The sequence below is a fragment of the Elaeis guineensis genome, chromosome 5 (assembly GCF_000442705.2).
Source record: "Elaeis guineensis isolate ETL-2024a chromosome 5, EG11, whole genome shotgun sequence".
Lineage (NCBI taxonomy): Eukaryota > Viridiplantae > Streptophyta > Magnoliopsida > Arecales > Arecaceae > Elaeis > Elaeis guineensis.
This window is the reverse complement of record NC_025997.2, coordinates 108,278,098-108,350,186: the sequence shown is the minus strand read 5'-3', so window position 1 is coordinate 108,350,186 and position 72,089 is coordinate 108,278,098.

Sequence of the window (72,089 nt, the reverse complement as noted above, 5' to 3'; positions counted from 1 at the left end):
TAGAATAGATGTTGTCACGGATGCCTATCTTTGGCATTGTAGGCTAGGTCATATCAACAAGAACAGGATGAACATGTTAGCTCAAGAAAAAATTCTTAATAAAGACGATTATGAATTGTTACCTACCTATGAGTCTTGTTTACTTAGAAAGATGACCAAGTTACCTTTTACTGAAAAAAATGAACGAGCTAGTGATGTATTGGGTCTGATACATACTGATGTATGTGGACCTATGAGCACATGTGCCAGAGGAGGGTATAGCTACTTCATTATGTTTACAGATGACCTATCTAGGTATAGGTACATCTACTTGATGAAACACATGTCTGAATCATTTGAAATATTCAAATGGTTCCGTAATGAAGTAGAGAAACAAACTGAAAAAAGTATTAAAATTCTTCAGTTTGACCGAGGAGGTGAATACTTTTTTAATGAATTTCTGACATATTTAGGAGAGAATGAGATTCTCTTCTAATGGGCCCCTCCAGGGATACCATAGTATAATGGTATCTCAGAAAGGAGGAATCGAATCTTGTTGGACATGGTTAGGTCCATGATGGGGTTTGCAACTCTACCGATCTTTTTTTGGAGATATGCACTTGAAACAGCCTATCTTGTGCTCAATAATATTCTGAGCAAGTCAGTTAGTAAGATACCATATGAGATATGGTCAGAACGTAGGCCGAATCTCTCTTACTTTAGGATTTGGGGGTGTCCGGCTTATGTTAAATGATTACAAACTGACAAGCTCGACTTTAGGTCCGATAAGTGTAATTTCATAGGGTACCCCAAGAAAATGAGAGGATATTACTTTTACCTATCTGCTGAACAAAAGATGTTTGTCAGCAGTAAGGCACATTTTTTGGAAAAAAAAATTCTTAGTAAAGGAATAAGTACATCTAAAATCGAGCTTGACGAAGTTCGATAGGTAAAAGAACCGACATCAATGATTGAATCTGAATCAAATTTGATAAGATCAAACTCAGAGCCTAATGAACAAACATATTTAAAGCGATCTGGTAGAGTACCGCATCAGTCAGATAGATACCTAGGTTTCTTGATCCGAGATAGAGATCCTATTGAACTTGATAAGAATGATGAGGATCCGATCATCTACATGGATGCAATACAGAGGTCTGACTCTGATAAATGGCTTGAAGCCATGAGATCCGAAATGGAGCCCATGAAGGTCAACGATGTATAGATATTAGTTGACCCACTTGAAGGGGTCAAACCCATAGGGTGTAAGTGGGTCTTCAAGAGGAAAAGGGGTGAAGATGGGAAGGTAAAGATCTATAAAGCCCGTTTGGTTGCCAAAGATTATCATTAATATTATGGTATTGACTATGATGAGATATTTTCTTCTGTGGCAATACTCAAATCCATTCAGATCATGATTGCGATAGCAGCATACTTGGACTATAAAGTCTAGTAAATGGATGTGAAGACAGTTTTTCTAAATAGAGAGCTGAATGAAGAGGTGTATATGATTCAACCTGAAGGGTTCATATCCATAGATGAGTCCAAGATGTGCAAGCTTCAGAGATCCATTTATGGATTGAAGCAAGCATCTCAGAGTTAGAACATACGTTTTGATAAGGTGATCAGAACGTATGGCTTCATTAGGAACGAAGAGGAATCCTGCATATATAAATAAGTAAATGGTTCAATAATTATATTTTTTATATTATATGTGGATGATATTCTCTTAATTGAGAATGATATCCCTGCATTACAAAAAATAAAAGTTTGGCTGTCGCCACAATTCTCCATGAAAGATCTGAGAGAAGTAGCCTACATCCTAGAGATGAAGATCTATGGGGATAGATCTAAGAGACTACTCAAACTTTTTCAATCCACGTATATAAATAGCATGCTGAATGGGTCAGCATGGAGAATTTCAAGGAAAGCTATCTTCTGATAGGCCAAAAAATTTTTCTTTCGAAAGGAGATTGTCTGACAAGTTCTCAAGAGAGAGCGCATGAGTAGAGTTCCATATGCTTCGACAGTGGATTCTATTATATACGCCATGATATATACGAGATCAGATATGGCATATTCATTAGGGATAGTGAGTAGATATCAATTTGATCCAGGAGAAAACCACTGGAAGATCGTAAAGATCATTCTTAAGTATTTAAGAAATACTAAAGACCAGTGGCTTGTGTATGGTGAAACTGACTTGAAACTTATGGGTTTCACTGACTTCAACTTTTAGTCAGACTATGATGATAATAAGAGTGTATTGGATTATATTTTTATCTTAAATAGTAGAACAATCTGCTGTAAAAGTTTTAAGCAGAATAATGTGGCAGACTGTTTGCGAAGCGGAGTATATCGCGACATCCGATGCTGCAAAAGAAGCTGTATGGTTGCAAAAGTTCATCGACGAGCTCAGAGTGGCACCCTCTGTTGATGGCTCTATCTTGTTATACTGTGATAATACCGGAGCCATTGCTCAAGCCAAAGAGCCGAGATCCCATCAACGCACCAAATATATTCTGCGCCATTATCACCTTGTCCGGAAGATCATGGATCGAGGTGACATCGACCTTCAGAAGATCGATGGGAGGGAGAACCTAACCGACCCATTTACTAAAGCTCTCGAAATCAAAGAGTTTGATGATCATAAATCGAAGATGGATATACGATATTGTATCGATTGGCTTTAGTCCAAGTGGGAGTTGTTGAAAAATATGTCCCAAAGCCAATCATTAGACGATTGTGCCCATCTTATAAATTATATAAATTTTTATTAATAAAAGTTATTTATTATTTTTATTACAAATTGATCATCTTTGAACTTCTGTATTGTAATGAAGTTCTTAGGACTATTATTAATCGACAAAGGAGGATTTAGCGTTAAGTCCTTAAAAATATTCATGACCAAACGATACGCTATTACTAGGACGATAGCGATATCAAGTGTAGATCATTGTATGCCATATGAGTTGGTTGTCCTCTTAATCAAGGAGTGTGGAGACACTATTATGACATGCAGATAGAATATAGGAGTACATTTGTATCGAATGTGATCGTGTGCTGAGCACTCTGCTGTCAAGAGTAGCTTGTGAAGGATATGAGTATAAGTGTCTCTTCGATCTGAGACCACCACGGTGACTTGTAAGCAACTCACTGTCTTTAGTACTGGACCATCTAAGTTTCTAACTTAGTGACGAAAGAATACTGGATGCAGTCAAGTATTTATCAAGTCGGTGTGTGAGTCAAGATGGAATTGACCCCTTTGAATTGATAGGAGATATGCATCAGTGTATTTTAATTTAACAAAATCTTAACCAGAGTAATCCATGAGATGGATTTGAAAGGTTGAAATACAATGTGATCGACTTAATTAGGATTGACAGTTAAATCCTTGGTCACCTTGAACATTTGGGTCAAAGAGATAAATTATACGGTAACCATACGTCAATAGGTTCTAGAAAGTTGCTTTGCAATACTTCGACCTATCCGATCGTCGGGTCATCATTGCTAGATGGTTACATCGATTAGTATAAGAAGTTATTCCTATGCTACCGACTTAGGTTCGGACCTATGGGGTAACACGCATTAAGAAGATTTGGTCAGATCTGATGGTTGAAGAATCCAATTGGATTGTGACTCTAGTAAAGAGTCCTACTTGGACTAGGACTTTATGAGAGAATCTCACTGAGACTGAGAATCTACCATTTATAGAGAATTAATTAGTAATTAGATTATTAATTGACTCAATTTAATTGAGTAAAGAGTTTTGGAACAAGTCTAACTGAATTAGATTCAATTCGACTCAAATTGGGATTGATATGATCAAACCCGATTATAAGAAAATTTTGATCCTAATTCGATCTGGGTTTGGACTCAGGTAATTCTTAATTGGGTTAGAAATTTGATAAGATATTTAGATTTCTAATTGAATTAGATTTATTTCTATTAGTGGTTTCAATCCAAGTTTGATTTAGATTAGAATTGAATTAGAAATGAAAAGTCCAAGTCAAACTAGGACTCTATTCTTATCTTTTGCGCCACATTTGGATCCATACCAATTTCTCCACATCTAATTGGATTTGGATTGTAATTTTTGAAATCATAAGAGAGGATCCAATAAGGATGGTCAGTAATAGCTGATGAGTCATAATATTATCTCTTGCCTAATTCGAATACGATCCAAATTAAAGATAAGATGCAGACTAGGAAAGAGATTTTTCATATATGGTATATTGTTGGTGCATATTATTTTTTTTCTTATTTTTCTTGAAGAATTTTTTGGTGTGTGAGACTCCAAATTTTTTCTCCATATCCTAATGATTTTTTTAGAATTTTTTGAGATACCAAAAGGAGATTTTGGCATTGATTCATGGCACCCTTTCTTGGAAAGCCCTAATTTCTAGTCTATAAAAAGGGATCCCCTCTTTTGGATGTCCCACAATCAATTTTCTGAAAAAAAAGTACCTGATAAGCCAATCACAAGTGTATTACAATGGAACTTTTCTTTATAATTTTTTAACTCATGAAATGATATTTATTATAGGAGGTATTGATTCATCATATTAGCTGCATCTTATTATGTCTAAGATTATGATGAACCCCAAAGATTAGAGTAATAGTTTTAGGAGACATGAATGGGTCATGCTAGTGAAATCTAAAATCTTAAAGCTCTAATCTTAAATATTTTTGATCGTAGGAGCATTGAGTCGGAGATCAATATTCTGGATAGACTGGCACATCCTATGTATGCTCGATGGAGAGGGTGGCAGATATCATTAGCCATTTGTGTGGGATACTAATACAAGGATGTGGGTGCTCATTTGAAAAATGAGTCCACTAAATTGACTTGATGAAAGAGAACATCTTATGGAGGCTTTACTTGCATGTCAAAGATGGTTCTCTAAGTGAGAGTTGTGCAAGTGATCCTTAGACCTGAGATCATCATGAAATCTTGTGCACATGAACCCATATTTTGGTTCATATCCAGGTATGACATTAAGATATGTACGGAGTGTTTTGGATATGGTATAGTGTGTATGGAGATTATAAGTAGATCAACATGAAATCGATCACTCCTAGTAAGAGGAGATCGCATCCTGTGTATTCTCAATCCTAGATGACTTGAAAAATATCTTTTGGCCAAAAGCAAAAAGGAGATTAGAAAGAATTTCTAATACTTCTTCATTGGAGTCATCATTAGTTAATTAAGAATCAATATGAATATGTATTTGAGTTTGACATGATTCCATACTCATGAACATATTCAAGGTGCAGGGATGATCGAAGGATTAAATTGTATGGTAACTTACCACTGATGGACATATTTGATATTTTAACTAAAATTTTATATCTTCTAGATAGTTATGATATATTGCTAGACATCAATCTTGACTTATAGATTTTTGATCGAATTAAAGAGTTTAATTAGATCGCCAATTAGAAAGGATTATAATTGTTGAACTCGGGTTAGCTCGATTGGACCTAAATTGATTAGATTGAAATCTAATCAAATTTGGTCAACTTGTATCCAGACCTACTACCAGTTAGATGTAGAACTTGATGGGTCACACACATTTAAAAATTGGCCAAGGATTCTTTTGAAAAAGGTTGATTGAAATTTTGGATTCAATCAAGGCTCTGGTAAGCATGCTAGCACGTGTGGAACCCTTGCTCTTTTGGAGATCAATTTGGTCTCATCCCTTGTTAATTAGCTAGCCCAATTTGATGGACATTTGGCTTAGGTCATGCCACCTAGAAGCAGCCCAAATTGGGGTGCCACATCCCTTTTTAATGCCAATTATGAAGAGTTCAGGTTGTGAAGGACTTTTGGCGCAAAATAGGTTCTGCATATAAGTTTTTATGTGGACAGAAGAAAAGAGTTCTTCGGGCATGGGATTAAGATGTGTGTGGTAGCCCATATTACCCTTCATCCTCTAGTGCATATCTCAAAGTATGAGATATATTTTTTAAAAAATTTTTGGAGCAGAAAAAAATTAGAAAAAGGAAAAAAGTCTCGCACATGCATGCAGAAGCGTCGCATCTCCCTGAGATTTGGAGAGTGCTTCTCCTCATCTAATGCCTTCAAATGTAATGATTTTTGGTGATAATATTTCTCATTTGACAAGATATTTTTGATAATTTTTTTGAAATTTTTTCAGACTTATCTGGATACCAAACGGATGCCATAATTTTCTCCTCTTGCCTGCACATGCAGTGATCAGACTTCGCATGAAAGGATGTGAGAACACATCTATTTGTGAGAATTTTTATCTACTCATTATATGTTCTGGAATTATAATTGAATCCTCTATCCACAAGAATTTTTAAAAAAAATTTTAATTTGAGAAGGGATGCGAAAACATCCCTTCTCTGGTCGCATGTGCAGAGCAAGGGTGCTGATCAACGTATCATTGATAAGAGTCCTTCTATTTGAAGGAACTCTTATCTCTGATAACCAGATCAGATAGGCCTCTTGGATGAGATGCATTCCTCTCTTTTGTTATCCCTATAGTGGCTATAAATTGGCTGGGGCGATGGGTGTCCGATGCATTCAGAAAGAATTTTCAATTTAATCTTCGTTGCTCTCTTTTCTTTCTTACAACCTATCTTAGTTTTAAGACAAGGCTTTGGGATTTAAGAAAAAACTTTATCTGATCCTAACAAGGGTTGGGAGGATCCTAAAGAAGGAGGATCAAAAGTGAGAGAAGGTTCTGAGAGGGTGGAGTCAATTTCTTGAAGAAACCTGATCGGTATGAGGCTAGTCGAGTTCTAGTGGCTAGAACTCTTGAAGCAAAGTGAAGAAGGAGCGCTGTCTTTGGTTCAGTTTTCATATGGATCACCATTGGAGGACAGACACTTGGACACCTTGTGAAAATTAGGATTAACGCTACAGATATTTTTTTTATCCTAATTTATGTTTATTGTACTTTGATTATTATAGTCAAAGATTTCTGGGCATTGAGGTTTTCGGTGCATCAGATGTTTTGAATAAAAATTTTAAACACCTAACCCTTCCACTGCACCACCAGAATCCAACAGTGGTATCAGAGCCTACCTTGATCTATATAATCAAAGGTTAGAGTGTTGTCTTGATTGTGATCAAACATGAGTTTTTGGTTTGGTTCAAGTCGGGTCAAAGATTGAACCTGATTGAACATTCAAATCCTCGCATGTCTTAGAGATATATTTTTAAATATAAAATACATGATGCATGTATAAAATCTTTTTTAGTAGCTTAGTACTTTAATTGGGTTCATCTCCAGACCATCCAATCATAAAAGCAAGTAGGGTTTAGAGATCCTCTCTTCCTATTCAATAGGATACTCTTATGGTGTGTAAGGGTGCCATTGTGATGTCCCAAGAAGAAGAATCATGAAAAGAATATTTTGTATTCATGCATGTTATTAGAACTTCATGCATATGTGATATGCTTGAGATGCTTAGTAATAATCATATTGAATGATAATGATTTTATATCTTAGAGATATGAATAGATGCCACGATTAGTTATTATGATTATTAAGATATAACTATAATAGTACATCATTGTGAGTGAATTAGAATGTGCTTGAGACCATTAAAGCCCTCATAAAAATTATATTAAGTCATAGTGTTATGAATCAATAGCTAACATATTTCTTGAATTGATTAATTAATTGGTGTCTAAGGAGTGTTTCAAGTGCGGGGGTTATTTAATTGGTTCCGTTGCTGGCCTGGTCAATTTTATTGGTGTCTAAGAAAAGCAACGAAGAGACGTCCACCAATCTTAATACTTTTCTGGCCAATTAGATTAGTTTAAATTTTGAATGAAGATAGCTCAGTATTTAGAACACTACATTTGCCTTCCTTCATGCCTAGTCAATATCCTGTCAAAAATCATAGTAGGTTTGTTGTGTATCCATAAAGCTTGCTATGGGGATTGATGTGGGTTTGTTTTGGTGTATATTATATGCTTTACGGTATATTTAGATATGTTGCTTTATTATGATATCCACAAGGACAGTATTTTTTAGATATAACTATATAGAAATTAAGGGTCTGACTTAACTAAAAATACTATAGTTTATTGTGAATCTACAAGGCTATGAGTATTTTTAGAGGCAGATTATGTTGAGAGTTACATGAGATGCAATAGGATAGATTTTTCTATCTTTGAACTCATTGAGGTTTGTTGTGATATCCACAATACTTTATTGAGAGATTAAGGTCTCAACCCCATTAAGAAACCAAATTAGGGTTTCTTATTTACCATAGGAGTGGGCTATGGTACCGATAAAATAGTGGAAGACATAAGTAGTTTAAAAATCCTCATCTAGTTATGCATGTCAAACATAAGTGGTCTACTTATACTATTATTCTTTATTTCTACAGATTTAAGTCTGTATTATGGCTTCTTTATTTTCACAGAATAACACCATAAATAAAAATATGTTGACCGATCCAACTCTGTAGATTGGTTGAGGAACTTGCAAATAAAGTTCGTATTAGAGAAGAACTCTGATATTCTGGATATTCCTGACCTTGGGATGGTCAATAATAATGAGAAGGCAAAAAATATCCATATGGATATTAGCTGTTATTTTGTGACAAATTTGGTCATTGGGAGTATAATTGCAAGAACAATCTTGCAAGATTGAAGCAGGATGTATGTGTAGCACCAAAAGGTGTGTATATGATACAGACCTATTTTTTATTGAGTGGCTCAGACTCTGATACTTAGGTATTAGATACTGTCTGTGGATTGTATATTTGTAATTTATTACAGTGACTATAGAATATCAAAAGTCTAAAAAGAGGTGATCTCGAGCTTTATGGCATAAGTGGAGAGTCCATTAGCACAGAGGTTGTGAGAATCTGTATACTTGATTTACCTTCAGACAAAATTTTAGAATTAAAAGACTGTTATTACATGTCAAAGGTCATTAGAAATATTATTTCTATACCTTTGTTATTAAAACAAGGTTATGAAATAAGGCTAATGTGAAATGGATACACCATTTTCTTTTCTAATAAATTTTATGGTAGTGGCTATATTGATAATAATCTTTTAATTCTTGCACTCAATAAAAATATTTTTTATATTGAAAGAAATATGAAAAAAAAAGAGAGAAGATGTGAATATCACATATCTCTGGCATTACCGTCTTGGTCATATTAGTGAGTCAAGAATAAACAAGTTATACAAAAAAGAATTCTTTGACCCGTATGATTATGAATCATTCGAAACTTGTGAATTTTGTCTCATGGGTAAGATGACCAAGACTCTATTTTTTGAACATGGAGAGAGGGCAAGTGAGTTGTTAGCTCCAGTACATATGGATGTATGTAGATCAATGACAATTCAGGCTAGAGGTGGATACTCCTATTTTATTATCTTTATAGATAATTTATCAAGATTTGGGTATGTGTATCTTATGGAACCTAAATTCGAATCCTTTGATAAGTTCATGGAGTATCAATGTATGATCAAGAAATAAACTGGCAAAGGTATCGTGGTTCTTCGATCTGATCGAAGAGGAGAATACTTATCCAATAAATTTTTTGATCATCTTAAAATTAAAGGTATTCTCTCTAAATGGATCCCTCCTTATACACTCCAGTTAAGTAGTGTAGCAGAAAGGAGGATTCGTACTTTGATGGATATGGTGCAGTCCATAATGTGCTTCACTGATCTTCCCATATCTTCTAGAGATAATGCCCTAGAGACTGCCACATACATATTAAACAAGGTGCCTTCAAAGTCTATTGCAAGCACACCAAATGAGATATGCAAGGAAAGGAAGCCTAATCTTAAACATCTTAAGACTTAGGGTTGTCCTGCTTATGTCAGAAATATTTTTGGACATAAGCTTAGTGCTAAATCAGATAAGTGTAGGTTTGTAGGGTATCCTAAGGAAACTAATAGATACTAATTCTACCACCTACTGAATAAAAGGTGTTTGTTAGTAGGCACCTCACTTTTTTGAAAAAAAACTCATCCAAGAAGTAGGCAGTGGGAGGAATATTGAACTTATGGAAGTTTAGCATCTACAAACTGATCCAAAAATACCTGTGATTGAACCACAAGAAGATCCTCAATCAGAAGTACCTAAAGATGAGGTACATCCATAATACATACCTCCTCTCCGAAGGTCAGGTAGAGTGCATCATGCTCCTCTAAGATTTGATGACAATATGATCAACATCATTCAGAATGATGATCTACTGACCTATTCGAAAGCTATCATGAGTACAGACTCAGAGAGATGGCTGAAAGTCATGAAATCTGAGATGGACTCGATGTATATCAACCAAGTACAGACCTTGGTTGATGCACCTAAGGGTGTAATCCCAATAGGATGCAAGTGGATCTTCAAGAAGAAGATCGGAGCAGATGGCCCAGTAAAAACCTACAAAGCTAGGTTGGTGGTGAAGGATTTCAGTCAAAGCTAAAGAATTGACTATGATGAAACCTTCTTACCAGTGGCTATGCTCATGTCCATCCAGAGTTTGCTTGCTATAGCAGCATACTATGACTATGAGATCTGACAGATGGATGTCAAGATCATTTTTCTCAACAGTAATCTAAAGAAAGAGGTCTACGTGACTTAGCTAGAGGGATTTATCTTAAGTGGAAGGGCAAATCAAGTATGCAAGCTAATGAGATCCATCTATGGATTGAAGCAGGCTTTGAGTAGTTGAAACATCCGATTTGATATGACAGTCAAAGAGTTTGACTTTATCAAAAATAAGGATGAACCATTCGTGTATAAGAAGACAAGTGAGAGTACTATTGTCTTCTTGGTTCTGCATGTCGATGATATATACTGCTTATTGGGAATGATATCCCAATGATGCAATCGGTTAATGACTTGGGTATCGAATAAGTTTTTCATGAAAGATTTAGGTGAAGCATCCTATATATTGGGTATAAAGATCTATAGAGATAAATCTAAAGAGATGTTAAGCTTATCCTAGTCACGATACATAGATCTTATATTAAAGAGGTTTAATATAGAGGTAAGTAAGAGAGATTACTTGCCTGTAAGTCATGGTATACGTCTCTCCAAGAAAATATGTCTTAAGACACTAGAGGAGAGAAAGAGGATGAATGAAATCTCTTATGTTTTGACTATGGGATCAATTATGTATGCCATGCTATGTACCAAACCAGATGTAGCTTATATTTTGGGCATAGCTAGCAGATTTCAGGCTGATCCAAGGGAGGATCATTGAAAAGTGGATGATAGCAAGTCGATATCAGGGTATGTGTTTACCTTAAATGATGGGACAGTGAGTTGGAAGAGTTTTCAGCAGCAAATAATATCTGACTCAGTTACTAAGGCATAGTATATCGCTGTTAGTGAAGCCATTAAGAAAGCTGTCTGGATGAAAAAAGTTTATCATGGATTTAGGAGTCATTCCTAAGAATGAAGGACTGGTGTCACTCTATTATGATTACATTGGGGCCATTATTCAAGCTAAGAAACCTAGATCTCATTATAGATCTAAGCACATCCTCAGACACTTCCATCTCGTTAGAGACAAGATATTGTCCTAGAATGAGTAGACAGAAAGAATAATATAACAGACCCACTCACTAAGACCATACCAAAGCAGCTATATAATCACTATCTTATAAGATATAAAGGCGATTGGCTTTAGTGCAAATGGGAGATTAAAAGAAGAGTGCTCTATAAGTCAATCGTAAGTGTGTTACGATGGAACTTTTTTTTATAATTTTTTAACTCATGAAATGATATTTATTATTTGAGGCATTGATTCATCATATTAGCTGCACCTTATTATGTCTAAGATTATGATGAACTCCAAAGATTAGGGTAATGATTTTAGGAGACAAGAATGGGTCATGCTACTGAGATCTAAAATCCTAATCTTAAACATTCCTAGTCGTAGGAGCATTGAGTCAGAGATCAATATTTCGGATAGACTGGCACATCCTATATATGCTCGATGGAGAGGATGGTAGATCTCACTAGCTATTTATGTGGGACATTAATATAAGGATGTGAGTGCTCATTTGAGAAATGAGTTCACTAAATTGACTCGATGAAAGAGAATATCTTATGTAAGCCTTACTTGCATGTCAAAGATGGTTCTCTAAGTAAGAGTTGTGCAAGTGATCTTTAGACCTGAGACCACCATAAAATCTTGTGCATATGAACTCATATTTTAGTTCATATCCAGACATAGCATTAAGATATATACGGGGTATTCTAGATATGGTGGAGTATGTATGGAGGTTGTGAGTAGGTCAACATGAAATCGATCACTCCTAGTAAGAGAAGATTGCATCCTGTGTATTCTCAATCCTAGATGACTTGAGAAAAATCTTTTGCTCAAAAGTAGAAAGGAGATTAAAAAGAGTTTCTAATACTTCTTCATTGGAGTTATCATTGGTTAATTGAGAATCAATTTGAATATGTGTTTGAGTTTGACATGATTCCATACTCATGAACATATTCAGGGTGCAGGGATGATCGAAGGATTGAATTATATGGTAACTTACCACTGAAGGATATATTTGATATTTCTATCAAAATTTTATATCTTCTGAATAGTCATGATACATTGCTAGACGTCAATCTTAACTTATAGATTTTTGATCGAATTAAAGAGTTTAATTTGATCACCAATTAGAAAGGATTATAATTATTAAACTCGGGTTAGCTCGATTGGATCTAAATCGATTAGATTGAAATATAATCAAATTTGATCAACTTGCACCCAGACCTTTTGCTAGCTAGATGTAGAACCCAATGGGTCACACACATATAGAAATTGATGAAGGATCCTTTTGAAAAAGATTGATTGGAATTTTAGATTCAATCAGAGCTCCGATAAGCATGCTAGCACATGTGGAATCCTTGTTCATTTGGAGATCAATTTGATCTCATCCCTTGCTAATTAGCTAGCCCAATTTGATAGGCATTTGGCTTAGGTCATGCCACCTAAAAGCAGGCTAAATTGGGGTGCCATATCCCATTTTAACACCAATTATGAAAGTTCAAGTTGTGAAAGACTCTTGGCGCAAAACAAGTTCTGCGTACAAGTATTGGCGTGGGTAGAAGAAAAGAGTCCTTCTGGCAAAAGATTAAGATGCATGTGTAGGCCATATCATCTTTCATCCTCTGATGCATATCTTAAAGTATGAGATATATTTTTTCTAAAATTTTTGGAGCAGAGAAAAATTTGAAAAAGGAAGGAAGTCTCGCACGTGCGTGCAAAAGTGTCGCATCTCTCTGAGATTTGGAGAGTCCTTCCACTCATCAAATACTTTCAAAATAGAATAATTTTTGGTGATAACATTCCACATTTGACAAGATATTTTTGATAAATTTTTTAAAATTTTTACAGACTTATCTAGATGCCATAAGTTCCTCCTCACATCTGCACGTGCGGTGATCAGACTTCATGTGAAAGGATATGAGAACACATCTATTTGTGAGAATTTTTATCCACTCATTATATATTCTAGAATCATGATTGAATTTTCTATCCACATGAATTTTTGAAGATTTTTTTGATTTGAGAAGGGATGCAAAAATATCCCTTCTCTGATCGCATGTGCAGAGCAGGGTGCTGATCGACGTATCATTAATAAGAATCCTTCTATTTGAAGAAACTCGTATCTATGATAATAAGATTAGATAGGCCTCTTGGATGAGGCACATTCCTCTCTTTTGGCATCCCTCTAGTAGCTATAAATTGGCTGAGGCAATGGGTGTCTGATGCATTCAGAAAGAGTTTCCAATTTTATCTTCGTTGCTCTCTTTTCTTTCTTACAACCTATTTTAGTTTTAGGACAAGGCTTTGAGATTTAAGATAAAGCCTTATCTGATCCAAACAAGGGTTGCGAGGGTCCTAAAAAAGGAGGATTAAAAGTTCAAAGAAGGTTCTAAGAGGGTGGAGTCAGTTTCTTGGAGAAACCTGACCAGTATGAGGCTAGTCGAGTTCTAGTGGCTAGAACTCTTGAAGTAAGGTGAAGAAGGAGTGCTGTCCTTAGTTCAGTTTTTGTGTGGATTATCATTGGAGGGCGGACACTTGGATGCCTTATGGAAATTAAGATTAATGCTACAGATATTTTTTTATCCTAGTTTATATTTATTATACTTTGATTATTATAGTCAAGGGTTTCTGGGCATTGGGATTTTCGGTGCATCGGATGTTTTGAATGAAAATTTTAAACACTTAACCATTTCGCTGCACTACCAGAACCTAATATTTTCTTGCTGATTTTTTATTTTCAGTGCCTCTTCTCCTCCTCCTCTCTTCTTCCTCCAGATCTTCTATCACTTTGGAGTATCCAAGGTGCTTGTAGAAGAAGGAAGAGATCAGCTGTCGAAGTTATTCGCAGACTAGCATCTCTGAGCTCCTGATCTGTGTCAGTCTTTGCATGAATTTTTTTATAGAGGCCAAAAGACTTTGTGTGGTTGTAAGGGACCTGAGGAACACCCTCTCCAACCATTGGACTAGAGGAGATCAAGATCAAAATTTATTTGATAACGATCTCTAACTTGTTTTGATTCTTTTGGTAGATCTAATAGTTAGATCTAGAATTTCAGCATCGATGAGATCGATGTGAATTTTATTTTTAGATCTAAAGTATATATTTTTCATATCAAAGATCCTAATATGATAGTCTAAGATTAGATCTTATATATGTGATTAGGATTAAATTATTTAATCTATTATTTCTGCTGCATAAAATTTTAAAATTGCATGTACTGTACTACCGTATATTTTCTTCAATGATTCAGTTGCTGAACAACTTCCTTACTCTGTTTGCTTAATTAACCTCATGTCTATAATACTAGAAAATTCAGAAATCCAATACTGTGATTTCATCTACTCAGAGAGCCTGAACCTCAGCATTCTGTTAGGAATGAATATGGAGGCTCCATTGGTAGGAAGCATGAGGTTTGTTTTACTAATTTATTGCTGGAAAGAATGTGCTATAAATTTGAGAATGTGGTAACCTATAAACTAGAATGTCGGGAGAAGAAACCAATCAGCAAACATGCAGTCACCATAAAAGTTATTATATTAGTTGATATGGAAGGAGCACAAGATTGAGATGTCTCAAAATATCTGATGAGTTTTATTTGGGAAGTGTTGCTGCTGGCAACCAACCTGGCACTAGAACAGACATATTTATGATGGCTGGAGCTTGATTCCATACAAGATGGGAGAGAACTTGTAAATCAAGTCTCTTAATGGACTTGTTTCTGGTGGAGACTCATCGACACTCAAGTTAATCACCAGAGAACAGTGGAAAAGAGGAAGAGAATGGAGCCTAAGAGCTTACTTGGAGGTCCCCTATACCCCTCTATTTATAGGTAAGGCAACGGTTAGTTTTGGAATGAAGGGCAGGAGTGGTAGAGAGGATTACACCACTTCTACCTTATCTGGCTGAGGTGAGCTTTCATCCATTTATTCTAGAGCATATCCAAAATATAAGATAGATCAGACAACTACTCAATATCTAACTACCATTACAAACCTCGGTCTCTTACCATAGCTTGGTGTGGCTTAAGCTGACCAAATCGGCATCCAACCGAAGTTCAGATAATGTTGGATATGACTAAAGTGAACTGCCATCCCCTATCAAATACCTCCCACTATCAAGTTTCAGCTACCAGTAGCTCGAGTGAAGAGAGTAGTAGTGTCGAATGAAGTGCTTAGCTCGGTGTCTATCATGCTCAATAATGTCTAGAGATGTAGCAGAGACTAGTTGGTTGAAATGAATCATCACGCACCTCGCATGTAGTCATAGGGATCCATGGGAACTCGGCTTAGCAACTCCTAAGTTGACATATGTCGAGCATCCATCGGCTGGACTGGGATTGGCATTGGATATGAGCCATTCCTACTATCTATAAATAGTGGTTCACCTCATTCGACCCCACTTCCTTATGCTATTGCTGGTTTCTAGTAATTTCCAATGAGAGCTTGGCGGCTTTCCAGCATACTTCTAACAATCTCTAGTGAATTTTTGATGATGAGCTCTGACCAGTGATTTGAGGTTAACCCCACTTCGAATCGATCCCCATCCTTCCCTATTTTTTTTTTTTGTTTCTTTTCAAAACCATTTTTAGAAGCTATCCTAAGATGAGTGGTGCTCTCAGCTCAACTAGGAGCTTGTCCCCCAATCAAGATCTATCTTGGAGCTAAGAGGCATCCTTGTTGGATGTATGCCCTAGAAGCCAATTGTTGGTATATGAATTATGTAATTTCAGGACAAAAATTTATACTTATAAAATTTTATTGATTAATAAAGGATATTTTTATTTTCAATCATATTTTTATGTGTCCATGATTTATCCTAGAGATTAACAGATAATGTTGTATATTCTCAAGGTTTTGAGAATTTGAGACATATATTATTGATGGTTAATTTCTAAAGGTTTTCGATCAAAGGATCATCATAGAGAATAGTGATCGATTCAGTTAGATTGATGTATGGATCACCTCTCTTTCAAGTAGATGAGTCTCGAATCTGCAGTATGGAGATACTGGGATGAGAGTGTAGATGGTTGTTAGAGAACAACTTATACTGAATGTGACTAACATAAGAAATTACTTGGATGTCTACTCATTTGTCAGTGATTTGCTTAATACTACAGTAGTGGGAATGATCTTTTAACCAGCAGTATATTGGCTATTCACAGTGAGGCTAATGAGTTTGACCGCCCCTAAACTTGGACTCTTAATCATTTGGATCCTTGTGATGTATGTTGACTTCAATGGATTCAGGTTCACTGTTAGGAGTAGGATATAACTAGATATAATCTATCGATCTTGATAGAAAAAAAATTCTATGTAATTCACGAGACTGAATTCAGAAAGTCTTCGATCGAAGCAAGTGTGAATACTGAAAAAAATTTTTATGAGATTCATGAATGAACTCGGATCGAGCCAATCTGGCACATGACTGATATTGAGGTTTGATAAGTTCTTCATGACGTCCATCGAGTCGAAACTCACAATAGAAAGACTGAATCATACGATAATTGTACCTAGAGGTTCAATACTTTATTTTACTGAGTTGCCACTATATATTGCTAGGTGTCACTGATGGACTGTGAGACTCGTCGGACATCGTTTTGATGATTGATAATCCTCGAAGGGCAGAATTGAAATTATTTCAACCCATCGAAAAAATTTTTAATGATATTATGATAGAGATCATAATATATCTCACTACTAGATAGAATAGAACCAATGGGGTCATACACAAAAGAGGTTCTTATCTGATCAGATAGTTGATTAATGATTATGGATCATTGATGGATATAATCATCAATATGATTGATGATTAATTTTATGCAAAAGTTATAATTAAGTAATTCACTAAGAGTTACTAAATTATAGAAGGATTAATTAGCAATTAGATTGCTAATTGACTCAATTTAATTGAGCAATGAGATTAGAATCAAGTCTAATTGAATTAGATTCAGTTTGAGTTGGATTGAGTTTGGCCTGATTGAGTTATGAGAAAATCCAATTGCAAGGGAGACCAATTCATGATTTGATCGAAACTTAGATTCAGATAAATTCCAATTGAATTAGAATTTAATTCGAGAGATCAGGTTCCTAATTAGATTAGGCTCTCTACTCTTTTTTGATTTAACCAAATTGTATTTGGTTTGGATCAAAATGGATCAATTGAAAGTCCAAATTGCTTCAGACTTTGTCTCCTTGCACCACAACTCAAATCCCCATGCCATTCATCATGCCAATCTAATTTTAGCATGATGAATTTCCACATCAAATGGTGGTTGTCGCCCACTCCCTTATCCCCTCTTGGATTTGGATCAAGACTTGTTCAAATTTGAATGCAAATTTGATTTGAATTCAAGTTTGAATTTGATAGAGCTTGATCCTTATCATGATGAGAATTTGTTCTCATCCATCTAACTTACATGGGATGCCAACCATAAGAGAGGCTTCTCTTTTTGGCATGAGATATAAATCATTATTCTGTCATGAGATATCTTAAAAACACTGGGAGAAAAAAATCAGGTTTTGGCATGTGACTTGGTGGGCGACTCCATCTTGGCATGAAGAAGGACCTAGGGTTTAGGTGTTGGGTTTTAGGAAAAGAAAAAGAGTTCTTAAGATCTTTCTACACCTCTTCTTCCTTCAATCCTCCTTCCTCTCTGAGAGTGTCCAAGAGATCTGAAGGAGATTAATCAGCCATCAGGAGCAGATCTCTGTAAAGGAGCTAGCATCCCAAAGAGATTGACGAACCTCCAATTAGATAGAGAGCTTTCTGTAAATATCTGTAGAGGTCGGATGTATGTGCGGCTCAAAAAATATATAAATCCACGATCATCAACTATGGTGTATATCGACTCGCATAAAGATATTGAGATCTGATCTCATATACATGATAGATATGATCTATGTGATAGATTTTAGATTATGCATACTATGTTAATGTTGTAGATCCATGCATAGGTAGTTTACAGATTAGATTTGATGCATGCTAGGTTAAAAGATTTAATCTAGATCATCTTCCACTGCTTTGATTCAAAAAGATTTTGAAATACATGTATAAAACCACCACATTCTAACAGTGGTAACAAAAACATGATTTTTGATATGAACATGAAAGCATGAAAATAATATTTAGATCTAATTTAATTTTCATATATAAGATATGTGAAAGCACGCTTAGATCTGAAATTTAATTTGATACATATGTGACATATGGAAGCATGTTTAGATCTGAATTATGTTCATATATGAGATATGTGAAAACATGCTTAAATCTAAAATTTATTTTAAATACATATGTGATATGTTAGATTTAATTCCTAGTAGTCTAGTATTCTTTAAGAATCATAGTAAAGACCGTCCTGCTTTAGAACACTATGGTAAAAGGGGTGCCTATATGAATTAAGAAGAAGAATCGCGAAAAGAAAGTCCTAGATGTATGAGATACATGTTGTATGTTTAGATCTGTAATTGTTTTGTCATCTAAATTGAATTCTACATTCATAATGCACTTAATTAAGATCTGAAATTAAGATTAATAGATCTGAAAATGAGATTTTAAGATCTAAAATTTAATACATAAAATATAAGGATTGGGCTTAGGTAGTTTGATTAGGTCTTGTAATTTGATTTCTTTTAAATGATCGATTAGAATTGATAAAACTCAATCGATGAGCGGTTGATCTAATCCAATCAAGAATTGATTAGGATTAGGTCAAGAATACTCAGATCAATCCAATAGTTATAGATTGATCAGATTGATTGACAGTCATGTGTCAAATTGATGAACTTAAAGATCTGATTTGGCTCAATGGCTCGAGCCTAAGTTATACAAGCTAATCTATTCAAAATTGTTTGACCTATTGATGTCTAAGAAAAGTGGTTTGGCTAGGCCTAAAGAAAGATGGTTATTTAATTAGTTTCGTTCACCGACCTGATTAATTTATTGATGTTTAAGAAAAGCAACAGGGGGACCCCCACCGATCTTATACTTTTCTGATCAATTTGGTTGATTAGTCTTGATGTGGTTGCTTGACGATTCAAGCTAGTCCAAGCCCTTAGGATTAGTCATAATAGTAATGACTAATTAAGATGAGACCTAAATAAATCTTCTCACTAAATATTTAGTCTAGCAGTCTTCCATCGTTGTAAAGATGTGAGTGCTTTCCTGACGTTGATCGTTCTTGACTGATCACACTGATTTGGTTGCATCAAAAAGGCATAACCACTCTATTGGCATTAGATGCTTTGGGATAGAGATGGGGTTGGACCCAATAACTATTAGTTGAGGGATTCAATAATGGCTTTGCATCAGCTGGTGAATGATGGGTCTGACTTAATTAAGAAATATGTAAATAACTGTTAGGTAAGGCCATAGAACTTAGAGATCGAATCTATGGTATCTTGTTTAGTGAAGCAAAGGATAAGGTGTTATCGACTCATTGATTTGCATGTCACAAATAACTATTAGATGAGATGCACGTAGATCAGTGGGATCATAGTACCCACCAAATATTGATCGTGTATAGATTTTTGTTTCTCAATCTGAAGAGTGAGAGGGACTTGAAAAAAATAATGGGAGTCATGTTTGTTTATTAAAATTTCAAAAATAAATTTATAATAAATATAAATATCTAATTAAAAATTTTTCTCTCTACAGTTAATCATGTCGAGTTCCAATCCACTAACCCGTATCCTTGATACCAATAGGTTGATCGAGATCAACTATAAAGATTGACTCAGAAACTTGAGAATATTTTTCAAGTCTAAAAAATTGACTCATGTACTTGATCAGAAAATATCTGTATTATTGGCTCGTCCATCCCTTGATCAACTAGCTGCACTTGAAAAATGGATGGACGAAGATAATAGGGTTATATGCTACATTTTGGCATCCATATCCAATGATCTTCAGCATCAGTACGAAGACATGAGGACTACCAAGGAGATGTTGACTTACCTGTAAGAGTTGTATGGTGAGCAGAGTCGCACAGCTCGCTTTGAGATCTCCAAAAGACTTTTCAAAGTGAAGATGCATGATGGACAGTCCGTCAATGATCATTATTTGATAACGATCAAGGACATCGAAGAGATTTAGAAGCTTGAGATGATAATGGACAAAGAATTATAGGTAGATCTGATCCTGTAATCCCTTCTTGATTCATATGGATAGTTTATCGTAAACTACCATATGAATAAAATTGATAGCACCTTGTCCGCATTGTTAAATATGTTGGTGACAGCTGAAGGAACCTTGAAATGTTCAAAGGGTAACATTTTTACTGTGGAGCAGATTTTATCTTCCAAGAGAAAGTCTACTTGGAGAAAAAGAAGAAGATTGTGAAGAAGCAGAAGATTGATAGCAGGCCCAAAAAGGCAGCTCCCAAGAAGGCGAGCGACAAAAGAAAATATTTTCACTATAATATCGAAGGCCACTAGAGAAAGAACTGTCCTACGTATCTAGTGAGCCTGAAGAATAAGAAGAAGGACACTTCTTCTGAAGGTATGTTTGACTTGCTTGTTATAGAAACTAATTTTACAGTTTCCTCTTCTTCTAATTGGATTTTAGATTATGGCTCAAATGCTCACTTGTTCACTTTTATGTAGGATCTAAAAGAAATTAGAGGGCTGAGGAAAGGTGAAATTATTCTTCGAATCGGTAATGAGACAAGAGTTGGTGCTGTGGTCATCGGCACCTATCATCTGTGACTATCGTTAGAATTTAGTTTGCTTTTGAAAGACTATTACTATGTACCTATAACCAGTAGAAATTTTATTTTTATATCTATGCTGGCATAGGATAACTACATTTTTAATTTTAATAAAGACTTGTATACAATTTATTTTGAAAATAAAATTATTGCACATGCCTTTTTAATTGACAGTCTTTATCATTTGCATGTCGATGCAAGTGTTAATATTAAAGAGCAATTAATGAATGCTGTAGGGTCTAAGAGACCTAGAGATAAAATAAACCAAAAATATCCGTAGCATTTTAGGCTAGGCCATATAGGAGAGGACAGAATTAACAAACTAAAGAAAGATGATCTTTTTGGGCCATTGACTTTCGGATCTTATCCAATTTATGAGTCCTATCTTCAAGAAAAGATGGCCAAGCTATGGGGAAAGGGCCACTGAGATATTAGCCCTGGTGCACATTGATATATGTGGTCCATTCGATATACAGGCTAGGGGTGATTTTCTCTACTTCATAATCTTTATCGATGATTACTCATGGTAGGAGGTTGTGTACTTAATGCGATATAAGTCTGAGGCCTTTAAAAAGTTCAAAGAGTTCAGATGTAAAGTGAAAAAATAGATTGAAAAATCTATAAATGTTCTTCGATCAGATCAACGAGAAAAATACCTAAGTAGAGAATTTTGAGACTATCTCAAAGATAATGGTATAATCTCACAGTGGACACCTCTAGAGATACCTCAGCTCAATGGGATATCCGAGAGGAAGAATTGGATCCTATTGGCAATATGGTTCAATCCATGATGAGCTTCACGGATCTTTCAATTTTTTTTTGAGGACATGCGTTACTTTCTACAATTCATCTTTTAAATAGGATTCCCTTTAAATCCATTCCTATCACGCCATATGAGTTATGGCATGGTAAAAAACTGAGTCTTGGTTATCTCAAGATCTAGAGATATTCAACCCATGTCAAGCGACAGTAAGCAGACAAGTTAGAGGTTTGGTCAATTAAGGCTCATTTTATAGGGTATCATAAGAAATTCATGAGATACTATTTTTATCTCCCAAAAGATCACAATGTGATTGTGAGCCATCATGCTGTCTTCTTGAAAAAGGAGTTTATCCAAGATGGAGATAGTGGGAGAAAAATTAAGCTCGAAGAGAAAGTCTCTGAAAAGCATCAGATCTAAGAGCTTCAACCCATTTGTCAGTAGATGTGGTACCTCCTCCATCTTGTAGATCAAGTAAGGTCTCCCATCCTCTTAAAAGGTACTGTTGGGTATAAAATACCCTCCAACCGAAGTTCGTGTCAAGAGTGACCTCTCGGGGATTCTACCGGCGTCCGACCAGCAGGGCAACTTCGACTGCAAGTAGACTCCATCCGGACCCCTACGAGAGCCAGACTTCATCCCCGACTTCGACTGCAGGGCAACTTCAACTGCAGGTAGACTCCATCCAGACTCCTATGGGAGCTGGACTTCATCTCCGACTTCGACTGCAGGGCAACTTCAACTGCAGGTAGACTCCATCCGGACTCCTACGGGAGCCGGACTTTGTCCCCGACTTCGACAGCAGGGCAACTTCAACTGCAGGTAGACTCCGTCCGGACTCCTACGGAAGACTTACTTTGTCCCCTACTTCAACTGCAGGTAGACTCCGTCTGGACTCCTACGGAAGTCGGACTTCATCCCCCATTTCAACTGCAGGTAGACTCCGTCCGGACTCCTACGAGAGCCGGACTTCATCCCCGACTCCAACAGCAGGGCGACTCCAACTGCACGTAAACTCCGTCCGGACTCCTACGGGAGCCAGACTTCATCTCCGACTCCAACAGCGGGGTGACTCCGACTGCAGGTAGACTCCGTCCGGACCCCTACGGGAGCCGAACTTCATCCCCGACTTCGATTGCAGGGCGACTTCAACTGCAGGTAGACTCCATCCGGACTCCTATGGGAGCCGGACTTCATCCTTGACTTCTACTGCAGGCAGACTTCGTCCGGACTCCTACAGGAGCCGGACTTCGCCCCTGACTTCTATTGCAGATGGCCCTCGCCTATAGTACTAACGCTCAAGGTGCCCAACGGTGGACAGCCCGCCAGCAACATCCGACCTCCTTCCACATGGATAGCCACTTCTCTCCGCCAGATGCTTCAACCGAGCTTCGGCCGACAGGCCACAGTAACGGCCACGACTCTGCTTCACTTTCTGCGATGGATTCTGCGTGGCTCCATCACTCCCTGGTAGGCTACGGTAACGGCCACGACCCTGCTCCACTTTTTGCGGCGGATTCTGTGCGGCTCCATCACTGCAGGCTGCAGTAACCGTCATGACTCTGCTCCACTTTCTGCGATGGATACCGCGCAGTCTCTCCACCCTCTGGCAAGTGGCGACAACGGACTCTGCTCCACTACCCACAACAGGCTCCACGTGGCAGGCCATAGTAATGGCCACGATCCCGCTCCACTACTCTTCGCAACAGACCCCTCCTGGCTCCGAACGGCGCACTGACAGGCGGTTACAAATGTCGCCATCAATCCGTTACCCCCTCTGCCTATAAAAGGAGGACCCCAGATACGTTATTCTTTAAGCTCTATTTTCTATCCCAAAACTCTGCTAAAATTTTTGTTCGAGCACTCCACTCTTGTTGAGGCAGAGAACTGACTTGAGCGTCGGAGGCTCTTGCCGGAGCAACCCCCACTCCGATTTAGACTTTCTTTGCAGGTCCCAGCGGCGACCGTGGCTCCCTCAACTCCAGCTTCTCCGACGCAGGCGGATTTTTGCACCAACAGGATTGGCGCTAGAGGAAGGGCCCTGTGTTTTCGCAGTACCCTTGTTATTAAAGGAGCACTCAACGAGACCATCTCCGATCACCTTCCCCGACATCCTCTTCTCCTTCCTTCGTAAGATTTTCACCCGATGCCGCCCCGCAGAGCGTCCACGCGGTGATCTACGGCCTCTGCGGCTAGATCTCAGGCTCCGACCTCACCTCCAGTTTCTCAGCCTCCTCCCCCTCCTCCGGCAATGGCAATTGGCGCGGAGCAGTTCGACCTACTGGTGCAGCAGGTCAGAGGCCTCACTGAGGCCATGCAGGCCATGCAACAGCAGCAGCAGCCGCAGGCATCAGCGTGACTGGAGGGAGCATCGCCAGAACCCCAGAACCCAGCGGTGGGGCGGGCTACTTGGGCCAGCCGCCCCGTCTTCCCTAGAAAGACAAATCCGAGGGTGGAGAGCCCTCAGTCGGACCACGATTTTACCCCTGGGAGATCCCTGCCTCCCTTCTACCAGAGGAACCTCGAGACTCGCAGTCGAGAGGATTTCCTGGATCAACAGCTTCGGGAGATGAACCGGCGGATCGAGGAGCTCCGCCACGCACCCCCCACCTACGGTGAGGATATTTGCACTGACCCCCCCTTTTCTCAAATGATCATGCAGGAACCGATCCCGCCAAACTTCAAGCTCCCTCAATTCGAAAGCTACAATGAGACGTCAGACCCGATCGACCACCTGGAGGCCTTCCGGACAATGATGCTGCTTCACGACGCGCCCGACGCCATCTTGTGCCAGGCTTTTCCGTCCACCTTGAAGGGAGCGGCGAGAAACTGGTACTCGACGCTGAAGTCGGGTACCATCTTTTCCTTTGACCAGATGAGCCACCAGTTTGTGGCCCATTTTGTTAGCAGCCGGTGCCCCCAAAAGGGTTTGGAGTCCCTCATCAACATCAAGCAGAGGGAGGGGGAGTCCATTCGGGCCTACATCAACCGTTTCAATATCACCGCGTTGGAGGTTCGAAATTTAGACCAATCGGTAGCTATGGCTGCCCTGAAAGGCGGCCTTCAGAAGAACGACCTTTTATTCTCTCTGGAGAAGAAGTACCCCATGGACTTTGCTGATTTGTTGGCTCGAGCTGAAGGGTACGCCCGAGCAGAGGAAGCCTTCAAAAGGAAGGATGAGGAGACCGTGAGCGAGCAGCAGGCGAAAAACTCGAGCAAGCCCACGATCGAAAAAGGGCCGAGAGAAGCTCGGCCATGATCCCGAACCCCTCCCGGGCACAAGCGTGCCCGGACTCCACCCCGGGCACGTAGGCTGGGAAGCCCGGAGCACCGGGTTTGGCGGAGCTCTCCCCCAGAAAGATTCTGCAGCTACGCCCCCCTCAACGCATCGAAGGCCTAGGTGTTGATGGAAGTCAGAGAGCAGCTCTCGAGGCCCGAAAGGATGGCACGCACCCCGGGAAGTGCACGCACCCCGAGAAGCACAATCCCAACAAATTCTACCTCTACCATCGTGACCACGGCCACGACACGAAAAAATGCATTCAGCTCCGAGATGAGATCGAGGAGCTCATCCATCGAGGTCGGCTCGACAAGTTCATTCGACGCTGGCCTGAGGGTAGAGAGGACCGACCGAGGGCCCTGCCGCAGCCCGAGCCGCTAAGGAGGGAAGAGCAGCCCGGAGATCGGCCTCCAGTCGGGATCATCAACTCTGTCTCTGGGGGACCTTGACGGGAAGCAGACCTTCCACAGCCCTAGGGTTTGAAAATTTGTAAATATATTGAATGCTTTAAATCAAGATTTCTTTCAGACTTGCACATCCTTCTCTTTTTTGCATGAACTTGAAGCGATAGGGGATGACCCCTTCGGATAACGAAAACGCCCCAATGTGGCTGCTAACCACAAGGTCGAAGGCCCGGTTCTCCTTAGATCGGATGGGGGGAGAGGCCATACAGCGCCCACATGTGCCCCCACAGCCATTTTAGGGACAGGAGGAGAACCTCGCCCTAACATGAGCAAGGTCGAAGGCCCGGTTCTCCTTAGATCGGATGGGGGGAGAGGCCATACAGCGCCCACATGCACCTCCGCAGCCATGTTAGGGACAGGAGGAGAACCTCGCCCTAACATGAGCAAGGTCGAAGGCCCAGTTCTCCTTAGACCGGATGGGGGGAGAGGCCTTGCAATGCCCATATGTGCCCCCACAGCCATGTTAGGGACAGGAGGAGAACCTCGCCCTAACATGAGCAAGGTCGAAGGCCCGGTTCTCCTTAGACTGGATGGGGGGAGAGGCCCTGCAATGCCCATATGTGCCCCCACAACCATGTTAGGGACAGGAGGAGAACCTCGCCCTAACATGAGCAAGGTTGAAGGCCCGGTTCTCCTTAGACCGGATGGGGGGAGAGGCCCTTTGACGCCCATATGTGCCCCCACGGCCCTGTTAGGGACAGGAAGAGAACCTCGCCCTAACATGAGCAAGGTCGAAGGCCCGATTGTTTGTAGATCGGATGGGGGGAGAGGCCATACAGTGCCCATGTGAGCCTCGCAGCCCGGTTAGGAACAGAAGGAGAATCTCATCCTAATCTGAGCTGAAACCGATCACATCAGGAATAGGAAAGAAATTTCATCTCGACACCAATCAAGGTTCGACCGTCTGAGACCTGGCAAGAAAATAGAAAACTTCCTCGACGATCCTTCTACGCTACTGCGACTCCGTAAAAGCTAGGGAGAACCCTTGCCTAGGGAAAAAAGAGAGAAAAAGGAGAAAAAGAGGAGGGAAATGTGAAGGAACAGCGACGGACTTCAACTGCAATTAGACTCCATCCGGACTCCTACGGGAGCTGGACTTCGCCTCCGACTTCAACTGCAGGTAGACCCCGTCTGGACTCCTACGGGAGCCGAATTTCAATGAAGGCCAAACTACACTAAAAGCATAAAGGACCTCATCCCTATGGAGAGGGAAGAAGAGAAAATAAGATCTACAGTCGCGAACAAAAGACAAGTCAACACGGCGGTGGCTAGGGACCTCCAAGCGGCGTCGACGCCGAACTAATCAAAAGCATAAGAAACTTGGCAATGACGACCTAATGCGAGGATGGACAAGGAACCTTTGAACAACATCTACATCGCACGGGACAAAAATGAAAGAAGTCCGACGCACGACAATTCAACACGACGTACGGGTGAGGTAAAAAAGATCTTTTTCATTTCATTAGCAAAATGTGTATTACAGAGCCTGAAAGATCGAAAAAAAAAAGAAATAGAAGAAGATGAAAGCAAAAAACAATGACAACAACGACAACAGCAATGGCGACGACGAACAGACAAGTGGCAAAGGAAGGCACTCAGAGGGACGAAGGACAAAAAGAGCCCTAAGGGGGCCCGACTTCCTCTGACTTCGAACTTTCAGCTTCGATCCTCATCAGGGAGTGCCTTAAGCTCTCGACTTCTCTTTTCAATTCTCTCTCTCTCATTAATATCTCCATGTACCTCCGATGAAATTGCTGGCTTTCGTTCTCCACCTCTCGATACCTTTTTCTCAGGACCTCAGATTCTGCCTCTACGTCCTTGACTGCCTGCTGCTTGTACACCAGCTGAATCTTCAATTGCTGCACTTTGGCCTTTCCTTCCCCAAGGGTGATAGATAGCTCCTCTACAGTCCTTCTCAGGGATTGGAGTTCGTCGGAATCCTGAGCGGAAGCAAATCGGGCTCCTTCAGTTAGCTGTCTTTGAAGGCGGGCAACCTCGTCGGTTGCCATCCTGAGCTTCTCCCTGTATTCGTCCACCTTCCTGCACCAGCCGGCCCGGTACGCATCGTAGCTCGCCTCGGCATCTCAGAGCTGTTGCTGAAGGTCGGAGAGCTTCTTCGACCATTCTCGATTGCAGTTGGCCTGTGTCGGAAGCAAGGACGAGCTTCCTTCCAACTGACTGATCCTCTCCTACGCAGCCGACAGCTCCACTCTGAGAGAGCTGATCTTGGCAGCTTGAGCCCAAGATCGATCGCTGGCATGCTTCTTGTGTTCCTCGAGCTCCTTCTCGAAGTTTGCCTTCCACCGACTGTACTCCATGATCCCCTTCACGTGGAGGTTCCGAAAGTGGATGGCCTCCGCGGTGGCTTCAGAGTGGCTCTTCCTCAGCCTGCGAAGCTCGCCGTCCATCTCCTTTGACTTTTTTGTCAAATGATGAACTTCCTTCTTCAGTCGTCAGATTGTGGACTTTAGCGGAATCCCTTGTGGCAAGGGGAGAGCTTCAGCAGGACGCTGCCATCGGGAGATAAAGGTGTCAAAGCGCATCTCATTGCATAGAGCAAAAACAAAAAAAAGGGTAGCAAAGTGGAGAAGCCCTCCAAGAGGAGGAACTCAATTTTATTGATTAAATGTTTCTTAAAGATAGGAGGAAAAGAAAAAATTGCAATGAAAGAAAAATACAAGGTCAGAGGTCTCAGACCTCTGGGATAGGAGTGGGGGAGCTCGGTGTCCCCGAAAGAGGGGCCGCAGTAGTGGTAGCAGTGGGAGAAGGATCGGCTTCATCCTCAGACACCTCATCCAAGAAGCCGAGATCGAGCTCAGAAAATTTTTTGGCCACCTTCTCCTGGCAGAGCTCGAATCCCTTGACGAATGCCTCTTGGCCAAACTTGACTTTCAAGTCCCTCATCTCCGCAGAGGCCTTGAACTCCTCCACCACTAGAACTCTGGCCTCTGAAACCAGGATCGAGATCTGCTCTGCCAAATTTGTGACCTCGGCCTCCGCCTTCCTCGCCGTCTCCTCCGAGGTCTGTTTTTCTTTCTCCAGGGCCTGCTTCTCCCTCTTCAGGGCCTCTTGGAGGGTGGTTACCTCCATGACCTTTTCCTTGAGGCGGGCGACTTCGGCCCGACGACTCTCCTCCACCTGAATGGCATCCCTCCTCGCTCGATTCGTCACCTCGATATTGGCAAGGAGCTGGTGCCCGATCTGCACGGGCAGCTAGGAGGTCAGAATGAAGGTTGAGAATTAATAAAATGAAGGAGCGGGGAGAAGGGGGAAGGCGAATCTGTTTACCTCAAGAAAGAACCCGAGGGAGTCCCAGACCCGCTGTTCGGGATCGACGCGATCAATCCTCCGGATGACTTTGGGCAAGATGCAGCCGTCGATTAATCGCTTTACCAGGGCCCTGTCATTAAAGGGATAGTCCCTCGACTCTTCTTCAAAACTGAGGGACTCTTCGATGGCGGCTCGGCGGTGACTCACCCTGCGAGCCACCGACTTCCTTCTCCTTCCCCTCTCAACCCCCGGCGCCTCCTTAGGGCGGACCTCGGAAGCAGGAGCCTCAGCGGGGGGACTCCTTGAAGAAGCCCGGAGAGCTGGAGGTTCAGCGTCTGAGGGAACGTCGACAGCGAGGGCCGCCTGGGCAGGCACGGTCGAGCTTGTCTCCTCTGTTCTGGCCTTCTTGGCCGATCCAGAGGCCGCGGCGCCTTTCCTTTTGTGAGCCTTGAGGCCCCTGGCTAGCATCCGTGCTACTTCAGCATCCATTCCTAAAAAAAAAAAATAAATAAAAGAAGAGAAAGGAAAAGAGATTAGTAAAAAAGAAAAAAAAGAGAGAAAAAGAGGAAAAAAGAAAGAAGAAGGAAGAAGAAAAAGAGAGAGGGAGAGGAAGAGAGAGAGAAAAGAAAAGGAAGGGAAAGATGGGATACTCGCAGGGTCCAGAGGGCTCAGGCTGACGTTGAACAAAAACTGCTCCCTCAGAAGGTTGAGGAGAGAAGGAGTTGGGTAACTAAGAAATTTTTGGGCAGCCTGAAGGTCGTCCTCCCTCAGGCTAGGAGCCCTGCGGGCAGAGTCCCTTAAGGAGCCCCAAGGGGGTAATCCCAGCCTCAAGGTCGGGCATAGGACGAAGAGAAACTTTTCCTTCCAGTTGTGGATTGAAGAGGGAGCGCCTTTCAGCAACCCCTTCTTGCCAAACTGGGAGGAGAAGTACCACCAGTCCTTCACCGAGGGATGGTGCTTGAAGGTGTAGAAGTGCCTAAACAAAGAAAGAGATGGCTGAACTTCGACTATATGGCAAAGGGAGAGGAACCCTATCAAAAACCTAAAAGAGTTCGGTGCAACTGAGGCTAAAGAAATGTCTAAAAAGTGGAAGAGGGCGACGATGAAGGGCGGAAGCGGTAGCCGGAGTCCGGCGCGGAAGGCCTCCTGATACAGGCAAAAATGGCCAGGTGGGGGGGTGCTAGCCTGGTCGGCAGGACCAGGAAGCTCCAGATCGTACTCCGGAGGAACTCCATTCTGAACCCTTATCAGTAGAAGTTCATCCGGAGTCAGAGAACAGGGGATAGCCCCCGACGCAAAAATCGAGAGAGGCCCAACCCTAGACAAAGGTTCGTCTACAGTGTGGGGGTTCTGGGGGGCTGAGGAGGACGAACTCCTGAAACCACTGGAGGTGGAGATGCTGGAGGATATTTCGAACAAAAACCCAAAATATCCTAGAGAAATCAGGCGGGACAAGAGACGAAAAGTTTGCAGGGGACCAAGCCAGAGGGATGCGGTAGAGGAAGAATGGAGGAGAAAGGGCACCTAGATGACAAGAAGAGAAATGAAGGCTCCGGGACTAACCTAGATCGCTCCGATGGATGCAGAGGGGCGAAGATAGGGATGACTTGAGGAATGCCTAGGGCCAAGGAAGACGCCAAAGAGGGTCAGGGCACTCGGAGAGGAAGAAGACACCGACAGAACTCTCAGGTAGAATGAGGCTCCTGAAGGTGGAAATGCGGGTTTAAATAGACCCTGGGATCCGGCGCTATAATGATCGCGGATCTCCCCAGGCCGACCCGTGCTCGCCACGTGTCCCACTTGCAACCGCAAGTGGCTAAAAGTGGTTGATAGCTGATAGGGCCATTACTGCACTGTACCTGGGCCAACACGCCAGCGAAAATTTCGAAAGGTCCCTTCGGATCACCCCGATTCAAAAGGACTCCGACACGCACGCAATAAATGCCAAAATATCTGAGGGCGATCGCGCACGGGATTCAAGGAAATGATTTTGTCCGTGAAAATCTTCTTGTACTTCCTTCGTTCGAAACTCGAACTCGAAAGTAGGGGGACTGGTGTTGCACATAAAATACCCCCCAACCGAAGTTCATGTCAGGAGTGACCTCTCGGGGATTCTACCGGTGTCCGACCAGCAGGGCAACTTCGACTGCAAGTAGACTCCGTCCGGACCCTTACGAGAGCCGGACTTCATCCCCGACTTCGACTACAGGGCAACTTCAACTGCAGGTAGACTCCGTTCGGACTCCTACGGGAGCCGGACTTCATCCCCGACTTCGACTGCAGGGCAACTTCAACTGCAGGTAGACTCCGTCCGGACTCCTACGAGAGCCGGACTTCGTCCCCGACTTCGATAGCAGGGCAACTTCAACTGCAGGTAGACTCCGTCCAGACTCTTACGGAAGCCGGACTTCGTCCCTTACTTCAACTGCAGGTAGACTCCGTCCGAACTCCTACGGAAGCCGGACTTCATCCCCCACTTCAACTGCAGGTAGACTTCGTCCGGACTCCTACGAGAGCCGGACTTCGTCCCCGACTCCAACAGCGGGGCGACTCCAACTGCAGGTAGACTCCGTCCGGACTCCTACGGGAGCCAGACTTCATCTCCGACTCCAATAGCGGGATGACTCCGACTGCAGGTAGACTCCGTCCGGACCCCTACGGGAGTCGGACTTCATCCCCGACTTCGACTGCAAGGCGACTTCAACTACAGGTAGACTCCGTCCGGACTCCTACGGGAGCCGGACTTCGTCCTCGACTTCTACTGCAGGCAGACTTCGTCCGGACTCCTACGGGAGCCAGACTTCGCCCCCGACTTCTATTGCAGATGGCCCTCGCCTATAGTACTAACGCTCAAGGCGCCCAATGGTGGACGGCCCGCCAGCAACATCCAAGCTCCTTCCAGATGGATAGCCACTTTTCTCCGCCAGATGCTTCAACCGAGCTTCGGCCGACAGGCTTGGACTCCCTGACAGGCCACAGTAACGGCCACGACTCTGCTCCACTTCTTGCGGTGGATTCCGTGCGGCTCCATCAGTCCCTGGCAAGCTGCGGTAACGGCCACGACCCTGCTCCACTTCCTACAGTGGATTCTGCATGGCTCCATCACTCCCTGGCAGGCTGCAGTAACCGCCACGACTCTGCTCCACTTCCTGCGATGGATACCGCGCAGTCTCTCCACCCTCTGGCAAGTGGCGACAACAGACGCCGCTCCACTACCCACAACAGGCTCCACGTGGCAGGCCATAGTAATGGCCACGATCCCGCTCCACTACTCTTCGCAATAGACCCCTCCTGGCTCCGAACGGCGCACTGACAGGCAGTTACAAACGTCACCATCAATCCGTTTCCCCCTCCGCCTATAAAAGGGGGACCCCAGATACGTTATTCTTTAAGCTCTATTTTCTATCCCAAAACTCTGCTAAATTTTTTGTTCGAGCACTCCACTCTTGTTGAGGCAGAGAACTGACTTGAGGATCGAAGGGTCTTGCCGGAGCAACCCCCACTCTGGTTTAGACTTCCTTTGCAGGTCCCGACGGCGACCGCGGCTCCCTCGACTCCAGCTTTTCCGATGCAGGCGGATTTTTGCACCAACAACTTCCATGGTTAAATTTGCAATGACTAGTTATTTGAAACTTTTTCAACTAATCGATCCTCCATTACATAGAAAAATATACTCCAATGTAGACTTTTTATTATCAACATCAAATATGAAGTCTGAATCGATGTATCCTTCCACTTTCAACTGCGATTCTCCTCCAAAGATCAAAAATAAATTTTTAATCCTTCTCAAGTACTTAAAGATGTTCTTCACAGCAATCTAGTGCTCTTCGTCTGGATTTGGTTGATATCTTTTTGTGACATTCACAGCAAAGACTATATCAGATCGAGTATACAGCATTGCATATATGAGACTCCCTATAGCCGAAGCATAGGGGATCTTGCTCATGCATTGGATCTCCTCAGTGTGTCAGGACACATTTTTTTGGAGAGATAAACACCATGTCTAAGGGGCAAAAGTTCTCTCTTGAAGTTTTTCATGCCGAACCTCTTCAGCACCTCCTCTATAGACATCTTTTGTGAGAGTTCTATCATTCTTTTAGAACTATCCTTATAGATCTTTATACCAAAAATGTAGAAGGCTTCTTCTAGGTTCTTCATGAAAATTTTTTTTGACAACCATACTTTGATCGAAGTCAGTATAGGAATGTCATTCTCAATTAGGAGGATATCATCCACATACAATAGGAAAAACATGACAGTGCTCTCACTGATATTTTTCTATACATATGGCTCCTCCTCATTTCTGATGAAATTAAATGATTTGATCACATCATTAAAGCGAGTGTTCCAACTTTGAGATGCTTGCTTGAGTCCGTATATGGACCTTTGCAGCTTGCAGATCTCGTGATCACTATCACTGGATGTAAAACTCATAGACTGCTCCATATAGATATCTTCCTTAAGATATCCATTTAGAAAAGTAGTTTTCACATCTATCTATCAGATTTTATAATCATGATAAGCTGCAACAACAAACACTGTTCGGATGGATTTCAGCATGGCCATGGGTGAAAAAATTTTCTGATAGTCAATGCCTTCGCGTTGACTATAACCTTTCGCTACCAGTCTTATCTTATAAGTTTCTACCTTATCATCCAAACTTATTTTTCTTTTATAAATCCATTTACACCCAATAGGTACAATACCTTCAGGTAGATCAACTAAGGTCCAAACCTAATTGCAATGCATGGAGTCAATTTCTGACTTCATCATTTGCTTCCATTTCTCGGAGTTTGCATCTAACATTACCTCATCATAGACCTTGAGATCATTCCTAATATCCTTATCTCCTATACAGAATACTTCTTATAGATCCTCCGTAAGTATACCTAAGTACCTGTTGGTGCAAAAATCCACCTGCACCGGAGAAGCTGGAGTCGAGGGAGCCACGGTCGCCGTCGGAACCTGCAAAAGAAGTCTAAACTGGAGTGGGGGTTGCTCCGGCAAGACCCTCCGATGCTCAAGTCAGTTCTCTACCTCAACAAAAGTGGAGTGCTCAAACGAAAATTTTAGCAGAGTTTTGGGATAGAAAATAGAGCTTAAAGAATAACGTATCTGGGGTCTCCCTTTTATAGGCAGAGGGGGCAACGGATTGATAGCGACATTTGTAACCGCCTGTCAGTGCGCTGTTCGGAGCCAGGAGGGGTCTGTTGCAAAGAGTAGTGGAGCGAGATCATGGCCTTTACTATGGCCTGCCACGTGGAGCCTGTTGTGGGTAGTGGAGCGGCGTCCGTTGTCGCCACTTGTCAGAGGGTGGAGAGACTGCACGGTATCCATCGTAGGAAGTGGAGCAGAGTCGTGGCAGTTACTGCAGCCTGTCAGGAAGTGATGGAGCCGCACGAAATCCACCGCAGGAAGTGGAGCAGGGTCGTGGCCGTTACCGCAGCCTGTCAGGGAGTGATGGAGCCACACAAAATCCGTCGCAGGAAGTGGAGCAGAGTCGTGGCCGTTACTGTGGCCTGTCAGGGAGTCCAGGCCTGTCGGTCGAAGCTCGATTGAAGTGCCTGGCGAAGAGAAGTGGCTATCCATCTAGAAGGAGCTCAGATGTTGCTGGCGGGCCATCCACCGTTGGGTGCTTTGAGCGTTAGTACTATAGGCGAGGGCCATCTGCAATAGAAGTCAGGGGTGAAGTCCGGCTCCCGTAGGAGTCCGGACGAAGTCTGCCTGCAGTAGAAGTCGAGGATGAAGTCCGGCTCCCGTAGGAGTCTGGATGGAGTCTACCTGCAGTTGAAGTCGCCCTGCAGTCGAAGTCGGGAATGAAGTCCGACTCCCGTAGGGGTTCGGATGAAGTCTACCTGCAGTCGGAGTCACCCCGCTGTTGGAGTCGGGGATGAAGTTCGGCTCCTGTAGGAGTCCAGACGGAGTCTACCTGCAGTTGGAGTCGCCCCGTTGTTGGAGTCGGGGATGAAGTCCGGCTCTCATAGGAGTCCGGACGGAGTCTACCTGCAGTTGAAGTGGGGGATGAAGTCTGGCTTCCGTAAGAGTCTGGACGGAGTCTACCTGCAGTTGAAGTAGGGGACGAAGTTCAGCTTCCGTAGGAGTCTGGACGGAGTCTACCCGCAGTTGGAGTTGCCCTGCTGTCGAAGTTGGGGACGAAGTTCGGCTCCCGTAGGAGTCCAGACGGAGTCTACCTGCAGTTGAAGTTGCCCTGCAGTCGAAGTCGGGGACGAAGTCTGGCTCCCATAGGAGTCCGGACGGAGTCTACCTGTAGTTGAAGTTGCCCTACAGTCGAAGTCGGGGATGAAGTCCGACTCTCGTAGGGGTCCGGACGGAGTCTACTTGCAGTCGAAGTTGCCCTGTTGGTCGGACGCTGGTAGAATCTCCGAGAGGTCACTCCTGACACGAACTTCGATTGGGGGTATTTTATACCCAACAGAAGTCGAGTACATCACCACCTCTGAAGTTGCTAAAGAAGCTTTCTGATTTAATAAGTTCGTTACAGAGCTAGGTGTCATGCCATCAAATGCCATCACACTGCACTGCAACAACAACAATGCCATAGCCCTCGCTAAGGATCCAAAGTCTCATCAGAATTTTAAGCGTATAGAGCGGTGGTTCCACATCACACGTGAATACTTCGAGAAGAAGTTCATCGAGGTGCAGAGAATTGACTCCATAGAGAATGTGGTGGATCCGTTGATGAAGTCTCTTAGCCAGTAGAAGATCAAAGCTTACGTTGAGAAGATGGGATTTAGGTATATGGCCAATTGGCTTTAATGCAAGTGGAAGTTTGTTGGATGTATGTCCTAGAATTCAATTATTAGCAGATGCATTATGTAATTTTAGGACATAAGTTTGTACTTATAAAATTTTATTAATTAATAAAAAATATTTTTATTTTCAATCATATTTTTATGTGTCTATGATTTATCCTAGAGATTAATAGATTATATTGTATATTTTCAAGGTGTTGAAAATTTGAGACATACACTATTGATGGTTAATTTCTAAAGACTACTAATCGAAAGATTATCATGGAGATAGTGATTGATCTAGTTAGATTGATGCACAGATCGATCGTCTCCTTTTCAGATAGATGATTCTCGAGTCTGCAATGTGGAGACACTAGGGTGAGAGTATAGGTGGTTGTTAGAGAACAACTTACACTGAATATGACTAATATGAGAAACTATTTGAATGTCTACTCACTCGTCAGTGATTTGCTCAATGCTCTAATGGTGTGAATGATCCTTTGATCAGTGGTGTATTAGCTATTCACAGTGAGGCTACTGAGTTTGACTACACTTAAACTTGGACTCTTAACCATCTGGATCCTTGCAGTGTATATTGGCTTCAGTGGATTTAGGTTCACTGTTAGGAGTAAGATGTACCAAGATAAAATCTATCAATCTTGATAGAAAAAGAGAAGTCCTATACAATTCACAAGACTGAGTTCAGGAAGTCTTCGGTTGAAGCAAGTGTGAAAACTGAAAAGAAGTTGCCACGAGATTCATGAATGAATTCGAATCAAGCCAATTTGGCATATGATTGATGTTGGGATTTGACGAGTTCTCCATGACCTCCATCGAGTCAAGACTAATGATAAAAGAACTGAATCACATGGTAACTATACCTAGAGATTTAATACTTTCATTTTACTGGATTGTCACTATATACTACTAGGTGTCATTGATGGAATATAAGACTCGTTGAACCTCATCTTGGTAATCGATGATCCTCGAAGGACAGAGTTAGAATTGTTCCAACCCATCGAAAGAAGTTTCAATGATATTATGATAGAGATCACAATATATCTCACTATCAGACAGAATAGAATCTATGAGGTCACACACAAAAGAGATTCTTATCAGATCAGATGGTTGATTAATGATTATGAATTGTTGATGGGTATAATCGTCAATGTGATTGATGATTAATCCTATGCAAAAATTATAAGTAAGTAATTCACTAAGAGTTAATAAATTATAGGAGGATTAATTAGCAATTAGATTATTAATTAGTTTAATTTGATTGAGAAATAAGGTTCGGATCAAATCTAATTGAATTGGATTCAGTTTGACTTAGATTGAGTTTGGCCTGATTTAGTTATGAGATAATCCAATTGCAAGGGAGACCAATTCTTGGTTTGATCAGGACTTGGGTTCAGATAAATTTCAATTGAATTAAGATTTGATTCAAGAGATCAGGTTCCTAATTAGATTAGGCTCTCTACTCTTTTTGGATCTAACCAAATTGGATTTGGTTTGGATCAAATGGATCAATTGAAAGTCTAACTTGGTTTGGACTTTATCTCCTCGTGCCACAACTCAAATCCCCATGCCATTCATCATGCCAATCTGACTTTGGCATGATGAATTTCCACACCAAATGGTGGTTGTCGCCCACTCCCTTATCCCCTCTTGGATATGGATCAAGTCTTGTTCGAATTTGAATTCAAATTCAATTTGAATTCAAGTTTGAGTTTGATAGAGCTTGATCCTTATCTTGATGAGAATTTGTTCTCATCTATCTAACTCTCATGGGATGCCAACCATAAGAGAGGCTTCTCTTTTTGGTGTGAGATCTGAATGGTTATTCCACTGTGAGATATCTTAAAAACATTGAAAGAAAAAAAATCAGATTTGAGCATGTGACTTGGTGGGCGACTCCATCTTGGTGTGAAAAAGGACCTAGGGTTTAGGTGTTGGGTTTCGGGACCAGAGAAAGAGTTCTCAAGATCTTCCTACTCCTCTTCTTCCTCCAATCCTCCTTTCTCTCTAAGAGTATCCGAGAGATTTGAAGAAGGAGATTGATTAACCATTAGGAGCAGATTTTTGCAAGAAAGCTAGCACCCTGGGAAGATCGACGAACCTTCGATCAGATTGAGAGCTTCGTATATATACCTATAGAGGTCAGATGCGTGTGCGGCTCAAGAAACCTATAAATCCATGATCATCAGCTATAGTGTATATCGACCTATGCAAAGGTATTGAGATCTGATCTCATATACATGATAGATATGATCTATGTGATAGATTTCAAATTATGTATGCCATGTTAATGTCATAAATCCATGCATAGGTAGTTTACTGATTAGATTTGATGCATGCTAAGTTAAAAGGTTTAATCTAGATTATCTTTTGCTACTTTGATTCAAAATAATTTTGAAATACATGTATGAAACTACCGCATTCTAGCAATCCTCTTCCTCAAGAAAAGAATCCAAGGAGCCTGAGGTTGGGGACAAAAAGGATCTTCAACCCTAAGTGCTTCTAGTCTATCCTCTGTACTAAGGATGAGGAACTAATTTGAGCATATTTCTAAATCCCACCAGAGTATCGACTAGAGGCTCTAGGCCTGAGCGGCAAGATCACGATCTATTGTGAGGTCGGCTTGGTCTCTACAAGGAGACCCTAAGGGCGGCTTGAGGCTACCACTTTATTCCTTTTTTTGTTTGCTTGTTTCGCTTTCTTGACATCGTCCCAAGCTTAATTGTACCGAACTCATGGTGATTTATTGTGGCTTCAGCACCCACTATTTTTTGGTTGGTATCTGACCTTCCATCCCACTCTTTCAAGCTTTCTTTATATTTAAGAGGCATCCTATGGAGCAGGATTAGTGGTGCATCTCATTTCAATGGTGGCACGGCTTGATCCAAGATACTCCTTTATGGATAGAAGGAGACATTTTTCTTCATTTCTTTTATCAGGGAGGACTAGGCTTTACCTCATGGGACCAACCTTGGAAATTGATGATTGGAGCTCCATCACTAAGTGACACTGTGCATCAGAAACTAAAGACTCTGCTCAGATAAAGAGTTCTTCCATTGGAGGAGCTGTTGTCTAAGCTAACTGTTGGGTGGATGTCTGGCCAGGACACCACCTCCCAAGATCCTTTCAGTACCACGCGATGCAGCAGGAAGAAAGAAGAAACAAAACAGAAGGAAAAACAATCAAAATACGTGGATCAGCCACAAAAGGACTCGCCTCCACGGGGCATGCAAACTTCACTATGAAAAGAAAATTTTACAAGAGGAGACCTCACCCTCAACCCTTGTACACCTAATTCTCTCTCACATGAAGTTTCCCTCACAAAAGCTCTCTCTCTCTTGGAGACCCCCCTGAACCCCTGAAGAGCCTGGCGACCGCTGTCCAGGAGCCTCCTGCTCCTCTCTCACAGCGCCTCACGCCTCTCTCTCTCCTCTGGTTCGTACGGACGGCGAGAAAACCGAAAACCCACCTCTCTGTTTCGTCTCAGGCCTTTTAAAGGCTTAAACAAAGGTTAAAGCATGATTAGAGAGGGATTAGGACTCCTTAACAAAGCCAAGAAACCCTCCTGACCGTCGGATCAAGATCGGGAGCTCTCTGGGCCATCCGATCGCGCTCCGGTCCACGAAATAGGGCCGTGGACCGCGAGAAACGTGTGGGAAACGTCCACGCGGTCCACAGACCGCTCCGTGGACCACTCGGTCCACGGTGGACCGGGGATGGGCCAGCAGGCCGCTGGGTCGCGCGTCCCGCGCGTGCCTGGGCCTGGGTCGCGCGTCCCGCGCTGGCCTGGGCCTGGGACGCGCGTCCCGCGCAGGCCTGGGTCGCGCGTCCCGCACGGGCCTGGGTCCCGCGTCCCACGCGGGTCTGGGACGCGCGTCCCGCGCGCCGCCGCCTGCGGCCGCGCCGCTGCCGCCCGCCGCCGGTCGTCGGCGGTCCTCCACCGTCTCGATTCTCGTGCCGACTTCGAAAGCTCGTATCTCCTCCATCCGAGCTCCGTTTCAGGTGATCTTGGTCTCGTTGGACTCCGTTTTTCGCCGCGAACCTCGCTGTGGGCTCAATGTGGGCTGAATCTCGAGGCGTCAAATCCTAACACTAACATTGTATAATGTTAGCCTCAACCAGCTCAACCCACGAGATGAATGTCAGTTTCTTCATTTTTATCCAATCTCTCTTTTGACTTTCATTATTATTATTTTTTATTTTAACATTTTTACTTTGACCTGCTGTAAAGATAGGGATCAAGGAGCTAGAAAGGCTATGTAAGGCAGCACCAAAGAAAAGGAAGGCCTCGACTATCACCAAGGAGTCATCCAAGTGCCCTCATGCTGAAGCTGCAATGGCTCGTATCATCTTGAGTCCAGCCGAGGCCCCTCCTCAAAGATCTAATGGTGGCCCATCCTCTGATCCTGATGTGGTGGTGGTCAGTCTGATGAAGCTCCTCCCTCCTAGGGTGGCACTCCTATCCTAAGCTAGCCCTTCGTCAGCCCACCAAGATGAAGGGACCTCTCAACCCATCTCCGGTGCTTCTAGCTAGGCCTCGATTCTAGCCCCTATACAAGCTGAGCAAGGGCTATGTATCACCATAGTTTGGCCCTCATTAGACTCCACACTGGTAGATGGAGAGTAGCTTAGTATCTCATTGCAAGATCCTTCTCTCAGCTGATGCAAGGAAGTTGGAGGAGTCGAGCTTCAGCTTTTACCGAACTGATGCCTATGACTTCTTCATCTAGATAAGCAATACTGAGCTTTATACTTTAACCTCTATTCCAATTATTTAGATCAGGTTAGCTAACTCTCCTCTCTCTCTTCTTTTTTTAGCTACAAAGGTGGCAAGGTCAGAGATAGCTGACGTCCAAAAGAAGGTGGACATGGCCAAAGAGAGGGATCTTGAGGTAGAGGGAGTTGAGAAGAAGGCTCAGATCATCTAGATTAAGGTCGGGACAGAAGTCAGGTGCCTGAAGGAGGCACTTAAGTTGTCAAAAGAGAAGTTAGTGGCTGTCGAGGCAAGGGCCAAGAGGGCGAAGTTGGCTTGGAAGGCCATAGAGGACTTTTGGGGTTTAGAGGAGTTTGCAGATAAGAAGGCCACATTTGTCGTGGAGTCCTACAATATGAGAATTCAGGAGTGCCAATAAAGTCATGGAACACTATCCCAACCTGCACATCTCCTTTCTGACTGATGATGACAACCAGCTAAGTTTCTTCCCTGACTCGACCCCAAGATGTAGTGGCAGATCCAGAAATTTTGCTTTATGGGGTCAATATAATAAAAAAAGTGAAGGAGCTATAGGAGAAGAAAGAAGGAAGAAAAAATGATAATAAAATATTATTTTTTAAAATAATAAAAATATATAAAAATGATAATGTGTAATACCTTAAATATCCTTTATGATAAAATATTATAAAAGAGCACCATAGCACAATCCTAGATATTATTAAATATTAAAATTATAATGACTAATAAAAAATTATTTTAATAATATATATTTGATATGAGTGAAAAAAAGAGAAGATAGAAAAAAAATAAAAGAATGTTATAAAAAAAAAGCTAAAAAAGATGTATCTAATTATGATTTAGAAGAGAGACAAGAAGAATATATAATGTTTTATTACATTTGGATTGATTAGGATTAAAAAATAAATTAATATGGGATTTAAATGCAAAGGATGGATTGATAGAGATCATGGGGTTGGGGTAGGCCATTAAAAGATAAATAGAAAAGTAATGAACAAAAAAAAAATAAGAGAGAGGGGGAGAGAGGTCAAAGTAGTATGTAAGAGAGGGTGAGACGGGATATATGAGTCATTAAAAAGAGAAAATGTAGGTCATAATTATTCTTTTCATCTTTTAATATAATCTTTTTTAGATTAAAAAATAAATTGATGTACAATTTAAATATAAGAGGTGGACAGATGGAATTGTGATGAGGTATTAAAGATAAATAAAGAAGTAATTAATAAAGAGAGAGAAAGAGAGAAGGAGATAGGACAAAGTGATGTGAGAGAGGGAGAGAGAAAGAGAGAGATAGGATATATGAAATATTAAAGAGAGAGAATATAGATCATAATTACTCTTTTATGCGATCTTTTTTATCCTTTACTTCTTCAAAATTTTATATGAGATATAAAATCAATTCATAAAATTAGTGGGATCAATTTTGATTTTTTCTACTAATATATATATGCCTAATGTTATAGGGTCAATTTTGGATTTTCTCACTAGTCAATATGGCTTTTCCTACTAGTGTCTATATATATATATGGATATATGGGGTCAATTGACCCAGCATTTTCTCACTTGCATCCATCAATGCCAAAGAGTATGAAATCTTCAGGGTCACCCGAATAGGGGCCACTGCTACCAAGAATGTGGCAAATCAAGTCAATGAGGCTATGGGTTGGGTCGATGAAGGCACCCCTCCAGCCAAAGCTTGAGCCTCCCTTTTTTCCCTTTATGCCTCTTTTTGTAATCTTAGTTCAATTTTTCTAAAATTATTTTGTAATCGACTGGTTTGACCTAGCCTTGTGAATATTTCATCTTTAATGGAAAAAATAATTTTCATCGAAAAATTGTGCTATTATGGAAATCCTTTTTTTTCTTCTCGACTGATGAATGTTTGTACTGAACCAAACCTTTATGCTTAGGTCATTTGACCTTATAATAGGTACCAAACTAAACCACTAGCTAAAACTTTCAATCTTTTGATAGACCTCGTATCATATGGGTGATTGATTTATCGCACATTTTTTGAAGTTTTGTACTTCGGCTCTTTGGCATTTGGTGGAGGTCTACTACTTGGGTGGTTGTCTTCCTCATCGACCCAACCTTCCTTAAATGGCATTATCACAAGGTTCAGAGCTTGGTTCGTCATGGAGGAGTCATACTTTTGGGGGGCCCATTTATGGGGTCACCTCTTGCTTCTTTGGCTGGCCGATGTTTCACGCTTGGCTTATTATGGTATGAGCTAAGCTTCCTTTTTGATCTAACCTATTTTAAATGATATTGCTGCAAGAATTTGAGCTCGGCTTGATTTAGTATAAGGAGCCATGCTTTCGAGAGTCTTTTTATGGGGTTACCCCTCGCTTCTCAGCTAGTCGAGATTTTGAGCTCGGCTCATTTTAGAATTAGGAGCCATACTCTCGAGAGTTCTCTTATGGGGTTACCTCTCGTTTCTCGATCGATCGAGATTTTAGAGTCAGCTTATTTTGGCATAAGAAGCTATACTCCTATGGGTCTTCTAATGGGATTACCCCTCGCTCCTTAGTCGGCCAAGATTTTGGGGTCAACTTATTTTGGTACAAGGATCCATGCTCCTGAGAGTCCTCTTATGCGATTATCCCTCGCTCCTCAATCAGTCGAGATCTTGAGATTTGGAGATTCAAATCAAACTTGAATGTGAAAATTTCATGACAAAAAAAATTATTTGAATATAGTTTTCTACATCATGATAGTACATTCATAAGTTTTCAGAGTTCTAGGTCTGAGAGTTCAGGCTCCCATCCAAGCACTTTAGCTGATATGTCCTAAGAAAGACAACGTCCTTGACTTGATGTGATCCTTCCAATTCAGGGCCAGCTCCCCTTGCTCAGTTGGTCAAGCTACTTCAGCTTATCGCAAAACTAGAGCACCAGCTCAAAACTCCTTTCTTTTGACTTGAGAATTATAATACCAAGCTACCATGCATTGGTATGCTGCTATTTGGATTTGAGCCCACTCTCAAATCTCCTTGAGTAGGTCCAAATTTGCTTGGAGGTCATCCAGGTTGCATTGCTTGTTGAAGCGTTCTATCCAGGGTGATGGGATATCGATCTCAAGAGGAATTATAGTCTCAATTCCAAAACTCAAGTTGAAAGATGTTTCTCCAATAGAGACCTGTTTGGTAGTTCAGTATGCCCACATCACACAATGAAGCCCATCTATGCACAACCATTTAGCTCGATTCAACCTTTCCTTCAAGCCTGCAAGAGCATTCAATTGGTCACTTTAGCTTCATCATTTGTTTGTGGATAGCCTACTAAGCTAAGGTGATGAATGATGCTAAATTTTTTGCAAAAATCATCGAACCAAGTATTATTAAATTATCAGTCATTATCGGTGATGATGACTCAAGATAGACCAAATTGGCAAATGATGGCCTTCTAGATGAAGTGTTGCACTTGGGCTTCTATAATGCAAGCTAGTAACTCTACCTCAATTCACTTAGTAAAATAGTCAATAGCAATGAGCTGGAACTTACACAGACCTGTGCCTTGTGGAAAGGGTCCAAGAATGTCCATTCCCATTGCACGAAGGGCAGGGTGCACCAATTGGCATCAGGGGTTGAATGTAGGTGTGCCTTTTGGCATAGGTCACACTTTCGTATAAGATCGGCCACATCTTGCTGTAGCATCGGCCAATAATAATTTTACCATAGTATCTTATAGGCTAATGACCTACCTCTCAGGTGATTCCTGCATAATCCCTCATATACATCTCGAAGGGCATAATCCTCCTGGATCAGTCATTAGCACTTCATTAGTGATAGTGAAAATGACCTTTTGTACAGTCTATCCTCGAAGAGGACATAATAAGGTGGCTAATGTCTTAGCTTCAAAGCTTCTTTAAGGTCGGTTGGAAGAGTGTCATCATAAAGATATTGAATTATCAGATTTGTCGAGCTTGGCTCTTCTTTCATCTGCATAATCAACATCATTTCCTTGGTACCGGGCTTTTCCAATACTTCAAAGAAGGAAACTTTGTGAAGGTCGACCAGTCTTGAGGTCGCGAGTTTAGACAATAAGTTTGCCCGAGCATTTTCGATCTAGGGATTCGCTAAATGTTGAAGTCTGCAAAGATGGAAGCCATATCTTTAACTTTCTGTAGATACTTCACCATGTTAGATTTTCGAGCTTCAAATTCTCCCCATACTTGACTGATGAGAAGTTAAGAGTCACTACAGACTTTCTATTGCTGTGCGCCCAGCTTCTTTGCAATCCTAAGATCGGTTGTGAGCACCTCATACATGGCCTTATTGTTAGAGGTAGGGAAGCCGAACTATAGGGTGTATTCAGCAACCACCCCTTTTAGGCTGGTGAGGATCAATCGGCTCTTGATCTGATCAAATTTGATAAGCCACCCACATGCAATACCCATGATTTTGGGGTTTCTTCTTTCCTCAGCTCGGGATCAACCAGATTTTCCTCCAGAATGGTACACTCTAAAACAAAATTAGCGAGCACTTGTGCCTTGATAGATGGTCAAGTCTAGTACCATATATCAAATTCAAAGAGTTTGATGGCCCACTTCACTATCTAACGAAGGCATCAGGTTGGTGAAGGATTGTCTTCATGGTCTAATCTGTTAAGAGTACCATGGTGTGAGCTTTGAAGTACAGGCACAGCTTTCTAGTGGAGATGATGAGGACGTAGATCATCCTTTTAAGCCTTGAATAGCTTGTCTCAATATCACAGAAGATTTTACTAATGTAATTATCGACTTTTGGAGCCTTCCTTCTTTGCAGAGGGTAGCGAAGCTTCCTCGAAGTCATCAATGCAATAGCTCTTCCTTTAGCTCTTCATCACTATATCATCCACATACACTTTTTGGTTTCTCTCAGTCTGATCTTTGAAGATCCAATTCATCAACTTCTAGGAGGTCACCTCACTATTTTTTAGACCAAAAAGCATAATACCATAACAAAAAAGACCTCGATCAGTGGTAAAAGCAGCTTTTTCCTCATTCTCAGGTGCCATCCAAATTTGATTGTAATCAGAGAATGCATCCATGAAGGTGAGGAGTTCATGGACTAATGTAGCATTCACTAATTAATCAATTTGAGGTAACATCTAGTAATCTTTTGGGTATACCTTATTGAGATTGGTGAAATCAATGTAGAGTCACCACTTTTCAGTTGCCTTCTTGATGAGGACCACATTTGCTACCTAGTCAGGGTAGATGACCTCCCAAACGAATCCGATCTTGACAAGCTTATCAACTTCATTGACAATTGCTTTTTGGCAATCTACGATTAAATTTCTTTTCATCTGTTTGACTGGACAATGATAGGGGTCAATATTTAATCGATGCACCATAACCTTGGGATCAATGCCCAATGTGTTCGAGGCCGACCATGTAAAGACATCAACATTTTTCTGTAGAAAAAAATGAGTCAGCATTTGGTTATGTCATCCAACTAGGAGCCAATTTGAACCGTTATGTCGGTTCTTTCTCCTTCCAATGGTGCCAAAACAAGGTCTTTCACTGGCTTGCCATGTTGCTTGTTGATGCTCTGATATCAATTGTTACGGTAGAAAGAAAGAAGAAATAAAAAAAGATACGATCAAATACATGGATCAATCTAAAGCTTATCTCCATGGGGCATGCAAAGCTTCACTATGAAAGAAAATAAATATAAGAGGAGATCATACACTCAACTCTCATAAACCTCTCTCTTTCAATAAGAAGCTCTCACCTCTCATCTCTTACAAAAGCTCTCACAAAATTCTCCCAAAGAGACCCTTTGTCACTCTCTGAGATCTCTGGCCGCTACACTACTCTCTCAACCCATGTACCCCCTTTTATATGGGCCAAATCTGCATCCAGATCGCACACAGGAGTCCTAACATGGCTCCTATTAGGACTTAGTCTCCTAACAGGACTCCATAACCTTCTGATCATATTTGTGAGCTCCAATGATCACTTGATTATGCAAAATACCACCTGAATCAGCTCCCAATTGTTGGATCGAGAAGAAAGGAACCATGGACTATGATTTTTGCCCCTTGGACTGCGACAGTCCATAGAACACACATGGACTGCGACATCCCATGCAGTCCATGATGGACCGCTCTACACAGCCCATGCGTGGATAGCTACATGCACAGCAGCGGGCGGCCCACTGCGACATCCCATGCAGTCCATGATGGACTGCTCTACACAGCTCATGCATGGATAGGCCGCATGCACAGTAGTGGCCTGGGCCGCCTGCTGCAGGCCCCACTAGGTAGCACGTTGCAAGCCCTGCTGGGCAGTATTTTTGTGGGCTCTTTGCATCTTGAGCTTTTCTTCTATGGGCTTCTCTGTCTTGGACTGCTGCAGATCGAATTTGAGATACCAAAATCTCAACAATCTTTATCTTGACTCGACATTCGGTCTCCACCTAATTTTAAGAGTTTCTATATGATCTCACCCCCATGTCCTGGGGCAAATACCTGTTTGCTCATAGATGGACAAATATGGAAGTCGAGCCAAGCTGCTTAATCCCATCTCCATCATATGTTGTGATCTGTCTGACCTAAGATCTACTCGGGGTAACCTCCTGCAGTAATAGAAATCATCATCTCGAGTCTTTCATCACGTGTTCGATCAATCTGCTCCTAAAGTTCTACCTCACACTGAGCTCCCACTGGCTCCTAAAGCTCCATCTCACATTGGGCTCCCACCGATCTCTAAAGCTCCACCTCGTGCTGAGCTTCCTACGAAGAGATAGTGTCCTTCATATTTTTTTTCCTTCATCACAATCCTACTACCGTAGATGACCTTGAGGATTTTTTTGAAGTGAATTTCAGTGTAGGGGTAAAACGATAATTTTAAAATTTTTTTAAAATTATAATTTTTCAGCGAAAATTCTTAATTAATCTAATTAATTAACATGTATTAACCCTACACATGGATCTTGTTGGTGCAAAAATCCGCTTGCGCCGGAGAAGCTGGAGTCGGGGAAGCCGCGGTCGCCGCCGAGACCTGCAAGGGAAGTCTAAACTGGAGGTGGGGTTGCTCCGGCAAGACCCTCCGACGCTCAAGTCAGTTCTCTGCCTCAACAAGAATGGAGTGCTCGAACGGAGAATTTAGCAGAGTTTTGAGATAAGGAAAATGAGCTTAAAGAATAACGCACCTGGGTCTCCCTTTTATAGGCGGAGGAGGCAACGGATTGATGGCGACGTTTGTAACCGCCTGATAGTGGGCCGCCCATGGTCAGGGAAATTGATTGCGAAAGATGGTGGAGCAGACACGTGGCCATCACCGTGGCTCGCCACGTGGAATCTGTTATGAGGGTTGGAGCAGCGTCCGTTGTCGTGACTTGCCAGCGGATAGGAGAATCACGTGGTATCCGTCGCAGGAGGTGGAGCAGGTTCGTGGCCGTTATTGTGGCTTGCCAGGGGATAGTGGAGCTGTGCGGAATCCGCCACAGGAAGTGGAGCAGGGTGGCGATGGTTACTGCGGCCTGTCAGGGAATGATGGAACTGCGCGGAGTCCGCCACAGGAAGTGGAGCAGGGTCGTGGTCGTTTTGGTGGCCTGTCAGGGGGCGTGGATCTGTCGATTGAAGCTCCGCAGCGGCCGGAGCCCGGTTTCTGTTGAGGTCCGGGAGAGGTCCTCCTGGCGGTTGGGGTCGTGGGTGGAGCCCGACTCCCGGGGGAGTCCGGGTGGAACCCTCTCAGAGCCGAAGTTGCGAGCGAAACCCGGCTCTCGTAGGAGTCCGGGCGGAGACTGCTTGCGGCTGTAGTCGTTGGCGTCGGAGATGAAGCTCGGCTCCCTTAAGAGCACGGGCGAAGTCCTCCTGCAATTTAAAATTAAAGGCGAAGTCCGGCTCTCGTAGGAGTCTGGATGGAGCTTACCAACAGTTGATACTGAGAGCGGAGCCCGGCTCCCGTAGGAGTCCGGGCGAAGCTGCGCTGCTGTCGGCGGTGGAGCCCGGCTCTCGTAGGAGTCCGGGCGGAGCTGCGTCGCTGTCGGCGGTGGAGCCCGGCTCCCGTAGGAGTCTGGGCGGAGCTGCGCTTGCTGTCGGTGGTGGAGCCCGGCTCCCGTAGGAGTCCGGGCGGAGCTGCGCTGCAATCAAAGTTAAGGGTGAAGTCCGGCTCCCGTAGGAGTCCGGACGAAGCTTACCAGCAGCTGATACTGAGGGCGGAGCCCGGCTCCCGTAGGAGTCCGGGCGAAGCTGCACTGCTATTGGCGGTGGAGCCCGGCTCCCGTAGGAGTCCGGGCGGAGCTGCGTCGCTGTCGGTGGTGGAGCCCGGCTCCCGTAGGAGTCCGGGCGGAGCTGCGCTTGCTGTCGGCGGTGGAGCCCGGCTCCCGTAGGAGTCCGGGCGGAGCTGCGCTGCAATCAAAGTTAAGGGTGAAGTCCGGCTCCCGTAGGAGTCCGGACGAAGCTTACCAGCAGCTGATACTGAGGGCGGAGCCCGGCTCCCGTAGGAGTCCGGGCGGAGCCCGGCTCCCGTAGGAGTCCGGGCGGAGCTGCGCTGCTGTCGGCGGTGGAGCCCGGCTCCCGTAGGAGTCGGGGCGGAGCTGCGTTGCTGTCGGCGGTGGAGCCTGACTCCCGTAGGAGTCTGGGCGGAGCTGTGCTGATGTCGGCGGTGGAGCCCGACTTCTGTAGGAGCCCGGGCGGAGCTGTGCTGATGTCGGCGGTGGAGCCCAGCTCCCGTAGGAGTCCGGGCGGAGCTGTGCTGATGTCGGCGGTGGAGCCCGGCTCCCGTAGGAGCCCGAGCGGAGCTGTACTGATGTCAGCGGTGGAGCCCGACTCCCGTAGGAGCCCGGGCGGAGCTGTGTTGCTCGAAGTCGGCGGTGGAGCCCGGCCCCCGTAGGAGTCCGGGCGGAGCTGCGCTGCAATCAAAGTTAAGGGTGAAGTCCGGCTCCCATAGGAGTCCGGACGAAGCTTACCAGCAACTGATACTGAGGGCGGAGCCCGGCTCCCGTAGGAGTCCGGGCGGAGCTGCACTGCTGTCGGCGGTGGAGCCCGGCTCCCGTAGGAGTCGGGGCGGAGCTGTACTGATGTCGGCGGTGGAGTCCGACTCCCGTAGGAGCCCGGGAGGAGCTGTGCTGATGTCGGCGGTGGAGCCTGGCTCCCGTAGGAGCCCGGGCGGAGCTGTGCTGCTCGAAGTCGGCGGTGAAGCCCGGCTCCCGTAGGAGTCCGGGCGGAGCTGTGCCGCTCGAAGTTGATTCCGTCGAGGATTTCGGCTGTGGATATTTTATACCCAACACCAGTCCCCCCACTTTCGAGTTTGAATTTCAAGCGAAGGAAGTACACAGAGAGAAAGGTGGGTACAGCCAGAACCGTCTCTTCGAATCCTGCGCACTGCCGCCTCCAGATATTTTGGCATTAAATGAGCGCGTGCCGGAGTCTTTTCGATTTGGAGCGATACGAGGGGACGCTTCGAAAATCCCACAGGTACACTGGCCTAGGTACGGTGCAATTATGGTCCTGCCAACCGTCAGCTGCTTTTAGCCGCCTGCCAGGGGGAGTGGGACACGTGTCGGGTGTGGACTGGCCTGGGGGGATTCGCGATCATTATGGCGTCGGATCCCAGGGTCTATTTAAACCCGTCCTCCCCCCTTCAGGTGTCCTACTCCATTTCTGATTTTTTGCTGGTGTCTGTCTTCTCTTCGAGAGCCTGCTCTAGTGAACGTCTTCTCGAGCCGTAGGCGCCTCCCGTTTCTCGCCCCCCAGGTCCCTCAGAGCAACATAGGTTAGTGCCAACCTTCTTCTCTCCGCCTAGGGGCTTCTCCTCTTTTCATTACTTTTGTGTCTTCTTCTGAGTTGGCCTTCGGCGTCTCGTTCCCCTTTCAGTCTGCCTTTCTAGGATCCTTTAGGTTCTCCCTCCGAAACTGCTCAAAATGTCTTCCGACTCTTCTGCCCCCGTCAGTTCTGAGAGTTCTTCTGCTTCGAACCCCCAGGTCCCTGTCTCTGCGGACGAACCCGCGTCCGGGGCAGGGCCTCGCCCAGTTTTTGCACCGGGCGCCATTCCATGTTCGTCGACTCCGGATGAACTCCTTCTGATAAGGGCTCGGTACGGGGTTCCTTCGGAGTACGACCTGGAGCTTCCTGGCCCCTCCGACCGGGCCAGCGCTCCCCCTCCTGGTCGCTTTTGTTTGTATCAGGAGGCATTTCGTGCCAGACTCCGGCTTCCGCTTCCTGTCTTTGTTGCTGCCTTCTTCCGCTTTTTGGACATTTTCCTCACCTCCGTGGCCCCGAATTCTTTTAGGTTCTTGATAGGGTTTCTCTCTCTCTGCCACATAGCCGAGGTCCAGCCGTCCCTCTCCTTATTCAGGTATTTTTACACTTTCAAACGCCATCCTTCAGCGAAGGACTGGTGGTACTTCTCCCCCCAATTTGGTAAGAAGGGGTTGCTGAAGGGCGGCCCTTCTTCGATTCACAATTGGAAGGAGAAATTTCTCTTTGTCTACTGCCCGACCTTGGAACTGGGCCTGCCCCCTTGGGGGTCCCTGAGGGATTCCGTCCGTCGGGCTCCCAGCCTGGAAGAGGACGACCTCCAGACCGTCCAGAAGCTTCTAAGTTACCCCGCTCCTTCCCTTCCTAATCTTCTGAGGGAGCAGCTTCTTTTCAACATCGGTCTGAGCCCTCAGGATCCAGCAAGTATTTATCTTTCCTTTTCTTGCTTTCTTCTTCTCTTTATTTTTTTCTTCCCGCTCTTTTCTTCCCCTTTTTTTCTCTCTCTCTTTTTTTCTCTCTTTTTTTTTTTTTTTTTGACTCTGGACTGATCGGTGTCGCTTCTTTTTCTTCTTTTCTTTTCCTTTTTTTTTTTTTTTATGCAATGGACGCCGAAGCCACGCGGATGCTCGCCAAGGCCATGAGAGCTCAGAAGAGGAAGGGCGCGACGGCCTCCGGATCGGCGAAGAGGGCCAGGGTGGAGGAGACGAGCTTGACTGCGCCTGTCCAGGCAACCCCGGCCATCGACATTCCTTCGGATGCCGAGCCAGCGGCCCCCCGGGCTTCCTCAAGGAGCCCGCCGACTGGGGCCCCCGTTCCGGGGGCCCGCCCCACGGAGGCGCCCGCCGCGGGGAGGAGGAGGAAATCGGTGGCTCGCAGGGCGAGCAGCCACCGAGCTGCTGCAGACGAGTCTGTCTGCTCCGAGGGGGGATCAGAGAACCCCTTCAACGACAAGGACCTGATCAGGCGGCTGCTTGATGGCTGCATTCTGTCTGACGTCATGGAGAGGATCGACATCGCCGATCCCGAGCAGCGGGCTTGGGACTCTTTGGGATCCTTCCTTGAGGTAAGCGGATGTTTATTTGCATGGTCACTCGGCCTTTGTTGTGATTCTCTATCCATCCTTGCAGATTGGGCACCAGCTCTTCGCCTATGTCGAGGCGTCGAGCCGCATGAGAAGGGATCTCCTTCAGACGGAGGAGCGCTGTCAGGCCGAGGTTGCTCGCCTTCAAGCGAAGACGGTCGAAGTAGCCGCCCTCCAAGAGGCCCTGGAGAGAGAGAGGCAAGCCCGGGAAGAGGAAAGACAAGCCTGGGAGGAGGAGAGACGAAGCTTGGAGGAGTCGGCGAGGAAGGCGGAGGCCGAGGTCGCCCATTTGGCCGAGCAAACTCCGGTTCTGGTCTCGGAGGCCAGGACCCTTGCGGTGGAGGAGTTCAAGGCCTCCGCGGAGATGAGGGAACTGAACGTCCAGTTCGGCCTGGAGGCGTTCACCAAGGGGTTCGAGCTCTGCCGAGAGAGGGTGGCCAGCAGATACCCCGACCTTGATCTCGGCTTTCTGGAGGAGTCTGAAGACGAGGCCGGCCCTTCGTCCGCCGCTACCGCAGTCGCACCCCCCGCACCGAGCTCTCCACCCCCTGCCCCCGAGGTCTGAGACCTCCGATCTTGTGTCTTTCTTTTGTCGCCATATTTCCTTTCCGTTTATCTTCAAAATTAATCAATAAAGTCGGATTTCTTATTGTGGATGGCCTCTCCTTCCCCCTCCTCCTCCTTTCTGCCTTTCTTCTTGTAATGAGCTGGTCTTTGACGTTTGCACCTTCCGATGGCAGTGCCCTGCTGAAGCACTCCCCTTGCCCCTAGGGGTTCCGCTGAAGTCAGCCGTCCAGCGGCTGAAAAAGGAGGTCCTCCACCTGACGAAGAAGTTGAAGAAGTCGGAGGACGAGCTCCGCAAGTCGAGAAAATGCTATTTCGAAGCCGCCGCTGAGGCCGCCCACTTCAGGAGTCTCCAAGTGAAGGCAATCATGGATTACAGCCGGAGGAAGGCGAACTTCACAAAGGAGCTCGAGGAATGTAAGAAGAGCGCCAGCGACCGAACCTGGGCTCAAGAAGCCAGGATCAGCGCTCTTAAGGTGGAGCTATCAGCTGCGAAGAGGAAGATCGGCCAGTTGGAAGGAAGCTCATCCCGGCTCCTGGCACGGGTTGATGATGAACAAAAATGGTCGCAGAAGGTCTCCGACCTCCAGAAGCAACTTCAAGATGCTGAGATGAGCCACGATATGCAGCGGGCTAGCTGGTGCCGGCAAGTGGAAGAGCACAAAGGGAGATTCCGTCAGGCGGCGGACGAGGTTGTTCGTCTCCAGAGGCAGTTGGTTACTAGGGCGCAGCTTACTAACGCCCAAGATACCGAAGAGCTCCTAGCCCTGAGAGGCACTGTCGAAGGAATTTCCGTCTCCCTTGGGGAGAAGACAGCCGAGCTTCAACAAGTGAAAATCCAACTGGCGCTCGAGCGGAAGGCCGTCGCAGATGCAGAGGCGGAGTCCGAAGTTCTGAGGTAGTCCTGGTTGAGGGATGGAGGTGATAACCCTAGGTCGGAGGGAGCAGGACCTCCTTAGAGTTCTTTTGTAGTCACCCCCTTTTTGTAGCTGCTTTCTTCTTGTCGTTTTGTCCCTCTTTCCCTGGCCGTGTTGGCCCTGTAGTACGTATATCGAAAATGAAGAAAAAGCGCTTTGTGTTACCTTGTCCACGCGTAGCACCGATATTATCGTCCGTTGACCCTTTCTCGTCGTTTGGCTTGTTTGGCTTAGATGTCGTCGTGGGAAGGGGCTCTTCCCTTCCCTCCGATCTCGTCATGTGGCCAAGTCTCGCCACCATTTTCAACCCTTGCTGGCGAAGTAGCGGATGGAGCCCGGCTTCCTTAGGAGTCCGGGCGAAGTCTTTCTTGGCGGCGGAACCCGGCTCCCGTAGGAGTCCGGGTGAAGTCTTCCTTGGCGGCGGAACCCGGCTCCCGTAGGAGTCCGGGTGAAGCTTTCCTTGGGGGCGAAACTTGGCTCCCGTAGGAGTCCAGGTGAAGTCTTCCTTGGCGGCGGAACCCGGCTCCCGTAGGAGTCCGGGTGAAGCCTTCCTTGGCGGCGGAACCCGGCTCCTGTAGGAGTCCGGGTGAAGCTTTTCCTTGGGGGCGGAACCCGGCTCCCGTAGGAGTCTGGGTGAAGTCTTCCTTGGCGGCGGAACCCGGCTCCCGTAGGAGTCCGGGTGAAGCTTTTCCTTGGCGGCGGAACCCGACTCCCGTAGGAGTCTGGGTGAAGCTTTCCTTGGGGGCGGAACCCGGCTCCCGTAGGAGTCCGGGTGAAGTCTTCCTTGGCGGCGGAACCCGGCTCCCGTAGGAGTCCGGGTGAAGCTTTTCCTTGGCGGCGGAACCTGGCTCCCGTAGGAGTCCGGATGAAGCTTTCCTTGGGGGCGAAACCCGGCTCCCGTAGGAGTCTGGGTGAAGTCTTCCTTGGCGGCGAAACCCGGCTCCCATAGGAGTCCGGGTGAAGCTTTTCCTTGGCGGCGGAACCCGGCTCCCGTAGGAGTCCGGGTGAAGCTTTCCTTGGCGGCGGAACCCGGCTCCCGTAGGAGTTCGGGTGAAGCTTTTCCTTGGCGGCGGAACCCGGCTCCCGTAGGAGTCCGGGTGAAGCTTTCCTTGGGGGTGGAACCCAGCTCCCGTAGGAGTCCGGGTGAAGTCTTCCTTGGCGGCGGAACCCGGCTCCCGTAGGAGTCCGGGTGAAGCTTTTCCTTGGCGGCGGAACCCGGCTCCCGTAGGAGTCCGGGCCTTCCATTTTGCTTGAGCCGGCGTGAGGTTATCGTTATCAGCCTGGCTTGTGGGGGTGCGTTAGGGCACTGTAAGGCCTCTCCCCCCTCCGGTCTAAAAGAACCGGGCCTTCAACTTTGCTCATGTCAGGACGAGGTTCTCCTCCTGTTCCTGACATGGCTGTGGGGGCACATTAGGGCGTTGCAAGGCCTCTCCCCCCATCCGGTCTAAAAGAATCGGGCCTTTGACTTTGCTCAAGTTAGGGCGAGGTTTTCCTCCTGTCCCTAACAGGGCTGTGGGGGCACATTAGGGCGTTGTAAGGCCTCTCCCCCCATCCGGTCTAAAAGAACCGGGCCTTTGACTTTGCTCATGTTAGGGCGAGGTTTTTCTCCTGTCCCTAACAAGGCTGTGGGGGCACATTAGGGCGTTGTGAGGCCTCTACCCCCATCCGGTCTAAAAGAACCGGGCCTTTGACCTTGCTCACGTCAGGACGAGGTTCTCCTCCTGTTCCTGACATGGCTGTGTTCTTGGAGGGATCATATCCAGTCATAATACATCCACGCTAGGTGGGAGGAGCATGTTAGCTAAAAAGAAAAGTAGATTCAAGGCGAAATAGTAAGCGATATATTTACAGTATTTCCGCTCCTCCTTGAGGCCCTCCGGTGATGGAGTCGATGGTCCCGATGGGCGGCCGGTCCCCGGGCTGCTCCTCCCTTTTCTGCGGTTCAGGTGGCGGGAGGGCTCTTGGCCGGTCTCTTCTATCCTCAGGCCTGCGATGGATGAATCTGTCGAGTCGACCTCGCCGAATGAGCTCCTCGATCTCGTCCTGGAGCTGGATGCATTCCTCCGTGTCGTGGCCGTGGTCGCGGTGGTAGAGGCAGAACTTGTTGGGGTTGCGCTTCCCGGGGTGTGTGCGCATCCTCTCCGGCCTAGGGAGCTGCTCCCTGACCTCCATCAGCACCTGGGCCTTCGAGGCGTTGAGGGGGGCGTAGTTGCGGAATTTCCCTGGCGGGGAACCCCGTCGAAACCTGTTGTCCGGGCTTCTCTGCCTGCGTGCCCGGGGGGGAGTACGGGCGCGCTTATGTCCAGGAGGGGATCGGGAGCGAGGCCGGGCTTCCTTTGGCCTCTTCTCAACTGCAGGCTTACCAGAATCTCCCGCCTGACGCTCCCTCGCAGTCTCTTCGTCCTTCATTTTGAAGGCCTCTTCCGCTCGGGCGTATCCTTCAGCCCGAGCCAGCAGATCAGCAAAATCTCTGGGGTACTTCTTCTCCAGGGAGTACAAGAGATCATTCTTCTGAAGGCCACCTTTCAGGGCGGCCATGGCAACTGACTGGTCCAAGTTTCGGACCTCCAACGCCGCGATGTTGAAGCGGTTGACGTAGGCCCGTATGGACTCCCCTTCCCTCTGCCTGATGTTGATGAGGGACTCCGAACCTTTTCGGGGACGTCGGCTGCTGACAAAATGGGCCACGAATTGGTGGCTCATTTGATCGAAGGAGAATATGGTACCCGGCTTCAGAGCCGAGTATCAGTTTCTTGCTGCTCCCTTTAAAGTAGACGGGAAAGCCCGGCACAAGATGGCGTTGGGAGCACCGTGAAGCAGCATCATCGTTCGAAAGGCCTCCAGATGATCAACCGGGTCCGACGTCCCGTCGTAGCTTTCGAACTGGGGAAGCTTGAAATTCGGCAGGATCGGTTCCTGCATAATCATTTGGGAGAAGGGAGGGTCAGTGCAAATATCCTCACCATAAGCGGGAGGCGCGTGGCAGAGTTCTTCGATCCGCCGGTTCATCTCCTGGAGCCTCCGGTCCAGGAAGTCCTCTCGACTTCGAGTCTCGAGGGTCCTTTGGCAGAACAGGGGCAGGAATCTTCCAGGGGTGGAGTCGTGGTCCGATTGAGGGCTCTCTACCCTTGGATTCGCCTTCCCGGGAAGGACGGGGCGGCTGGCCCAGGTGGCCCGCCCCACCGCCGGGTTCTGGCATTCCGGAGATGCCCCCTCCGGATGCGTCGATGCTTGCGGTGGTTGCTGCTGCATTGCTTATACGGCTTCGACGAGGCCTTTGACCTGCTGCGCCAGCAAGTCAAACTGCTCCGCGCCGACCACCGTCGCCGGAGGGGGAGGAGGAGGAGGCTGAGAAATGGGAGGGGAGGCCGGAGCCTGAGATCTGGCCGCAGAGGCCGTGGACCGCCGGGTGGATGCCCTACGCGGAGGCATCGGGTGTCGATCTCGCGGGGGGGGGGGATTAGGAGTGGATGACGGAGAAACGATCGGAGGCAGCTCCGTTGAACACTCCTTTAAGAACAAGAGTGCTGCGAAGACACAGGCCCCTTCCTCTAGCGCCAATCCTGTTGGTGCAAAAATTCGCTTGCGCCGGAGAAGCTGGAGTCGGGGAAGCCGCGGTCGCCGCCGGGACCTGCAAGGGAAGTCTAAACCGGAGGTGGGGTTGCTCCGGCAAGACCCTCCGACGCTCAAGTCAGTTCTCTGCCTCAACAAGAATGAAGTGCTCGAACGGAGAATTTAGCAGAGTTTTGAGATAAGGAAAATGAGCTTAAAAAATAACGTATCTGGGTCTTCCTTTTATAGGCGGAGGAGGCAATGAATTGATGGCGATGTTTGTAACCGCCTGGTAGTGGGCCGCCCATGGTCAGGGGAATTGATTGCGAAAGATGGTGGAGCAGACATGTGGCCATCACCGCGGCTCGCCACGTGGAATCTGTTATGAGGGTTGGAGCAGCGTCCGTTGTCGTGACTTGCCAGCGGATAGGAGAATCGCGTGGTATCCGTCGCAGGAGGTGGAGCAGGTTCGTGGCCGTTATTGTGGCCTGCCAGGGGATAGTGGAGCTGTGCGGAATCCGCCACAGGAAGTGGAGCAGGGTGGCGATGGTTACTGCGGCCTGTCAGGGAATGATAGAACTGCGCGGAGTCCGCCACAGGAAGTGGAGCAGGGTCGTGGTCGTTTTGGTGGCCTGTCAAGGGGCGTGGATCGATTGAAGCTCGGCAGCGGCTGGAACCCGATTTCTGTTGAGGTCCGGGAGAGGTCCTCCTGGCGGTTGGGGTCGTGGGTGGAGCCCGACTCCCGGGGGAGTCCGGGCGGAACCCTCTCGGAGCCGAAGTTGCGGGCGGAACCCGGCTCTCGTAGGAGTCCGGGCGGAGTCTGCTTGCGGCTGTAGTCGTTGGCGTCGGAGATGAAGCTCGGCTCCCTTAAGAGCACGGGCGAAGTCCTCCTGCAATTTAAAATTAAAGGTGAAGTCCGGCTCTCGTAGGAGTCCGGATGGAGCTTACCAGCAGTTGATACTGAGAGCGGAGCCCGGCTCCCGTAGGAGTCCGGGCAAAGCTGCGCTGCTGTCGGCGGTGGAGCCCGGCTCCCGTAGGAGTCCGGGCAGAGCTGCACTTGCTGTCGGCGGTGGAGCCCGGCTCCCGTAGGAGTCCGGGCGGAGCTGCGCTGCAATCAAAGTTAAGGGTGAAGTCCGGCTCCCGAACGAAGCTTACCAGCAGCTGATACTGAGGGCGGAGCCCGGCTCCCGTAGGAGTCCGGGCGAAGCTGCGCTGCTGTCGGTGGTGGAGCCCGGCTCCCGTAGGAGTCCGGGCGGAGCTGCGTCGCTGTCGGCGGTGGAGCCCGGCTCCCGTAGGAGTCCGGGCGGAGCTGCGCTTGCTGTCGGCGGTGGAGCCCGGCTCCCGTAGGAGTCCGGGCGGAGCTGCACTACAATCAAAGTTAAGGATGAAGTCCGACTCCCGTAGGAGTCCGGACGAAGCTTACCAGCAGCTGATACTGAGGGCGGAGCCCGGCTCCCGTAGGAGTCCGGGCGGAGCTGCGCTGCTGTCGACGGTGGAGCCCGGCTCCCGTAGGAGTCGGGGCGGAGCTGCGTTGCTGTCGGTGGTGGAGCCCGGCTCCTGTAGGAGTCCGGGCGGAGCTGTGCTGATGTCGGCGGTGGAGCCCGGCTCCCGTAGGAGCCCGGGCGGAGCTGTGCTGATGTCGGCGGTGGAGCCCGGCTCCCGTAGGAGTCCGGGCGGAGCTGTGCTGATGTCGGCGGTGGAGCCCGGCTCCCGTAGGAGCCCGGGCGGAGCTGTGCTGCTCGAAGTCGGCGGTGGAGCCCGACTCCCGTAGGAGTCCGGGCGGAGCTGCACTGCAATCAAAGTTAAGGGTGAAGTCCGGCTCTCGTAGGAGTCCGGACGAAGCTTACCAGCAGCTGATACTGAGGGCGGAGCCCGGCTCCCGTAGGAGTCCGGGCGGAGCTGCGCTGCTGTCGGCGGTGGAGCCCGGCTCCCATAGGAGTCGGGGCGGAGCTGTGCTGATGTCGGTGGTGGAGCCCGGCTCCCGTAGGAGCCCGGGCGGAGCTGTGCTGATGTCGGTGGTGGAGCCCGGCTCCCGTAGGAGCCCGGGCGGAACTGTGCTGCTCGAAGTCGGCGGTGGAGCCCGGCTCCCGTAGGAGTCCGGGCGGAGCTGTGCCGCTCGAAGTTGATTCCGTCGAGGATTTCGGCTGTGGGTATTTTATACCCAACAGATCTAAATATGATATATATAGCATGCATTTAAATTTAAAATTTTGAATTCTACAATAAATATTTTACTGTTATGTGTTTAGAATACATTACCTTCATGCAGGTAGTCGATCACTGCAGTCTGATCACCGTCGGAAAGGTCTGATCATTGCAATGCAGCCACACAGTATGTCTAACCTCTACGGATCATCCATACGAAGCTTTCAGTCTGATCGGCTCCTCACGAATGCTAGTTCGTTGCAGAACCCTTTCGATGGTCGATACTGATCGAACTCCTTCGATCGGTATTTGCCGACTCCTCGGATGCTCTGAATTGTCAGCAAAGGAACTTGAGAGATTGATGAAGCTCTCTTTGAAGTTTGGTGGGATCATGATACTTGTAGCTCACCTTCTCACTTTTGGAACCCTAGACAGAAACCCTAGGGTACTCACAAAAGACCTTGCACCCTTTCTCTCTTCTTTTCTTTTCTTTTCTCTTCTTTTCTTTTCTTTTCTCATGCACAGAGCCTTTCTCACGCCACCCTTTCTCTCTAAGAAAGTCGTGTGCATGCCCCACCTTCTCTTAACTTTTTAAAATAGTGCAAGACAGCATCTTCACCGCGTGAGAGGATAAAGCTTGGTGCTTGCTCACTTGAATTCAAATCGAATTTGAATTCAAATACCAACCAACCAATCTTTATCCACTCTTGGCGTGAGAAGAAGGGGGCGTGGGTTCTTTGTGCATAGAGAGTTTATACGAGAAACTTTTTCTCGTGTAGAGCAAGTGGCGCACAAGTGGATAAGGTGGCGCATGGGATTAGTTGCTCATTCAAATTCAAACATCATTTGAATTTGAATGGCCAACTAATCAATCTTTATCCACTCAAATGGCACACAAGAGAGGGGCGTGGGAAGGCTTCTGCATGGGAGAAAATTCATGAGAACTTATTTCTCATGAATTCAAATAGGCACAGGTGAGGTGAGGTGGTGCAGGGAGATAAGTCAAGGTGGTTTCAAATATTAAATCAACCTAATTGAACCAACCTTATTAAAATAGGTTAGGCACAATTAGACTAAATTAAACCCAACACAATTAGACTTAATTAGATTCAATAAAATCCTAATTAAATCAAGAATTGACTAAACCCAACCCCTGATCAGATCAGGGACCAAACCACCTTGGCGATTAGGTCAACTCTTAACCTAATCGGGTCAAACCCAACTGAATCCAATTCAATTGGACTTGATCCAAAAATAATTACTCAATCAAATTGAGCTAATTAGTGATCAAATTATTAATTAAACCTCTCATAAATACTGAGTCTAAATTCGATGGGCAATCGGGCATCAAAGTCCATCGATATGAAATCCTGATCGAAGAGTCCCAAACCAGTGGGACTCTTGACCCCGGTACCTAAAATATATAGAACTCATGATCAGAGAATCCTGATTCTCGATTACAGAGTCTCAGACACATAAGACTCAGAGTCCCCGAGTGTTAGAACTTTTGGTCGAAGAGTTTCAGTCCAGTGGGACTCTTCACCAGCCATTAGATCAGATAGGAACCTCTAATGTGTGTGACCCCGCAGGTTCGAACCTAAGCCGGTAGCACAGGAACCAATTTCTGTACTAATCAAAATGACCATCTTGCAATGGTACCTGACGTTCGGATAGGTCGAATAGTCACAATCGCAACATTCAGAACCTACGCGAATATGGTTACTGTATAATTCATCCCTTTTGACCCCTGTGTATAGGACGACTCAGGGTTAAACTATCAACCCTGATTAGATCATCCGAATCGTGCTCAACTCAAACAGTCTTGTGACTCCTCACTAGGATTACCCTGGCCAAGGTTTTGCTAAATTGAAATATGACTGTACACAGCTCCTGAACTGGAGTGGTCAATCCCATCTTGACACACACATCGACAAGTCAAGTACTTGACTACACCCAGCAGCCTTCCGTCACTGAATTAAAAATTCAGATAGTCCAATGCCTAAGTGCAGTGAGTTGCTTGCAAGTCACTATGGTAGTCTTAGGTCGGAGGGACAGTTATATTTATATCCCATCGGAGCAAATCTTGACAGCAGAAAAAGCTCCGAAGTCGATCACATTCAGTGCAGATGTACCCTTACATCTCACCTGTATGCCATACCAGTGTCTCCACACTCCTTGGTTAAGAGGACAACCAACCCATATGGCACACAACGATCTATGCTTGATAAACGTTGTTGTCCTTGGTAACAATGTATCATTTGATCGCGAACAGGTTTAAGGACTAAACAACAAATCCTCCTTTGTCGAGTCTAAATAGTCCTAAGGACTTCACCATAACACAGGAGTTCGTTAGAAGATGAAATAATTTATGATGAAAAATATCAAAATAATTTTTATTAATTTATAATTCATATAATAATACAAGAAAGAGCACAACCGTCAACAGACTGACGATTGCTATGGGACACTATTCCCAACAATCTCCCACTTGGCCTAAAGCCAATCGGTGCAGTATCTAATACCCATCTTCAACTTGAAGTCATCGAACTCCTTCATTGCAATGGCTTTAGTGAATGGGTCGGTCAGATTCTCCTTTTCATCGATCTTCTGAAGGTCGATGTCACCTCTCTCCACGAATTCTCAGATAAGGTGGTAGCAGTGCAGAATATATTTCGTCTGCTGGTGTGCCATCGGTTTCTTCACCTGAGCAATGACTCCAGAGCTATCACAGTAGAGCAGAACTGGACCAACAAGGGAGGGTGCTACTTCGAGCTCGGTGAGAAATTTTCTCAGCCACACCGCTTCTTTGGCAGCATCTGATGCAGCAACATACTCTGCCTCGCAAACTGAATCAGCCACAGTGTGCTGCTTGGAACTCTTCCAGCAGATAGTCCCACCATTAAGGATAAAAATAAATTCCAACACACTTTTACTGTCATCATGATCAGACTGAGAATTGGAGTCTGTAAATCCCATAAGTCTCAAGTCTGATTCACCATAAACAAGCCACTGATCCTTAGTATTTCTTAAATACTTCAGGATGGTTTTAACAACTTTTCAATGATTTTTTCTTGGATCAGATTGGTATCTACTCACTACCCCTAGTGAGTATGCCACATCTGATCGTGTACATGTCATGACGTACATGATAGATTCTACTGTCGAAGCATATAGAATTCTACCCATACGCTCTCTCTCTTGAGGTGTTGTCGGACAATCCCTCTTCGAGAGAGAAATTCTATGGTCTATCGATAGATAGCCTTTCTTAAAATTCTCCATTCTGAACCTCTTCAGCATAGTATCAATATACGTGGATCGGGATAAGCCAAGCAACCTTTTAGATCTATCTCTATAGATCCTCATCTCTAAGATGTAGGAAGCTTCTTCCAGATCTTTCATGGAGAACTATGACGACAGTCAAATCTTTATTCCCTGTAATGCAGGGACATCATTCTCGATTAAGAGAATATCATCTACATACAATACAAGAAATATCACTACTAGACCATTAGCCCACTTATAAATGTAGGGCTCTTCTCCGTTCTTAACGAAGCCATATGTCTTGATCGTCCTATCAAAATGTATGTTCCAACTCCGGAATGCCTGCTTAAGTCCATAAATAGACCTCTGTAGTCTGCACACCTTAGACTTATCTATGGATGTGAACACTTCAGGTTGTATCATATACACCTCTTCGTCCAGCCCTCCATTTAGAAAAGCTGTCTTCATATCCATCTGCTAGATTTCATAGTCCAGATGGGCAGCTATCGCAAGCATAATCCGAATGGATTTGAGCATTGCCACAGGAGAAAATATCTCGTCATAGTCTATACCATAACGTTGATGATATCTCTTGGCAACCAGACGGTCTTTATAGGTCTTCACCTTTTCATCTGCGCCCCTCTTCCTCTTGAAGACCCACTTACACCCTATGGATTTTACTCCTTCGAGTGGGTCAACCAATGTCCACACATCGTTGACCTTCATGGACTCCATTTTGGATTTCATGGCCTCTAGCCATTTCTCAGACTCAGGTCTCTGCATTGCATCCATGTAGGTGATCGGATCCTCATCATTTTCATCAAGTTCGACAGGATCGCCGTCCCGGACCAAGAAACCATAGTATCTGTCCGGTGACGTGGTGCTCTACCAGACCGCCTTAAGGGTGCAGGAACAATGGGCTCCAGATCTGATCTAACCAAATCCAGTTCAGGTTCAGCAACTTGTATCGATTTTTTCATCTACCGAACTTCCTCATGTTCGACCTTAGAGGCAATAGTCCTTTCACCAAGGAACTCCTTTTCTAAAAAGATTGCCTTAAGGCTGACAAACACTTTTTACTCATCAGCTAGGTAGAAATAATACCCTTTGATCTCTTTTGGGTACCCTATGAAATAACACTTGTCAGACCTAGGTCCAAGCTTGTCCGTAATTAAACGTTAAACATAAGCCGAACACCCCCAAACCCAAAAGTACGAGAGTACTGGCTTACGTCCTTTCCATATCTCATATGGCATTTTGGTTACAGACTTACTCGAAATCCTATTTAGAAGATAACAAGCCGATTCGAGCACATATCTCCAGAGGAAGATCGACAGACCAGCAAATCCCATCATGGATCGAACCATGTCCAATAAGGTTTGATTCCTCCTTTCAGACACACCATTATGCTGTGGTGTTCCAGGAAGAGTCCACTGAGAGAGAATCTCATTCTCTCCAAGATATGTCAGAAACTCATTGGAAAGGTATTTACCTCCTCGATTAGATTGAAGAGTTTTAATACACTTTTCAGTTTATTTTTCTACCTTATTTCGAAATAGTTTGAACATTTCAAACGACTCCGACTTATGCTTCATTAGGTAGACATATCCATATCTCGATAGGTCGTCTGTGAAGGTTATAAAGTAGAAATATCCACCTCTTGCACTTGAGCTCATGGGTCCACATATATCAGAATGTACCAGACCCAAGAGTTCACTGGCTCGCTCATCTTTTTCAGTAAAAGATGACTTGGTCATCTTTCCAAGAAGACAGGACTCACAAGTTGGAAGTGATTCACAATCACCAACTTCAAGAATTTCTTCTTGAGCCAACCTGTTTATCCTGTTCTTATTGATATGACCTAGCCTACAGTACCAAAGGTAGACTTCTGACATATTATCCATTCTAGGATGTTTACCGAAGGTTTGAACCATATTAACAGGCTGTGATAGTAAGTAAATTCTATTATTTAGTTATCCAACAAACATTGTAACACCATTCAAAATGATATTGCAAATATTTATTTTTATTAAAAATTCATAACTGTACATGGCCAAAAGGCCTACAGAAATAATATTTAATAAAAAACTTGGATAATAGTGACATTCACTCAGAATTACATTACGAGAGTTGATTACAAGGTTCATGATTCCTAAAACTAGAACTGAAACTTTGCTTCCATCTCCAACGTTGAGGAACCTCTCGCCTTCATCAAATCTCCTACTGACCTGCAGACCTTGCATCAAATTACAGATATGATAAGGGCTTCTGGTATCCAATATCCAGGTAGTAGTATCACAAATAAAAAAGTTGTAAGGTGTTATCATATAATTACCTTGCTTCTTCTTCGGCCTGTTCGGATCCAGGGAGGCAATGTATAGAGGACAGTTCCTCTTCCAGTGCCCCTGCTTCTTGCAAAAAAAGTACTCCGTCTGGCTCTGGTCGGGCATGCATTTCTTGGTCTGACCCTATGCAGACGTCCCAGCATGCGGCTGCACCTTCTTATTGTTCTTCTTCTTGTTCTTTTTCCCTTTCTTAAAGGGTCGACGACCAGAAGAAGACCCTCCCACAACATTCACCGACTTCTTATGGAGCTGGTGGTCCTTCTCAAAGTTCTGCAGCAACCCCAACAAGCCGTGGTAGTTCACTGCAGGCTTTGTCATCCAAAAATGAGTAAGGAAGGGGAGGAAGGACTTGGGCAAAGAATTAAGGATCGCATTTTTACCGAGCTACTCGTGCAAGGGAAAGCCCAGTTTACTTAGGTGCTCAATCATTTCGATCATGTACAGTACATGATCGGTGACTGAGGTCCCATCCCTCATCTGAGCATTGAAAATGGCACAACTAGTTTTGTGCCTTTCAACATCGTCAGGCGTGCCAAAGGAGTCATTCAACATTTGAAGCATCTCCTGCAGCTGGACGTTCTCGAATCTACGGCTGAACTCATTATTCATTGCCGCCAGCATTATGCACCAAACAATGGTGCGATCATTGAGCCACTTCTGATAAGTATCTCGGACCGTCCTTCTAGTGTTCAGGGCTGGCTCCTCAGGTGCCGGATCCGTTACTACATAAAGGATCCGCTCATGCTCAAGGATGATTTTTAATTTTCGATACCAGCTATCGAAATTAGATCCTACGAGCTTGTCATTATCTAATAATGACTGGAGCAACAGGGTAGTGGCCATAGCTGCATAAAGGAAAAGCAGACCTTTATTAGTATATAATTATTAATACTAAAGACTTGGACTTTAGTTTAAAGTTTCTCCCAGTATTTTAACGAACTGGTAGCCTCAACCTCCAATTCAAGAAATTACTTTAATTCCTTAGTGGGTACTAGAATCCACACAGATCACACACGAGCCCAACTTTGGTTGGTCAACCCATGTGCATCTATGGGTAGGTTCATAACCAGTTATTTTTCTAAACAACTTCTAGTAATTAATTTTTCCCCAGAACGTAATCAGTAGGCTTTAGCCTCCACTGAAAAGATCTGGTTAGGTCCAACCATTAACATGACTTGATTTGGTGAATCTAACCAATAAATGATCAGGCCCGACTTTGGCCGGCCAACCTGACCACCATCAGAAAGACTCAACCAAATGATCATATTATGAATGATAATTCCATTAGTCAATAAGCACCAGGCCTTTGGGCCTCCAGTGATTATTAAACTAATGGACTCATTATCACTCACTTAATGGGAGGCTATGACTTAGTTATCACTATAACTTAATCATTTTTAGAGACCTAATAATTTTTGAAAATTTTATTAAAGGATAGAAGAGAAGAAATTAACCAGCCAATTTCAATCCTCCCACTGACTTTACCAAGTCAGATTAAAAAGGATTTAATTAAAGCCGGCATTAGGAGCACCTAAATCAATCACACTGATTTACCTAATGACATGGGTGAGCCCTAATCACCAAGTGATCTAATCAAAACCTAACTCACCAGGTTGGCCAGGTAAGTGAGATCAGTGGAAGGGATATGCCATTAACTCATCAAAGATCGAATCAATGCGAGTAGCTCCCAGTTAAAAACCACTGGTCAGACTGCCAAACTTACCTTAGACACCAACCGGTTCATTAGTTTTAATTTGATCAACTTAGTAAATAGGGTTCCACCGCGTAGCCATAAATTAAGTCCATCTTGGTCTAGTTAAAAGACATGGAACCATTCAACTACAACTATTGGAGTTGAGTCTAGAGTGTCCTTGACCTAATCTAATTCAACTTTTGATTAGATTTGACCAATTACTCTAATTTAGTCCATTTCTTTAAGCTAACCTTAGGTCTAACCCAATTATGGATCTAATCCATCTAACCCATTGACCCACAAGTTTATGCAATTATCCTAGGTCTTAATTCACAATTCTAGACCAACTAGACAACACTTAATTCTTTTAATTAAGTATTTGGGCTGATGGGTCAGGGTTTGACATTTCGAAAATAATTTTTAAATTTAAAAAATTTTATTTTCTGTTCACCAAATGTGTAGACTCATTTCACAAACGGATCAGTACATTTCATAAACAACAATCCTATTGCTAATTACATAACAGAAAATAACTCAATCAAAATAAATTATGAATATTTCTTTAGATCTAATCTAACACATTCATGATAAATTTTATAATTGAACCTTTACAATTAAGTCCTTTCGCTGCTTCGTCTGCATGGGATATAATCGCTCGGCACCCCTACCGCCATAGGAGAACCCCATCGAATGGGAGGAGAAGGCCTTTAAATCCTACTTTTCTCCTATGATCGGATAACCATGGCAACTAACCCAATTATACTACTTGTTACTTGGATCAAGTATATCTAAATATACCAATTTTAAAATTTAAATTTAAATTTTTAAATTTTAAATTTTGAATTTCAAATTTTAAATAAATTTTAAATTTTTGAATTTAAAATTTCAAATTTTAAATTTTAAATTTTAAATTTCAAATTTAAAATTTCAAATAAATTTTAAATTTTGAATTTTGAATTTTAAATTTCAAATTTTTGAATTTTGAATTTTAAATTTCAAACTTTAAATTTTGAATTTCAAAATTTAAATTCAAATTTTAAATTTAAACTTTTAGATTACTACTTAATCTACGCATGCAAATGTATATCATATTTTAGAACCTGATCTGATACCATTTATGGGGATTTCAGTGTAGGGGTAAAACGATAATTTTAAAACTTTTTCAAAATTATAATTTTATAGCAAAAATTCTTAATTAATCTAATTAATTAACATGTATTAATCTTACATATGGATCTAAATATGATATATATAGCATGCATTTAAATTTGAAATTTTGAATTCTACAGTAAACGTTTTACTATTATGTGTTCAGAACACATTATCTTCGTGCAGGTAGTCGATCGCTGTAGTCTGATCACCATCGAAAAAATCTGATCATCGTAATGCAGCCACACAATATGTCTGACCTCTGTGGATCATCCACACAAAGCTCCCGGTCTGATCGGCTCCTCACGAATGCTAGTTCGTTGCAGAACCCTTTCGATGGCTGATACTGATCGAACTCCTTCGATCGGTGTCTGCCGACTCTTCGAATACTTTGGATCATCAACAAAAGAACTTAAGAGATTGATGAAGCTTTTTCTAAAGTTTGGTGGGCTCACGACACTCGTAGCTCACCTTCTCACTTCCCGAACCCTAGGCAGAAATTCTAGGGTACTCACAAATGACCCTACGCCCTTTCTCTCTTCTTTTCTTTTCTTTTCTCTTTTTTTCTTTTCTTTTCTCACGCATAGAGCCTTTCTCACACCACCCTTTCTCTCTAAGAAAATCGTGTGCATGCCCCACCTTCTCTTTCCTTTTTAAAACAGTGCAAGACCGCATCTTTACCGCATCTTCATCGCGTGAGAAAATAAAGCTAGGTGGTTGCTCACTTGAATTCAAATCGAATTTGAATTCAAATGCCAACCAACCAATCTTTATCCACTCTTGGCGTTAGAAGAAGGGGGTGTGGGTTCTTTGTGCATGAAGAGTTTATACGAGAAACTTTTTCTCATGTAGAGCAAGTGGCGCACAAGTGGATAAGGTGGCGCATGGGATTAGTTGCTCATTCAAATTCAAACATCATTTGAATTTGAATGGCCAACTAATCAATCTTTATCCACTCAAATGGTGCACAAAGGAGGGGCATGGAAAGGCTTCTACGTGGGAAAAAATTTATGAGAACTTGTTTCTCATGAATTCAAATAAGCGCAGGTGAGGTGAGGTGGCGCAGGGAGATAAGTCAAGGTGGTTTCAAATATTAAATCAACCTAATTGAACCAACCTTATTAAAATAGGTTAGGCACAATTAGACTAAATTAAACCCAACACAATTAGGCTTAATTAGGCTCAATAAAATCTTAATCAAATCAGGAATTGACTAAGCCCAACCCCTGATCAGATCAGGGATCAAACCACCTTGGCGATTAGGTCAACTCTTAACCTAATCGGGTCAAACCCAACTGAATCCAATTCAATTGGACTTGATCCAAAAATAATTACTCAATCAAATTGAGTTAATTAATGATCAAATCACTAATTAAACCTCTCATAAATACTGAGTCCAAATTTGATGGGCAATCGGGCATCAAAATCCATCGATATGAAATCCTGATCGAAGAGTCCCAAATCAGTGAGACTCTTGACCCTGGTACCCAAAATGTGTGAAACTCATGATCAGAGAATCCTGATTCTCGATTACAGAGTCCTAGATACGTAGGACTCAGAGTCTCCAAGCATTAGAACTCTTGATCAAAGAGTCTCAGTCCAGTGGGACACTTCACCAGCCATCAGATCAGATAGGAACCTCTAATGTGTGTGACCCCATAGGTTCAAACCTAAGCCGGTAGCACAAGAATCAATTTTTGTACTAATCGAAGTGACCATCTAGCAATGGTACCCGACATCTGGATAGATCGAATAGTCACAATCGCAACATTCAGAACCTACACGAATATAGTTACTGTATAATTCATCCCTTTTAACCTCTGTGTATAGGATGACTCAGGGTTAAACTATCAACCCTGATCAGATCATCCGAGTCGTGCTCAACTCAAACAGTCCTGTGACTCCTCACTAGGACTATCCTGACCAAGATTTTGCTAAATTGAAATACGATATACACAGCTCCTGAACTGGAGTGGTCAATCCCATCTTGACACACGCACCGACAAGTTAAGTACTTGACTACACCCAGCAGCCTTCCGTCACTAAATTAAAAATTCAAGTAGTCCAGTACCTAAGTGCAGTGAGTTGCTTGCAAGTCACTGTGGCAGTCTCAGGTCGGAGGGATAGTTATATCCATATCCCATCAGAGCAAATTTTGACAGCAGAAAAAGCTCCGGAGTCGGTCACGTTCAGTGCAGATATACCCTTACATCTCACCTGTATGCCATACCAGTGTCTCCACACTCCTTGATTAAGAGGACAACCAACCCATATGGCACACAATGATCTATGCTTAATAAACGTTGTTGTCCTTGATAACAACGTATCATTTGGTCGCGAACAGGTTTAAGAACTAAACAACAAATCCTCCTTTGTCGAGTCTAAATAGTCCTAAGGACTTCACTACAACACAGGAGTTCATTAAAAGATGAAATAATTTATGATGAAAAATATCAAAATAATTTTTATTAATTTATAATTTATATACTAATACAAGAAAGAACACAACCGTCAACAGGCTGACGATTGGCTATGGGACACTATTCCCAATATTTTTTATTAGGTTTCTACTTGTAGCCACTTGGATCCAGTCTGCTCAGTGAAATTAGATTACTTCTAAAGTTAGATATATATCAGACCTCATCTAACTTCCTCACTGCTTCATCATGTATTTGTAAGCTAACCATCCCACTACACTTGATCTTAGAGCTCAATCCATTCGATAATTGAATAGTGCCCTTACTACTCTCTAGAAAGTCAAACAGCTTCTCTCAGCAACACACATGATGTGAATATGCAGAATACAAAATCCATTAGGGAAAGAAGTAGATACCTCATCAATCATCAGAAGAACATCATTTTTTTCTGTATCGCTACCTACCATCGTTGCAATAGTCTTCATCTAATCTTTAAGCTGTAGACAATCTCTGACTTGATGCCCTAACTTATCATTCCGATAGCATCTGATCTTGTTCAAGTCCCTCATCTTGGACTTGGACCATCCATCTTATAATCCTCTACTCCTTTATCTTCTGCCACCATCTATTCTAGGCACCGCCAAAGCTGAGTCACTACCTGAACTTGAAACTCGATTCTCATATCTGAGAACCTCATTTGAAAGAAGTACAGAAATGATCTCTTCTATCTTGATGATGCTCTTTTTCATAAAAAGAGCAGTCATCAAAGACTCAAAAGAAAGAAAAAGTGATGCAAGCAAGACGAACACCCTGGGCTTCTTCTCAATCTTCTCACCAATACTGAGGAGATCGGTGAAGATCTTCTGAAAGTTGCTAAGATGCTCCTGCACTTTCTGCTCCTCGCTCATCCATAGCTGGTAGAACTGCTTTCAGAGGAAGAGAGCATTGGTGAGTGACTTCATCCCGATCACCATCAGAAAAGTCTCGTCAGGCATATGGATCACTACATCATCTGTTAAGTATAAGCGGATCATACTCACCATCTGCATCTGGAGCCACCTTCAATCTTTCACCTCCTTGGTAGTCGGCTTCTTCTCGCACAAGAGAGTATCGATCAACCTCTGTTGTATGAGCACATCTTTCATCCTTGCTTGCCATAGGGAGAAATTGCTCTTCCCATCATACTGATTGATCTTCATTTTGATTAAGCCTGACTTCTTCATCTTTTTCAATCTTGATCAACACTGCCATAACCTAGATAACTGCATACTTTGATACCACCTGACTCTGATACTAATTGTCGAAACTCTAATACCAATTATTGCGGCAAAAAAAAAGAAGAAATAAAAAGAGATACTATCAAATACGTGGATCAACCCCAGGCTTATCTCCATGGGGTACATAAAGCTTCACTATGAAAGAAAATAATACAAGAGGAGATCACACACTCAACTCTCATTAACTTCTCTCTTTCAGCAAGAAGCTCTCACCTCTCACCTCTTACAAAAGCTCTCACAAAACTCTCCCAAAGAGACCCTTTGTCGCTCTCTGAGATCTCTGGCTGCTACACTACTCTCTCAACCCATGTACCCCCTTTTATAGGATCCAAATCTACATCCAGACCGCATACAAGAGTCCTAACATGGCTCCTATTAGGACTCAGCCTCCTAACAGGACTTCTCAACCTTCTAATCATGTCTGCAAGCTCTCATGACCGCTTGATTGTGCAAAATACTACCTGACTAAGCTTCCAGCTGTTGGATTGCGAAGAAAGGAACCATGGACCATGATTTTTGCCCTATGGACTATGACGGTCCATAGAACATGCGTGGACTACAACATCCCATGCGGTCCATAATCAACCATGCTACACAGCCCACGTGCGCACAGGCCGCATGCATCTTGGGCCACATGTGCCTGCATGCCCATGCTGGGCCACACACACAGCAGCGGCTTGGGCCGCACGCTGCAGGCATCACTGGGCCATGCTCTATGGGCCCTATTGGACCATATTTTCATGGGCTCTTCATATCTCAGGCTTTTCTTCTACAGACTTCTCTATCTTGGACTGTTGTGGATCAAATTTGAGGTGTCAAAATCCCGACATTGCTTGCTTAGCTTATCCTTGACATTCAATTTTTCAATTGGGAGTGCCTCAATTCACCTAGCCTCTTGAAGAGTTGTCATATAGCATCATCATGCAATCTCTTGGTCCTCTCAGATTTCTTTGGTCCCATGCTTTGTCAGAAACCTAACTAGTAAGTGGTAGGTTGAAATCATGACTGGGAGGTCATTCAAACCAGGT